The sequence below is a fragment of the Cetorhinus maximus genome, chromosome 6 (assembly GCF_964194155.1).
Source record: "Cetorhinus maximus chromosome 6, sCetMax3.hap1.1, whole genome shotgun sequence".
Taxonomy (NCBI): Eukaryota; Metazoa; Chordata; class Chondrichthyes; order Lamniformes; family Cetorhinidae; genus Cetorhinus; species Cetorhinus maximus.
This window is the reverse complement of record NC_135884.1, coordinates 50,079,935-50,152,023: the sequence shown is the minus strand read 5'-3', so window position 1 is coordinate 50,152,023 and position 72,089 is coordinate 50,079,935.

Sequence of the window (72,089 nt, the reverse complement as noted above, 5' to 3'; positions counted from 1 at the left end):
AGAGCCACTGGCATTGGGTATCCATCCATACAGTAGGAAGTGATTGCAGGCCCAGTCATCTGACAGATGGAGGTCGCTGTCTCCCTTGAAAGGCGGAGCCTCCTTCGGCATTGCACCTCAGAAATATTGAGGTAGCTGCATCATTGCCTGTAAACCCTGGCAGCAGGATAGTGGTGTCTTCTGCAGCCTCTAACACCTTGGACTACCTGCTGGCCCTGTGCCCGCTGTGCCTGTGCCTCTCCTCCCACAGGTCGATCTCCTGGAAGCTTGTTAGGACACAGCAGTTTGGTAAAGGCTGAGCTATTTAAAATCCTAGGGGGTAGTTTTAAACAAATGCATTAATCTATTTTCATTTAGTATGTTTTGAGTTGCAGCTCTAAATTCTGGAATAAGACCATCAGATCTCAAGAGGTTTTTATGTCAAAGTAAATGAAACATTTATCAATTTACCACAAATTAAACACATACACATGGCTACAAATCACTACTATCATAACTTTTAACAAATTCCCTAATTAATCTCCACTAAGGCAACAATAACCAATAGGCTTAACCAGACACCAGGCAAAGCATTTTCACCTTACGACTTCAAAATGAGCTTCCTTTCAATTTGGTTCCTTTGCAGACAGTTGTAGGCTTATAGGCTTAGATCTTACATGCCTCTGACCTGTACACACAAAACTCCTTTCTGTTATACCCAGCCTTTCCCTTTTAATGTACATTCTCATTGGGTCACCAGGCCCTTCAAACCCCTTTCATAGTACCAATTTTATTAGTAATATAAACATTGCTTGGTGTCGTCCTAGCTAGGTGCAAGATTTCACTGCCACTCTTGAATGATCTATTCAACAAAATGGAAATGTACCTTCTATACCTTTGTTTACATCTCAATACTACTGTACATCAAAGTACCCAGACCAGCTGGCTTTAATCCAATTAACACACACACAGACTAAACCTCTATTTTAAAATAAATTATTTCCAATTACATTATGTACATTAATATCTCTTCCTGACATCCCCCTTCCTATCAAAAAACGAACTGTCATAATTCTAAAAGGTGGCTTTATTTTTTAATAACACAATATCCTATACTTATTACACTATTACATTATCAGATGCATGCATTAACATAACTATATATACATTTTTTATAGGTTTTATTTAAAATCTCCAATTTTCATTTAAACTTCAAACTCTTAATAATGCATCTGTGAACAGATTCTTTCTACCAGCAACATGTATAATTTGTAGATTAAATGGTTGTAATAATAGATTGCATCTGAAAAGTCTTGCACTTTTGCCTTGAAATTTGTCCAAAAACTTTAAAGGATTACAGTTTGCATAAATAGTTGTTTCTTGTGATTTGTTTGCAATATAAATTCCAAAATGCTGCAAAGCTAACACCAAACCCAAAGTCTCTTTTCCGATTGTTGAATACCTCCTCTGTTATACATTTAGCTTCTGTGAAAAGTACCCTATCGGGTTTTTCAATTCCAGGAGCATCTTCTTGTAACAGTAAAGCCCCAAAGCCTATATCGCTTGTATCAATGGCCAACTTGAATTGCTTGGCATAATTGGGTACTACCAAAACTGGTGTGGTATTTAATACAGTTTTCAAACTATCGAATGACTTCTGACAAAGCAGTATCCATTGAAACTTCTTATTCTTTTTTAATAGTTCAGTCAGTGGAGCAACCACTTGGCTAAAATTTGGTTCCAATTTCCGGTAAAACCCAGTCATGCCCAGAAATCTCAAAACTTCTTGTTTTGTTGCAGGCTCTGGGAAATCCACGATAGCCTTGAGTTTCACAACTCTCGCAGCCACCTTACTATGTCCAATGGTATGGCCTAGATACGTAGCTTGCGCTTTTGAAAATTCACATTTAGCCAAGTTCATCACCAAGTTAGCTTCTTGCAGTCGAGTAAATAATTCTTCCAGATGCTGTAAGTGCTCCTACCACGTCAGACTGAAAACGATTAGATCATCAATATAAACAGCACAATTGCTTAGACCCACAATTACTTTGTCAGTCTTTGAAATGTCACAGGTGCATTCTTCATACCAAATGGCGTGACTTTAAACTGATATAGTCCACTTGGTGTTATGAAAGCTATCTCCTTTGCTCTCTCCGACAACGTACCTGCCAATATCCTTTTAGCAAATTAATCATTATGATAAATTTCGATTGTCCCACTTTCTCAATGCAATCTTCCAACCGTGGTATAGGATATGAATCACTTTTGTCACGGCACTCACTTTTCAATGGTCCACACACAGTCTTTGTGTTCCATTTGGTTTCTGTACCAGTATAATAGGTGAACTCCAGTTACTGTAACTAGTCTCAAAAATATCATTTTGAAGCATGAAATCAATTTCTTTTTGTATTTGTGATAACTTTGCCGGATTTAATCTATAAGGATGTTGCCTCATTGAAGATGAAACTTGTACTGCGACATCAAATATAGTTAAATGTGTCTTCCCCAACTTGTTTCCACAAGTAGGTTTATGTGACCGCAACAGATTTTCCAAATCACTTTGACGCTTGCTTGGAAGGTAACTCAATATTTCATTTACATTTTCAAGCACCCCCTCATTATCCAATTTGATCAGAGTAAAATCTATTTCAGAGTCCTGCACTTCTACCTCTTTCTCATCATCCACCATCACTAATATCTCTTGTTGCTCCTCCTTCCTGTCAAAGTACTTTTTAAGCGCATTTACATGACACACCCTCTGCTTCTTTCTCCTATCTGGGGCATTTATTAAATAATTTACTTCACTCAATTTCTTTTCAATCCTGTAAGGCCCACTAAATCTTGGATTTAATTAATCACCTAGTCCTGGTAACAAAACTAATACCTTCTCTCCAGAAAAAAAACTGAATTTTAGCTTTCTTATCTGCCTTCACTTTCATCACTTGCTGTGATATCTTTAAATGTTCCTTAGCCAACTCACATGCTCTGTTCAATCTTTCCCTGAAATTTGATGCATAATCCAGGAGAATAGTTTCTGAATTTTGACTCACCAATTTCTCATGAATCAATTTCAGTGGTGCCCTTACCTCATGACCATAAACTAGTTCAAAGGGACTAAAACGAGTTGATGCATTAGGAGCATCTCTAATAGCAAATAACAAAAGAGGAATTCCTGGATCCCAATCCTGTGGATAATACTGACAGTACACTCTCATCGTAGTTTTTGAGGTTTATTGCCATCTTTCCAAAACTCTTTGTGACTCTGCATGATAAGTTGTTGACTAAAACTGTTTTATCCCCAAACGGTTCATTACTTCCTTAAACAGCTGTTACATGAAATTTGAACCCTGATCTGATTGTATTTCCTTAGGTGAACCATATTTTGTAAAAAATTTAATTAACTCCTCCACAATCTTCTTAGTTGTAATATTTCTTAAAGGTATCACTTCAGGAAACTTGATAGACACATCCATTATGGTCAGTAAATACTAATTCCTACTTTTAGGGTGGGATCTTCTGGTCCCACCGCAAGTTAATGGGCTTCTGGCTGGGGCATCACCTCGCCCGCGGCATGTCCCACCCATAACACAGCCGGTATATCCAGCCTTAGTCTTAGGGAGCTGTCCTACACAATCAATCATGGCCCTAGTAAAAGGTTCTTCAAATGCTGGTATTGGGATTAAAGACGCCAGCTTAATCACTGCTTGTGGTTTTCCTGTTATTTGACATGTATAACAGGTTCTACAGAACTTGACTACATCCCTATGCAATCCTGGCCAAAAAAATACCTCTGTATCTTTTCCTGTGTTTTCCTAATTCCTAAATGTCCCCCTCCATTGGAATTTCATGAGCAATCCTCAGAATCTAATTTCGATGCCCTAATGGGATAAGAACCTGATGCATCTCCCTCCAGCTTTCATTTGCTGAGAAATGATCCGACCTCCATTTTCTCATTAAAATATCTCCCTGAAGGTAATAACATACTGTAATACATTTGCTTCAGTTTCTGAATAAGCTTTTTGGTATAATGGCTTTAACTGTAAATCATTTTTTCTGTAGTTCCACTAACCTCCTTAAGTTAAACACTTCAGCTGAATTGTACTGTATTCTTTCCTACTGAACACTGCTATTAAACACAGTGCCAGCTAATAGGATTTCGATACCTTCTTCTTGTCTTTGAACAGCCTGCCCTTCTTGTTTATCTTGTTCTTCCCTATGAGCCTTTGATCTCATTACAACAATCAGGAAACAACCTAGGATGTTCCTTCTGTAACACCTCTGTTTAAAACACTTCTACAAGCTGTTCAACTACCATAGGCATCACCCACATTTGCGATCCAGCTATATCATTACCCAGAATAAATTGAACATCTGCAATGGGCAATTTTTCCACCACTCCAACTATAACCCCACCCATCTTTCATTTGCTCTTTAAATTTACCTTCCAGAATGGAATAGGCTTAGCATTTCCATGAACCCCACTTGTTATTATCTACTCCTGCAGTGCTTCCTTTGAACAACAAATATCACTATCCCACAAAGTTAAGGATTGACTAGCCCCTGTGTTTCTTAAAATTTTAGCATTTTTATCTACTCCACTCTGTACACATGGAAAGACTTTCCTTTCATACACAAAATCTTTAAAAATCCTGCAATCTGCTCCTCAGAATTCTCTTGAGTAAACTGTGAACACATTCCCATTTCTTCACCTTTCACTGACTCTCCCTGCTTCACCTGAATTGGTTTCTCCTGTGCCTGAACCTCAGAACCCGCAGTACTTTTACTTCCAGAACTTTTCTGTGCCCCACTTTATTACAATGAAAACACCTCCATTTTCAAATATCGCTTCTACCTTCAGCACCTTCCTTTTTATTCTGAGAAAATACTTCCTGTGAACTTCCAACTATTCCTTCTCTTCCCTGACTACCAGCCTTCCTTTCATCTTCCCACTTTTTATCCTTTTCCAATTTTAAAGGGTGATAAAAAAGGCTTAGCTCTATGAGCTAACTCATAATCATCAGCTATCTCTGCTGCTGGTCTTACAGAATCAACCCTCTGTTCCTCTACACAAGTTCTCATTCCTGAAGGGATTGAATCTTTAAATTCTTCCAAAACAATTACTTCCCTAAGAGCTGCATACATTGTCTCTATTTTTAATGCCGGTATCCCCCAGTCAAAATTACTTTGTTTTACTTTTTCAAACTAAATATAAGTTTGCCCAAGCTGTTTTCACATATTCCTAAATTTCTGCCTGTATGCCTCAGGAACCAACTCATATGCACTCAAAATAGCCTTTTTCACCACATCACAATTTACCAACATTTCTTCTATAGTGAAGTATATACCTCATGCACTCTACCCACAAACTTAGACTATAATAATAACATTCAATTTCCCTGTGGCCATTTCATCTGTTTAGCTAGCTTCTCAAATGAAATAAAGAATGCATCAATATATTTTTCCTCGAACTTTGGATGAGCTTGTACAAATTTAAACATCTCCCCACTGAGTTCTACTCTGGAGATAAGTCCTTCCTCACCTCCTGACATCTTTTCTTTAACTGCCAACATTTTCAGTTTGAATTCTCTCTCTCTCTCTTTCTCTTTCCTCCTTCTCTATCTTAACAATTTCTAATTCTCTTTCCTGTTTTCTTTCTCTCTCCTGCCTTTCTATCTGTTCCCTTTTAAAAGCCATTTCTCTGTCTTTTGCTTCTAATTCAATTTTTTTCAGTTCCTTTGCTTGTTCAAATTCAAACGTCTTCATTTGTTACTGAAGTCACACTACCTCCAGCTGTGACTCATTAGTGTCAAGTTTCACTTCCAACTATAGATGCTGTGCTATACTTTAATTATATCTGATTTCCTAGCCCCCGCAGGTAACCCTAATGTTAACTTATCTGCCAACTCTGTTAACTTACTCTTGGTTATTTGTTTCAACCCAATCAGAGTTATATTGTCTACTCCCAGATTAGTCTTAGCAATTGCTAAAGCTATCTTGCAGTCTCTCTTCTAAAAATACCTCACCAACTCCTGAATTCTAGTCGCTTCTGACACTCATAACCTTAAGATTCACTAATTCCAAACCAATCAAGAAATTAGCAATTTTATCTTGCCAAGAGTCCCCAATTATTATGACACAGCACTTTGTAAAGGCTGAGTTATTTAAAATCCCAATTAAACAATCGTCATAACCTATTTTCAGTTGATATGTTTGAGATGCAACTCTGAATTCAGAAATGAACCCATCAATTGTCGGGAGGTTTTTATATCAAACTAAATGAAACATTTATTACTTTACAACAAAATAAACACATTTACATGGCTATAAATTACTACTATCATAACTTTTAACAAATTCCCTAATTAATCTCCACTAAGCAAACAACAACCAATAGACTTAAACAGACACCAGGCAAAGAATTTTCACCTTCTGAATTCAAAATGAGCTTCCTTTCAATTTGGTTCCTTTGCAGACAGTTGTAGGCTTATAGGCTTAGATCTTACATGCCTCTGACCTGTACACACAAAACTCCTTTCTGTTATACCCAGACTTCACCCTTGAATGTAAATTTTCATTGTATCACCAGGCTCTTTGAACCCCTTTCATAGTACCAATTTTATTAGTAATATAAACATTGCTTGGTGTCTCCTAGCTAGGTGAAAGATTTCACTCCCACTCTTGAATGCTCTATTCAATAAAATGCAAATGTATCCTCTACCTCTGTTTACATCTCAAAACTGCTATACATCAAAGCATCCAGACTAACTGGCTTTAATTCAATTAACACACACACAGACTAAATCTCTATAAAAAAAAAATTCCAATTACATTATAAACATTAATATCTCTTTCTGACAAGCTGCATAGGGACGCCTGTCCTTCTCACCCATCTGTCCCTCTCTTCCTCCTCAGAGGAGGTGCCAACAACAGAGACCACAATCCGCATTACCAAGGTAACGGAAGGCTTTCTGATACCCGGAAGGGTCCACATAGTCAGAATTCTCCAGGGTCATTGGAGACACCAAGGAGTCCTGAAATGAAGCCTGGAAATGCTAATAATCTATGAACTCATCCTCAAGGCTACCCTTTGCCAATTTAATTTGCCCAATTTACATGAAGATTAAAATCACCCATGATCATTGTGGCTCCTTTCTTACAAGCCTCCATCATTTGTTGATAAGTACTCTGTCCTACAGTGTATATATGATTATGGGGCCTATAAAATACTCCCACTTTCCCTTGATATTTGTTATTTTCACTTACACTGATTCTACATCTTGATCTGCTGAACCAAGATAATTTCTCACTACTGCACTGATCTCATCCTTTATTATCAGAGGTACCTCACCTCCTTTTCCCTTCTTCATATCCTTTTGAAATGTCAAATATCCTTGAATATTGAAATCCCAACCTTGGTCGCTTTGCAACCAAGCATCAGTAATAGCTATCATATCATACCAATTTATTTCAATTTGTGCTATCAAGGAGCAGGTAGAGTGACAATAATAGATTGAAGAAAGGAGAGACACACGGTAAGGTAGAGTCAGGAGATTAAAGGATCCACGTTAGGGTGTGGAACTGAAGAAGTCTGCCAGTTTGGGTGGGTGAGGACATGAAGACATTTGTGAATGAGAATAAAGATTTTGAAGTCAATACATTTAAGGATGTGAAACAATGGAATTGTAGTGAAGACAATGATTGCACTGTGTATTCAGGTGAATTTGCAGTAAGCTTTTTTGGATGTTTAGTGCAAAATTAACAGCTATACTGTAATTACCAAAGTTAGAAATTTATCTTTGCCATTATTATGGAAAAGAAAGTCAAAAAGAGAAACAGCGTTTTGCAATATTCAGTATGTCTGAAAAGAAATTGCCAATTATTTAGATGTGAAGTGAATACGAATTAGGCACTAAGTCAGTGTAAAGTCTATAACTGCTGTCACAACATTGTCAAGCAAATCAAACTGCAAACAATAACCTATTTTGATGTAATTGTGTACTGCCCAACTCAGGAGCTCATTAACTGCTCAAAGGGTGTTAGCAAAAAGGTAGCCTATTAAAATAATTTAAAATTTAGTTTAATTTGGGACACTCACATAGTTAAAGTGACTGAGTATATGATGCCAGATTGGGAGGTGATGACGCTGAATCCCAGGGCTCTGTGTCACTTGGACTCACAGGCTGCCAAATTGGGCTCTGTAGCGTCCATAGTTTCAGTGATACTGGCACTGTCTTGGTAGCAAAATAGCATCTGTGTCCGATGGTGTTTAAGTGAGGGTGTTAGGAGCCTGATTAAAATTTTATTAATTAGTTTAACTAGTTATGCTATAAATATAATACTGTACTTTATAACTTTCCAGCCCTAGTTTAAATCACTGCCCTGTATTTTTAAAGAACCTGATACCAACCAATCGCCTACTTGATGCCTTCTGATGTCACTCCTTGGCTTTTTTTTGGGAATTCCACCAATCTAGCTGGTATCGCTCCACCCCCACTCACTCTCGGTCTCTTATTCCCACTGCCACTGCTAGTGTCTCTGATCAAGTAAATCACAATAGATTGTGGGATGAGGGGGAATTGGGATGTGAGAAAGTACATTAGATTGGAACACACTGTTATCCTCCATGGTTTCAATTCTGTCATTGGTCACAGCCATAGTCGTGGTCCCACCAATGAAGGAGGTGAGGACATGCAGCCTTGCCACTTAGGTGCTGCTGTCTCTGACTATGGGAAAATTATCCTGCATAAGAGAGGTAAGTATTTCAGTGATTGTGGTGAAATGTGTTTGGATGAAATGCCTGCCACAGTTGATAGCTAGAAGTGTGTAAGATAATATTTGAGCAGTTGATTAACCCTTGGTTAAAGCAGTAGGTTTTAATGAGTAACTTAAAGGAAGAAAGAGAACTGAAGAATTGGAGAGGTTTAGGGAGGGAATTCCAGAGCTTAGGGCCTAGATAGCTGAAGGCCTGGCCACCAATGATGGTTGGTGGCTCATTTCAACGTATGTCTTATCCTGCTCTTGGCATGCTTTGTTATACTCCCCACCGAACTAAGGTTCATTTTCTCATGTGACGGTGTCCTTTGTGTGTAGATGATACTTTAGTGGTCAATTTTAACTTTCACTGCTTGGTGGAAAACTGACAACAGATTGACCGTCAATTACATGCCCACCCCACCTGATTTTCTTTTTGATTACCTTATTGGTTGTAAAATATATAGTAAACATTCGTTCTTGTGTTAATCTAACTGCACTTCTTAACTTGTCCACCATCTTGTATTGGCGATTGAGTTTCCTTCCATGCTTAGGCCACAAGCCAAGCGTTGATCTCTGTAGTATTGTAGGACTACAGTAGGTAATGTGGAGAAACAAGATACAAACTTTGGACTGATTCTCTGCACTTAATTCATACAAAATGGCTGCATCCCAATGTTGTAAAAGTAGCTTAAATTTCTGGCCTTGTCACTGGATAAGCAGACAGAATTGTACTAGCTTCATGAGCTTAATCATAATCATACTCAAATCAAAATATAGGCATTTAGTTTATGTGAATGTGACACCATTAGAGTAGAAAGGATTTTATCATTGAATTCCCACAATTTATCGACATACACGCTCTCTGGCCGTGGATCACTCACCACCTTGGCAATGTGTTATTGCCGTTAACTGTGCTTCCAGTACGTGGTACAGAGTACATTCTCTTCATCTAGGATTTGATCAGTCTATTAACTACTTAGTTTTCTTTATTTCTCGTTCTCTCTTCTCTCTCACACACACACACACACACACACACACGATGGTTTCATACCATAAAATAGAAAATCTTTTCACCTTTCCTTTTCTGTCAGTTCTTTCTCATCCCCTTCTTGTGAATGCAGTACTTCCACAGGGACTCACCATACTTCAAGAAGATGATTGCCATTTAGTGATTAGAAATTATAAACTGGTCAATCTTTCCCCTTCAATCCCAGGGTACCCAGATGAGTAAAACCACTTCCACCAATTGAGATGACCAACCTGATAGCACCTTCCTGGCACTTGCAATTCAGTTATTCATAGCCTTAAGTAGTTGAACCAAGAGTGAGCTCTTCAGTAAACTTCCTTTTTTAGATTTTAGTTACTTTTATTAAATCTTTAAATTCTTGTACCTCTGAACAAAAGCAATGCAGCATATGTCCTGAAACAGAGCCTTTATGGTTTTAAGTATGCATGTGAAAATGGGGGAAAGATAATAACACAAGAATGGTACTAGCACCAAGCTTAGGGGATGCTTTTAGCTTCACCATGACCTTCTCCCTCTATGGTCTGAGATCCCAGATTTCCATTTTGACTTAGGGGTCTAAAATAAGGGGCACCTCTCGCAGCTCTGATCTGCTTCCTCTTGCTACGTGCCACTTTGCCCTCCAAATGGTGAGCAGTGCTGAAATTATGGAAGTTTGAAGAACTCATGGACCACTGAGAACCATCAGTGGTTGCCAAGCATTACTGATTGTGTATGAGTGAATGACCAAATGTCATGCAGGTAACTTGTGTGTTGAGCTTTTTTTTGTGATGTCAGCTTTCCAAGTAGTTATGCAACAACCATTTCAGTCTGAAGTAACAGTGATGAAGCGAACTCAGCTGTGGTATGGGCAAGGACATTAAACTTGGAATGAGTTTTGTTTCCTGATGGCTTAGCATTCATGCCTGGTGATGCTGTGAACGGGTGAGAGGAAACTATTGGTGCTGTGCACCAACACTTGATTTAGTGCAGTTGGAAGACTTCTTGAAGCTACTCATCTTTTTCCTCATCTGCTCCAAATTGTCCCAATCATTGTCACTCATTCATCCTGGCCACTGCTTCCTGCGAGGCAGCCTAGAATTCTTGGTGCTCTTGTTTGTCAAATGAGCAACCCTTTGCTGCACATTTTAATCAGTGACCCCAAAGTTCCATCTGAAATTTGAGGTGTTCTGCCTATTTGTCCTGTCATAATTCATGGTAACAATAAAGTGGCACCTTTTAAGTAACTTCTCCACTCTTTAATAGATGCAGCTGTGCACACTGCTGCCCTGTAGTGAACATCCAGAAGTAGGCCACTTTAGGCGGGCAGCCTTCTTTCTATAATGACATTGATGAGCCCCATGGTTCGCGGTTTTAACATCCCCATCAGAAGATTCACATTTTATTTCCAATACTTTCCATTATTTTACAGAGCACATGGCACATATATCAAAATGGCTCCAGCTGTTGCCTAAATTCTTATCTTAAATCATTGGTGATTCCTGCCAAGTTTCTTTCATGTCACTTCACTTACACATCCAACTGTTCTGATAGTTTACATTTGTTTTACATTCATTACCCAATGTTTTGTGCCATTGAGTATATTCATGGCTGATTTAGACAGATTTTTGATCTATAAGGGCTATAAGGAAGTTGAGGGTTATGGGGGACAGGCAGGATTGAGGCCAAGATCAGACCACCCATGATCTTATGAATGGCAGAACAAGCTAGAGGGGCTGTATGGCATAGTCCTGTTCCTAATTCCTATATTCTTATGTTCTTATTTTTAATCTAGCAAACCTTAAAAGTACATGGAGTTCTCTGTTGAGTTGTAATGGCCTGCATGCAGGTTTCCTAATACAGTGCTATAGGGAGTATCAGTAAGTGATGATAAGCATATACCCAAAGAGATGGAAGCCTTTGGAACATTGCACTTCTCTGTTTCTCTTCAGCTCTTCAACTCAAAATTATGCTGCAGTATTTTTTTAATCAAATATTTCATTGAGACTGACATTTCTGGTGATTCGCAGGCTAAATGCTTTGTATACAACAGTGAACTAGGACGTGAAAAAAGTGAACCTAGGGAAACAAATCTACCCAGGGGTACTCTTTAATGCAGTCATGTACACTATATGCCACTTGAGGATTTTCTTCCATATGGTATCAATGATTGTGGACCAGGCTGAACCCAGTTTTCATTTTAAATACTTAATAAAAACTATTATAAGTAAGCCAGAAAATACAAAACTACAGGTTCACAATGAATTGCCAGTCAACTGCATTATTATGTGATGGGAACAAGGGGGTTCAAATAAGCTAATTAAAAGCAACGAGCGGACGTGCAGAAAATTCTGCACCAATACCAAGACAAAAGCAAAATACTGCGAAATGCTGAAAACCTGAAATAAAAACAGGAAATGATGGAAATGCTCAGCAGGGCTGGGAGCATCTTTGGAGAGAGAAACAGAGTTAATGATTCAGTTTGATGATCTTTCTTCAATTCTGGCATTTTCTGCTTTGATTTCTGCACTAACACTGTTGGTTGGCAATAGGTAAGAAAGAGTGCAGAATGAACACTTGATCCAAGAGCTGGACTTTGTGTTGAAAGGATTCAGTTGTCCTCTGAAAGTAGAGCAGAGCTCGAGCATGTGGAGGCGGGGCTGGGAAGGGGCAGGTACCTTGCAACATAGGTAATGTACCTAGAGTAGAGGATATATGAAAAAATACCAAAAAGAAAACTATCATGCTCGTGTTGTAAAACCATGCTTTAAGAAGGAATGAATGGGAACCTATTAGCAAAACATCCAGATAATCTGCGGGGTACTCAACTGGATGGAGACAAACCATTATACATAATCACTTGGACAATGGGACCCTGGCTGATAGAGGACTTTGCAGCTGTTATCTAATTAAGGTAACTGGAAACACTAACCATGACCGTATTTGGGTGACTGGGTAGTTGGAGAAAGAAGTTCATATAACAAAACAATCCTTTGTTTTGTTTTCAGCACCTGCTTTCTCTGTGGAACAGGAGAAGTAACTGAAATGCTGAAAGAACAAGACCCTGAATGGGTTCCTTCCCCTCACCCCCTCTCTTTCTCTCTCTCTCATTCACCATCCAACTTGTTTTGCAACCCGTCTTCTGATTTTAATTATGCAGGTGCCACAGACAGAAATTTCAAAAAGACCTCAACCTAGCGCTGCTCTCTCCAGAAGAACAGATAAAAACCATCCAAGCTTTAAACAACCTCAATGCTGAAAGCAACTGGACCACCAGGTTCAGCCTGAAGTCAGCCGGGTGACCAACATTCAACAGTTGCATACCCCTTTAATTTTACTGGACTCTAAACTACTTAATGGGGAGAATTTTGAGCATGTCGGGTGAACTGTTCAGGAGCAGGTGTGGGCAGATGTGGAGCCATCACCGCCTGTGATTGGCTCCGTGCCGCCATTTTACGTGGGTGGGCTAATTAAGGCCCGTCCAGTGTGAAATGCGGCTCTCAAGAACAGCAGGAGGGGGCAGGTGACGGTGGGACCCCAATGACCGCTCGGTCCAATGGTGACCTGGCGGCCTGTTTAAAAACGGCGCAGGCAGCCTTCTAAAGGCTGGCAACGATGGCGCGCAGAAGGGTTCCTGAGAGCACTCACGGAGAGCAGGCCAGGCAGGAGGGCAGGTCGGCAGGGCACTGTGCCCCAAGTATCTCGGATGAGTGCCTCGCTGTCCTCCTCGAGGAGGTGGCAGCACGGCGCAAGATCATCGTGCCAAGGGATGGGAGGAGGAGGCCCCCCCCCCACCACATGACGAAACATGCCTGGGAGGAGGTGGCAGAGGGGTCAGCTCACACGATGTGGTGAGATGCACCTGGGTTCAGTGCCGCAAGCTCTTCAACAACCTGTTGCGATTGAGAAGCGTGAGGACTGTGTTGGCGTGGGTCGCTTAACACAGCAGTTAGGTTGGCCCCCTGGACCCTCTCCAACTCTGAATGCAGCTACTGCATTGAATCATTCATGGTATGTGGCCTTCGCTGGGTGGGCCAGCATTTATTGCCCATGCCACTGACCCTGAGAAGGTGGTGCTGAGCTGGCTTCTGTATCCGCTGCACATGATGCACTTACACCCACAGTACTGTCTTGGGGATGACCTCAAGGATCTGTGCCTAGGCACAGTGCTGAAATGCCAAAACATTTCAAAGTCAGGATGCTGACTGACTGGGAGGGGAACTTCCAGGTGGTGGGGCAGCCATCCATCTGCTGCCCTTGTCTTTCTAGGTGGTGATGCTTCCTTGCTTTGGAAGCTCATACAGTGTGAGTGGCAAATGTGATGGAGGCAGCATCTGGGCAAGGGGGTCAGCCCTGGCTGCTTGGACTGAGTGTATGGCGGCTCCAGGGTCAGGAATCAGATGAGCCCTGCAATGTTTCACCCAGATGGGGGTGGCAGGGCTGCAATGGCAATGCAGGTACAGGGTGGACTAATCAATGCTCCTCTCTCCTTTCAGGGGAAGACCACACACAATAACGCTGAACAGATGCGGACTGGCAGAGGGCAGGCCCAATTATTCATACTCACCAGATAGGTGCAGGAAGCTCTCGAGTTGGAGAGGTGCCATGCACCCAGGTTTACTGGCAGCGGTGAGGTTGGGGTGCCAGTGGGAGGTAAGAGTGCCGTGCACTGAGGTCACAATGTCTGTCATTGCAACCATTCCACTGTTGACTGTTCAGTGAATTCAGCCTCCAACATGGGTTTCCCATTGATTATGCAAGGAGGAGCGCATCCTGATCTGGGGGCAAGGCATGCACATTAACAGTGTCACATCTTCAACTAATCAAATGTCCTTGTTCTTCCTTTCAGCCTCACTGGAGCAGGCCCGGACTGAGGAGGCAGAGGGCCCGCCACTGACAGCTGAGGGCCCTGAAGAGATACACGCACCAGCGTCACACCCTCTCAGCCAGGCAGGCACCAGCGCAGATACCAGCACCTCGGTGGGGATAAGATCGTTAACTAGTGTCCCGGGGCACAGTGGTGAGGGCACTTCACACTCGCTTGAGGTGCAAGCGGAGACAGATGGTGCCCAGGGCGACGACAGTCGGAGGACTGCTGGGCACCAGGAATATGCTCAGTCGGTGTCTGATGATGAGCTTCTGGAATCATCCCTGAGGCAGCAGATGCTGGAAGTCCAGCAGGCTATGTGGGAGGATCTGGCAGAGATACATAAGGGAATGCATGCCATGGTCTCCGAGATGGAGGAGTCCATGTGGAGCATCAGCAATGCAATGACCCTCATGGCTGAGCGCACTACCTCCTCCATGGAGAGAGAGGTGACTCTCATGGAGAGGCTGATCCTGGAGGACAATTAGGGCTTCCTGGGGATGTGCTCAGACCTGCAAGCCCTAACACTGGCATTGACCTCAGCTGGTCAGTGTCTGTGTAGGTGATGGATTGGGCACCCAGTGTCCTAGCTCGGTGCCCATCCATCAATGGTGAGCAGGGAGGTCCAAAGTGACCTTACGTTGGTGCACAAGCTACCTGTTATCCCTGCAGGCTCCTCTCAGGGTGCTCCAGATACGGGCCTCCACCCCTCTGCCAGTGACCGTGGCATCTGATGAGGCTGCGGCAACTGGGGAGATTCCAGCTGTTGCACTGGCTACTCCCAGGCTCCACAGGCCAGAGGATGCCCGCCAAGGTCATCAAGGCCAATGGGACAGCAGAGTCAGCAGGCTGTCTCCGATGCCAGTGCCAGTGAGGGGGGAACACTTAGACGTAGCACCCGAGAACATAAGCGTAAATCACCTTAGACACATCATGGGCTTCTCACTGGTGGTTTTCTGTTGCCCCCGTATTAGCTGCTTATTAGTTGGTGTGCAGCTTAACACCTCTGAATGAACTTTCATTCCTGTTTAGTTTTATGAAATCATTAAATGTTTTAGTTCTGAACAAGCCTCTGGGCGCTTCATTACTTCTGCAGGTGACGGGGAACCCATGATGTTGTAAGTGACTTGTTATCATTGAGCTTTATTGACAAGGCACATAGTTAATGTTCCTAACCAGGCAGATGTTGCTCTCAGGTATCGAGTATGGAGCCTACAGCCCTGGCATGTTTTGGAGGTCCATCTGTGGTGGGGTTAGCTGAAGGATTGTTGGATCAAAGGCTCCCGGGTGTCCCTGGAGGTTGCCTGGGTAAGCGTCTACCCCCTCAGCATTCTCCTGAGTGTGCTCTTCCTCGGACTCACTACTGGACTCATCGTCTGCAGCCAGAGCAGCTGTATCCACATCTTCTTCCTCTACTGCGTCACCTCTTTCCAGTGCCAGATTGTGGAGAGCGCAGCATGCAACCACTATCAGCGACACACGATCTGGGGGATACTGGAGTGTGCCTCCTGAACAGTCCAGGCATTGGAAGCGTATCTTGAGAAGACCGATGGCTCTCTCCACCACAGCCCTTGTGGAGCCGTGGCTCCTATTGTGCTGCTGCTCAGCCTCTGTCCTTGGATGGCGGAGAGGTGTCATGAGCCACCTTCTGAGGGGATAGCCCTTGTCACCCAGCAGCCATCCATCCAGCCAGGCCGGAGCACTGAAGAGCCCCGGCACCTGGGAGTGTCTGAGGATGTAGACGACATAGGAGCTGCCTGGGTACCTTGCACAGACTTGCAGAATCAATATCCTGTGACCACACACTATCTGCACGTTCATGGAGTGGAAGCCCTTCCTGTTGACGAAGGCACCGGGCTCACCTGTTGGCGCCTTGATGGCCACATGTCTGCAGCCTTTTGCACCCTGGACGCGGGGGAAGCCAGCAATGGCCGCGAAGCCTCTGGCTCGCTCTGCCTGGCTGGCCTCATCCCGGTGGTAGTGAATGAAAGTCAATGCACACCTGAACAGAGTGTCTGTCACCAGCTCCACACAAGTGTGGACAGCTGACTGGAAAGATCAAAGATCACCCACCGACCACTGGAAAGGCCGGAGACATAGAAGTTGAGGGCAGCCGTGACATTCAATGCCACTGGCATGAGGTTTCCACCCACACAGTTGGAGCTGATTTCAGGGCCTATCATCTGACATATGGAGGTCACTGTCTCCCTTGAGAGACAGAGCCTCCTTCAGCATTGCACCTCAGACATACTGAGGTAGCTGTTTTTCGACCTGTAAACCCTGGCAGCAGGAGAGTGGCGTCTTCTGCGGCTCCTTCCGCCTTGCGCTTCCTGTTGGCCCTGCGCCCCTTGTGGCTATGCCTGTCCTCCCAAAAGTGGCTCCCCTGGAGGCTGTGTATGGACTCCTGGTCTCCTCCCACTTCTGGTCCTCTCTTCCTCCTCAGAGTAGGTGCCTCCAGTGGACAGCACAACCCCCATTCCCAGGGTAAGGGAAGGCTGCCTGAAACCTGTAAAGCCCTAAGAATGATGTTTACTCCAGAGTCCTGACCTGAAGTCTGTTATTCCTGTACAAGCAGCTGTGAAGATGTTTGAAGTTCTCCTATTCACACAAGCAAGTAGCAGTAAGTTTAAAAAGTAAATGACTAACAAATAACACTTGCAAGCCAACTCACCCCTCTTAACCCGCCCATGGATGAGGTTTTTAAAAATGTGGCCTACCCGCCTACCCTTTGCGCCCGTGCGACTCTGAAAATCGCACGAGCTCTGAAAAATCTCAGTGTATTAATGGCTCAAGTGGCCTGTTAATTAATGGCGGGCGCTCATCGGAGTTCATAGTGCGCCCGCCCACCGAAATACCTCGATGGCGCGCGGTGACATCCTGACGCACGCCCGACATCACCGCGCGTCATTTTACGTGTCGGCGTGTCAGGCCCACCCCCGCACGCCTATGTCAAAACTCTGGCCAATATGTCCTTCCCACTCTATAATCCATCTGCTTATTGTGAACTTTGAGTGTGTGTGTGTGTGTGTGTGTGTGTGTGAAAGTCAGAGTATTTCTTTAAAATTTATTTTACTTAGACTCGGTTAGATCCAATAAAACTACCCGCTTTTTAAAAAAAATCAAGAAAACCTGTCTGATCATGTCTTTTTATGATCATAGCACGCAAGTGGTTAAACACTCATGGAATTGGCAAGTACATCTGTTTTATAAAAGAACCTGTTGTGGTCAAACGAGGAGACAGTAAAGAGGGGAACCATTCGAGCCCTGCTTACCTGATCATAACACTGGCTGTAAATTAATTGTGTTTTTTTGTCCTGACTGAGTGGTGTCATGTTGTTAACATGGGCTAATATTAGAATTTGATTGGTGTTGTGTAAAATTTTACAAGCATGCAATGTTAGAAACAGAGACTCAAGGCTTAGCAATTATGTGCAAAACTTATTAACTTAGAAAGATCAATGTCACAAAGGACATTTCACCATGTTTTATGCTGGAAAGGAGGTTGCGAACAGGTCACAGCATTCTGCATAGTTGTAATCAGCTCTGAGTTATTATTGCATTGTAAAAGACATTGGAATGATTCTCATTATCATATGAATCCATGCTCAAGTAAAACTTACCTTTCTGGTTGGTTGAATCTCTGATACGATAATTAAATGTTGTTCAGGATTTATGGATTGAAAACACATTCAAAGCTTTAATGAATCAAAACAAAAGACTGAAGCATTGAAACAGCTGAAGACCTGAGATCTTGAGGAAATATTAGATAAAGCCCATAAAGGGGCTGGGGTATTGTGATCCACAATCAACCCATGCCCATTGATCCTGATACACATAGCATGTAAACATTTTACTGTTGTCAATCTAAATGATAAGATTCAGCCCAACACAATACCCACTGCCTCAGCAGGGGCCCAAGTTCATGTGAGGTTAGCACCACTTAACAGCTAGCCTGCATTGCTTAAAGCCAGTCCATACCCATTAAAAAGGGAGGTGCTTTCTGCCTGCAGCAGGTGCAGAAACTGGTTACAGAAAACATTCTGCACAGGAAGGAGAGTGAATATGGCACAACTGAGCAGAGACTACCCTCCAAAGTTCTCCAGTGCATCCCTGGAGGCCATGATGTAGGGGGTGCAGAAGAGGGGAGAGGTCTTTATCTAAAAGGAAGGCTGCAGCTGGCACTGGGGGCACAACTGACAGACGTTGGGCCCAATGCTGTTGAGGGGCCACACACTCTGCAGGAAGGGCAGAGCCCGGAGCAGCAGGAGGGCACAGGAGAGGCAAAACAGGCAGGAAGGCAATGGAGGCCATATCTTCATCAAAGGATCTACTGCTGAAGGCAGAACTACCCGGAGATGACGTAGACTCAAGGCCGCAGGAGACTGCGACTCTCCAGACAGATGGTCACAGACATCTGTGCTGTTGTCCCCGAAGATCTCATATCTCACAGTGGAGGTCGCCATGCTATGCCAGTAGCTGTCAAATGATCAGCTGCGGACCTTAGAGGCATCTTTCAAACAGCTGCTCATTGTTGCCGTCTTTGCCAGAGCTGAACAGCACATTGGCCTGAACTTACCTCTGGTGGGCGCGCCCAATCGGCCAGCTGGGAAATGGACCATCGACTGCGGCCGGCCCTGACCGCGATTTCACGCCTGACCTGCTGAGTTTTTCCAGCATTTTCTGTTTTGACTTCAGTTACTTATTTGGGTCTGGTTGCATAGTCCTCCAAAATTACGTCTTTATGGCCATTCTGTATAAATGGCTACAGACAGTGAGGAACTGGGCATCGCTGGTGAGTCTGAATCTGTTCTCAGCTGGTATGCACACATGCTCAGATTGCAGCAGGGCCCATTGTATCCCAGCCACACCCTTTTCTTCTCCTTACTGACCCAGAAGTACTGCTGCTAGTCGCAGTTCTCCTTATGCTCCTTCAGCTGAGCTCAGAAAACGCAGCACAAGCCAGAGATCAATGGAGCTTTCCTTATCTATATGGCTGGTTACCACGTTTATCCAATGAACCACTGGAACAACAGCTTAAATCAATCCTTTGTTTTCCTATCATTTTTAAATATTTTTAAAATAGTCCAGTTATGCTACAGCCAAGATTTAACATTGCAGATAAAAGCCTTTTTGTGGCATTATACTTGGTGATGGAATGTACTCATCTCAGATTCTAAAACCAATCTTAAATATTTAAAAGCTATAACCTCTCAAAAAATTAATCACAGCTATGGGAGTGTATATAAGCCCACAGCATGGCTGCATGCAAACAGCAAACTGTTAAATATTAAATGCAGGGAAGGGAAAGTATAGGGAGTATAATGCCCCAAAGGAACCCCACAGCCACAGTCAATCAATGAGGGTTACTTGAGAAGTTCATTACTGCCAATATTATCAGCATTAACTTATAAAATATATATTTTTCATGCCAGCAAAAAACTTATTCAAGCTAGTAAAGAAATTTGTGGCACTGACTAAAATAGCTATAACACATGGTCAATTCATGTCAGATTGGGTGCAATAATACAACCTCTTAAAGAAGAGAGGCTAAAGATGTCCAATTTTCAGGTGCAGTTTAGATGATTATCATCATCTCCCCCCATCAGGACCGATATCACTCTTTACTCATTGTGAAGCCCAGACTTGGGATCAAAATTGATCCTTGTTTGTTGCAAATAAAAATATTTAATAATGTTTATCGAAGTAATTTGGTAAGACACATGGGCCCCAAAATTCTGTGCCATTTGGTAAAAAAGGGGCAACTCACTTGACTGGCCAGTAAATTACGACAGAAGCTGTTTCCACTCATTTTCTGCCCTGTAAATGATGATTGCAAACTTTGAAACACAACTTTGCCCTTTTCACAATTTGATGATATGTTAATGGGGTACTGCAGACCCAAATACCTTCTGTTTACCCTTTGAATACACTGGAAGTAAGTTTGAATGAGAAATAAAAGGTGCAGTTGTAGCCGGGGGACATCTGTGACATTAACACACTCACCCTCTTAAGAATCTTATTTGTTATTTGGGAGTAAAGAAATAAATGATGCATGCTGTCAGACTGAATGAGTTGGGCAAGAAAAATATGAGGCATAGTCAAGATCCAAAGACTCTTGAATCTGCTTGATCTTCACATTCTCTCCCTCTTCATTATGTTTTTGTCATCCTTGTTTTCATAGTCAATAGAAACTATTTTCTTTCTCTGCTATTTCTCCTAATCAAAATTTTCCTTTCCTACTTTTTCTTTTTATTTGTCCCTAATTGTTGCAATGGTTCTGTAGGAAAGGAAAATACAACCTAAGAAAGGGACATTCCCACCAACTCTACCTCATAGCTATCTTTCAAAACCCTTCCACTAGCCAGACTGCTTGTTTCACATCCAATTTTATACTAGCTGAAATTTCCTCCAATTAAACATGAGGAAGGCTGAAGCCAATGTCTTTGACATCCACCACAATATCTGTTCCCTAGGTACCAATTCCATGTCCTTACTTGGCACTGTCTCAAGCTGAACCAGATTGTCCTCAATCCCAGTGATCTAACTGACCCCAGCTGAGCTCCCAAGCACATATCTTCCTGATCCAAAGGCCACCTACTTTCACCTCCATGATATTGCCTGTCTGGGCTCTTGCCTCAGCTTATCTGCTGTTGAAACTCTCACCCAGGCTTTCATTGCTTCCAAACTCAATTATTTCAATGGTATCCTGGCTGACTTCCATCTTCCATCCTCCATAAACTAAGATCCTCTGAAACTCAATTGCCTGTATCCTATCTCACACCAAATACCATTCATCCATCATCCCTGCATTTGGTGGCTAGATTACAGCCTGCTCATCAAATGCGTCAATTTAAAGATTCTTGCCCTCATGTTCAAATCTATCTATGATCTCAACCGTCTCTATTTCTGTAACTTCAATCCCTCCAAAAACTCTGCATTCCTCCAACTCTGGCCTTTTGTGCAACCCCCATTTCCTTCACTCCACCGTTGGCTGACGTGTCTTCAACTGTCCAGGCTATAAGCTCTTGGATTTCCTCTCAAAACCACCCCAACTTTCCACCTCTCCCTTCTACTTGAAGAGGCTCCTTAGATATACTTCTCTGATTAAACTATTGGGCATCTGTCCCAATATCTGCTCCTTTGTCTCAGCATCAATTTTTGGCTTTACCATTGCCTATGGCTAAAGCAGATTATCTCCCTAGCAACTTCCTAAGGGATGAACTTCTTGTTGAGAATGCCTCCTCTATTGCTCTGACTCTTCGAAGCATTGTGCATGAGTCTCTTGAGTGAATTAGGCTAACAATTGACAGTTCTCTCTTGGATGGCAGTTGTTATGGTATGGCAGATGTAATTGCCGGGCTGACCAAATCCCAAAGGGAAACTTGGTCAAGCTATCATAATGGCTTGCAATTTACATTTATTACGAGAAGGTATGTGTACTGAAGTCAGAAGTAAAAATTCTACTAACACTTTTGCAGATTTTAAACATTAAATTAAAACATTTATTAACAAAAGAAAAGAAACCTTAAACATACAATATTACAGTTACACAGTTAAATTTAGTCTTGTAACATTTTCCAAAAGATTTCTACTTAGCAAGGCTCACACATAAACACCCCTTTCCAGGCAACAATCCCTATAGGTTCTTAATCCATGAAAATTCTAGTAACATTACCACAAGGCACCCACTGTTACTATAGTGGAGGTATCTCACACGGCTTCTTTCTCCCTCTCACTCAACAATGGAAATCCAAGGCTTGCAACAAAATCTTGCTTTAGGGAACAACCAGACACTTCTCTGAGGTGGCTAGAGGCTGTTTCCTTCACAGGCCTTTCTTCGCATATCACACTCTTCAAGATCTCATATGACAGCAACCCATACAGCTTTTAATCGTTTCTTAAATATATATATTGTCCTCTTTCATGTTTAAACTCATTGTTTTTAACTTTCTTTGGAAATTACCTTTCTCAAAATATAAAAATCTTTCATGTTGTCTTTATGGCCATTACTTTTGGTTATCATTGCTTTATTCATTTATGATCTTTGCCAGTTGTAAAACTTCCTTTTCTCTCTCTTTGTAATTCAAAGCTAAAAATTCAACTCCTCATTTATCTCCTAATGCAAATTCCTATTCATGTTGTCTTTACTTGTACCCCATCTTAACTTGTCAATTTCCACTTCAAAATGTCTGCTTTTACACCTAACTCTTTGATGATATAAACCTTGCAGTCTGACTGTCTTCAGTTTAATCAAATCAGTCACACACACATACATACAAACATACACACAGCCTCCAGAAGCCTCCTTCACAGTATCGCAGTTATATTGGAAAAAGTGATATTTTCTATACACGGTAGACAGCTGTTGTAAGAAATCTGATAGCATAACCCTGCTAAAGTGGAGGAAGGACTATCAGAGATGGCAATAATACTGATGGCATCTCCTTTAACCATAGTGCAGTGTGAAAGGTTGGTTGTATAACTTCTGTTTTACAGAGTGATGTGCAGATGCCAAATGAAGAAAAGTGTTACCTTGCCTGCTTGGCCAAAACATTGAACTTTGTCTGGCATTAATAAGCTGTTCTGGGAGTGAGAGTTTTTCCAGCAGACCCCAGCATTCTCTTTTTTCCTGCTTAACCTCTTTGAGGAAGGTTTAGAGATCCATATCACTGAATTGAGATGTCATCTTCTTCGCCTGTCGCTGCCAGCTGCTCCAATGAAAGACAGTCTTTAAAAACAGGATAATATTATGCACAAGTCATCCAATACAAATACCTGACAATTAACTCAATGAACCAAATACTGCTTCATGGTGCAATCTTCAGGCAAAAATTTAAAGGCTGTGCTGTAATTTCCTAGCATGACTAAAACAGTACACCCACTTTATGTGGGATTTGTGCTCCCAAAGGATATCTAAATGCAGTTACCAACAAGTTTGGACATATGCAGTTATGCAGAGCATCAGCCCAGACACATAGGTACAAATCCTATGGAATGCACCATGTAGAATTTCAGGGCCTAGGGAGATAAAGTTTGGAAATTAAGTGCCAAAAAGTATGACAGGAAATAACTATATAAAAATATGTTGATCCATATTTTGCTGAAAATATGACATCTGAACGACGCATGCCATTCTTAATGTACAAACTGACAAAAACTTGTAACCAAGGAGACTTGTGATTTGCCACACAATTTATGCCGCTCCACTGTTAGTGTTACGTAAACAGCATCTTGCCATTAACTACCCCACGAGATTCACGATGCTGTTGCATTTGTACGTTAGCTGTCCATTAAACTTGCCATAGATAACGAAGCCAAGTAATTAATAACATACGCAATCTTTTAATAACAGCGATTGTTAATGACTGCTAGATTTCTTTCTGCAAAAGTGAACCATTACAAAGTGTGGACTCTCATTTTTTCAGGTTGCGAATTGTTTTAGGAAATTCCAAAAAAGTGAAATTCATCCTTTATCCTTTATCTTTTTTCTTCCTTTCTGTCTCCTTTTTTTCTTTCTTAAGCCAACTTATTCTTTCCCTCTTCATTTCACTTTCTGTGCCTAATTTGACATTTAATACACCCATTCAAATTGCCCCTCCAAAACAGCATATTATCTGCTTATTTCTCAATCCTTTAATCTCATTGATGAAGGAAGTAAAATGTTTTTGCCCAATTATTCACTCAGCTTCCAGGTGTACTTTTGGTCTTGCTGCACTGTTGCCAACTCATGCCCAGCAACTTTGTGGGCATTTTTTAAAAATCAAAATGTACATCAGCAAGCTGAAATAGCAAGGTATATCATGAGGTATCCGACTCCAGTAAAATCTGAACCATTAAATTTAGTTGGTATGTAATTGAGGCTAACTGAGTGAAGGATGACACATCAACTCTGAGCTGAGAGAAGGTAAGAGAAATTTTACAGATAATAATGAACATGCCCAAATCTACAATACTAGGGGAGGTAATTTTTTTTTAATGTTCTGAAATTAGTATCTGTGAACAATTTAGCAGTTTGGAGTGTAGAAAATGAAAGTTAAGCCATGGCTGCAAAATAAGTGAATGTAGATACAAACTAGTAAATAGGAAGTTCAGGAAATACTTATTCATTGTCATGAAGATATTAATGTATATAATATTTTGGAAAATATTTTCCTTTTAAAATAGAGGTTTAGTTTGTGGGTGTGTCTTAATTGGATTAGAGCCAGCTGGTCTGGGTGCTTTGATGGGTATCAGTTTTGATATGGAAGAGAATGCATTTGCAATTTTTGAACAGAGCATTCAAGAAGTGAGGTGAAAACTGATGCCTTTCTAGTAGCTACCAAGCAATGTATATACATTAGTAATAAAATTGGTACTATGAAAGGGGTTTCATTGTTAAAAGGTGAAGTCCAAAGAGGCTAGTGAGACAATGAGAATTTGAATTCAATCAGTGGTGTTAGGTATAACTTCAGCAGTTTTAGGGTGTGCCGAGAGAGGCAATGTGTGATCAAAAGGCAGCTATAAGCCTCCAATTGGCTCCATAGGGATCAAAATGAATGAACCTTATTTTGAATTTGTAAGGTGAAAATGCTTTGCCTGGTGTTTGGTTAAGTCTATGGGCTGCTGTTGCCTTAATGGAGATGAGTCAGGGAATTTGTTAAAAGTTACGATAGTAGTAATTTGTAGCCATGTGTATATATTTTAACCTGTATAGTAAATTAATAAAATGTTTCAATTAGTTTAATGTAAAACCTCGAGAACCGGTGGTCTGATTCCTGAATTTAGAGTCGCATTTCAAACATAACACTTAGAATTATAGGTTATGACAGTTGTTTAAAGATTCCCTCTGGGAATTTTAAATAACTCGGCTTTACCAACTGCATCGGTTATAACATTCATAAAGTGATTGATGTCGGAATGTTTTTCTAGATAGGGTAGAGGAGGCAAACATTCTAGAGTTATTCAGGGAACAGCTTGATGCTGTGATGAAGACTCCTATGTGTGTGTGGGAAGATGAGTTAGATGGGCTGAATGACCTTCATCATCTTTATGAACAAAACGTAAGCTTCTCTAAAGTTAGTTTCCTAAAGCTTATTCATCTACTGCACTGGAATGTACCATAAATCGGAAAGCCTAAGAGTAGTGTCCTCTACAGAGCATCTGAGACCTAAGTGAACAGAGCAAGGAACTGAATATCTGCTTAACCAGTCAGTTTGAAGAATCATAATGAGCAGCACCGGTGTGAGTTAGATTATTTAATTAAATTTCAAATCAGGTGCAAAAAGCAAAATAAAGAGAGGGGAAGAAAAATGGATTAAGAGAAAGAGTTAAGAGAGACAGAAAGAAATGTAAAGAAAACTATTTCTACTTGTTCTTATTTCTTGAATCTCTAACAATGATTAAAACTTGAAGGAATGATCTTGCACAATTTTAGAAGTAAATTTTCAGTGTCAGACACATTGTTTGAAAAATAATAAAACTTAACATGCCTTTAAATTAGCATACACTGAAATGGACAACCCCTAATTTTTTAGTGAGTATCTATCACAGGTATGGCAACTTCATGCTGTTCTAAAGCCGAGTATCTCAGTGAGCTATGGTATGACACAGTTTTAGTAAGAACAGGCAACTTTGATAGCAACTCCTGCTTTCCACATTTAACATATCTGAGGTGAGAATGGCTGCCCTTGATATCAAGGCATCATTTGACCGAGTGTGGCTTCAAGGAGCCCTAGCAAAACTGAAGTCAATGGGAATCAGGGGGAAAACTCTCCGCTGGTTGGAGTCATACCTAGCACAGAGGAAGATGGTTGTGTTTATTGGAGGTCAGTCATTTCAGCTCCAGGACATCACTGCAGGAGTTCCTCAGGGTAGTGTCCTCGGCCCAAACATCTTCAGCTGTTTCGCCAATGAGCTTCCTTCCATCATAAAGTCAGAAGTGGGGATGTTCGATGATGATTGCACAGTGTTCAGTACCATTTGCAACTCCTCAGATACTGAAGCATTCAATGTCCAAATGTAACAAGACCTGGACAATATCCAGGCTTGGGCTGACAAGTGGCAAGTAACATTCGCGCCATACAAGTGTCAGGTAATGACCGTCTCCAACAAGAGAGAATCCAACCATTGCCCCTTGATGTTCAATGGCATTACCATCACTGAATCCCCCACTATCAACATCCTGGGAGTTACTATTGACCAGAAACTGAACTGCACTAGCCACATAAATATTGTGGCTACAAGAGCAGGTCAAAGGCTAGGAATTCTGCGACAAATAGCTCATCTCCTGACACCCCAAAGCCTGTCCACCATCTACAAGAAGCTTGACACCATCCAGGACAAAGCAGCCCGCTTAATTGGCACCACATCCACAAAGATTCTCTCCCTCCACCACCGACGCACTGTAGCAGCAGGGTGTACCATCTACAAGATGCACTGCAGAAATTCACCAAGGCTCCAACGACAGCTCCTTCCAAACCCATGACCACTACCATCTAGAAGGACAAGGGCAACAGTTAGATGGGAACACTGCCACCTGGAAATTGCCCCCAAGTCACTCACCATTCTGACTTGGAAATATATTGCTGTTCCTTCACTGTTGCTGGGTAAAAATCCTGGAACACCCTTCCTAACAGCACTGTGGGTATACCTGCAACACATGGACTGCAGCGGTTCAAGAAGGCAGCTCATCACCATCTTCTCAAGGGCAACTAGGGATGGGCAATAAATGCTGACCCAGCCAGCAAAGCCCACATCATGTAAAATGAATTTAAAAAAAACTGTGAATGTATATTTGACTGAAGTTGACATCAAATTTACTCCTTAATAACGGTAAGTGCTGATAGCCTGACAATTATTTCTACTGCAAAATCCATCAATATCTGTCCATCTCTGATAGATCTCTGCTACACTCAGTTAAGCAAATGTTTTTCAGTGAAAAGGTGAAGACAGGCCGAAACATGAAGAACACATTTTCCTGGATACAGATCTCCAGGCAAACTTCGTAAAGGAATGCTGATCAGGAGGTGGAATTTTATTATTCAAGTAGGCATATTTCATTGTCACTAAATTAAATTATTCTACAACTATATGACATCCAATGAATTTGTTTCAATCACTGCAAGGTTATGGTAGTGACAAACGACTTCTGTCTATTCCAGTTTTCCTGTCTGCTGTGTCCCTGAGTGAAATTTGCTGTTTCGCCCTTGGAAAGTTAATTAAGAATGAACTTCATTGGTGAGCAATTTTTCAAAGGCAGCCAAAATAATTAAGTACATAATTAACAACCGATTAAAATCATGTGCTTTCTTTCGTGAAAATACTATTGACCGATGTGAGATATGATCGAATAGCATTGAAGCAATGTTCAAAAAGACAAAATGTCAGAGCACTACATTACCACTATACTTTAATAATGTATCTCACTATAATTAAATAGAATCACAGTCTTTTTTTTGTGCTGAACACCTTTGCAGTCAGCATTCTCAATCAGGAACACATATTGATGACTTGTCAGTTGAATTTGAGCGCCTACTGTAATAACCCACAAATGAAAAATTAAGCCATTAATGTCTGAACTCAATTCTATCACTGTTTAAATCAGGACTTTCACTGAACATAAAGTCAAAAGTTTTATCAACACTTAATCAAGCAAGAAGCAAAATAATAAGCTGTCCATTTAATACTGATTTCATGAGCTTATAAAGGAGGAATTTCTATGGGGCTCTTCCAGTCTCCAGCTGTAATTTTGGTGAAAGATTTGTCAGAGATCTCAGAGAAATGCCATGAATGGTCACTTTCGCCATTTAGCTTGTTTCACTTAAGTTCTGATTATCTTTCGCTCGAGAATGGCTGCAGAAATTACTGGGCAATATTTACATTGGGAAAGTTCAATCCAGCTTTACCTGTATTAAGCTTTCAGGCACAGTTATTCTCAATCATATTGTGTGATTGGAAGTATTCTGCTGTTCGACCTGATGCCTTTTGAGACACTGCATGCTAAGCTTCCCTAGCTGAGAATAAGAGGTAAATACATGAAATATTTACTAATATTTCTAAGTTGTTGGATGCTGATTATCACTTAATAAATGTGCCGTGGTTACAGTAAACTCACAAATCTTTTAGTATAAAGCTGGTCACATGTTGACTCCACAGACTTGGCTGAGCCAGTGATCTACTCCATAAAATAAAAAATATCTACTCCACTGTATATAATGTTCACAAAGGAACAATTTAAAATGACTGTAATTTTGTGCAGGAATTTAGGTGTTGGTAATCAGAACTCATATTTTCAGTCTATTTAACTTTGTCTCCACCATTCTAATCAAAAATACAGAAATATTGATCCGATTATTGAGATGGATACAAGTTCTGTCCTGCTTCACATTATAAAGGTTCTTTCTTAATATGAATCTTTCCAGAGAACTATTTATTGTCAAGGCTATATGTAATCATTTTAACAGTTCTCTGAGAGGATCGCCACATCATTAGACCCTGAGAATAGAATGGATAATCAATGCTATGTGCAATTAATGATGCTGTGGTGATAGCGCAGTTGGCCACTCCACAGGGAATTATTAACATGTTACCTTCACCTGGTCAACATTATTTTGCCAATGGTCTAAAGTTTTGGAAATGTTGTCCACATGCAGAGAAGCCTAGTGGTTGGTGCCTGTAATGTCTCACCAAACAGAAGGGTAGAAAGTTGTTTCAAAATTTTACTCCTGAGGCACAAAAGGCTTTCTCTGAGGCTTAGCTTAACAAACACACCTCCTGGCAGGGAATAGGGGTCATCATATCACCAATTACTTGGATGATGGAATTAATATCAATTGAGTTTTCAACCACCTATCTGCACTGCAGCCAAGATGGTCCATTCCCACCTCCATAAAATCAGGCGTGTCCACCGCTGCCCCCACCCCAACCCGGTCAGCTCTTCTGCTGCTGAAACCTTCATCCATGCCTTTCTTACCTCTGACTATTTCAATGCACTCCTTGCTGACCCCCCACATTCCCCATAAACCTGAGGCCATTCAACACTCTGCTGTCAGTGTCCTAACCCAAATGCCATTCACCTATCACCCTTATGCTTACTGACCTACACTGGCTCCAATTTTAAAATTCTTATCCTTGTTCTCGAATCCCTCCATGGCCTGGCCTCTCTCTCTCTCTCTCTCTCTAACCTCTTCCAGCCTTATGGCCCCCTGAGATATCTGTGCTCTACTAATTCTCACATTTTGAGAATCCCCAATTTTCATCACTCCATCATTGGTGGCCTCCAGCTGCCTAGGCCATAAGGCCTGGGATTGTCTCCTTAGATCTTTCCACCTCTTTACCTCACTTTCCTCCTTTAAGACGCTCCTTAATATCTACCTCTTTGACCAAGCTTTAGGTCATCTGCCATTATGTCTCCTTATGTGGCTCGGTATCAACATTTTGTTTCCTAATGCCTCTGTGACGTGCCTTGGGAGGTTTTATTACATTAAAGGTGCCATATAAATAAAAGTTGTTGTTGTACTGTTCTGTTGAGAAAGAGCTGGAACTTCAAATAAGCTGCCCTCCACTGTGTGAGGTATAACTGGATTCCAGTCTGAGGTTTTTACAGGGCTTGGTGCTTAGTGCGAGGACTACCCCATGTCAGCAAGCTGCGCTGGAGGGTTTCTCTACGTCTTTGTGACAAACTACTTGTTTCTTCCACCAAATTCCTGAACCACTGTCGCCTGTCCACTTTACCAGTTTTTTCATGCTTCCCTTTCTACTTACTCCTTCTCTATTGTTAGTCTCACTAACTTGCAAGTTGAATTTCAGCATCAGGCAGAAAATAGCAGTAGCTGACATGCCACCCAATATAGACCCCCACTGATTCTCATTTTGTGCTCACAAAGAGACACCCCTCTCTCGTTTGTTTGCACACCGGACCACAGGGATAAGGTTGTTCTTTCTTGGCACCTTGCTAATCCTTAAAATGCTTTCTGCATTCAGTCAAAAGTGTTTCTCCTCTTGATCACAACTACACTTCAGCACCTTAGCAAATGATCCTTCTACAGTGCAGTAGGTTCTCGATCCATAAGATGTACTTTGAATGTACTTAGGCCACTCATCTTTAGGAGCAATTTGAAATTGTCTTTCTCTGGTTATTGCTTCTGTTAGAAATGCAAATCTCTCCAGGTAGTGATGTGTTGGCCTTTCCTGTTCCAGCACAGGCTTGTAGCACTTTCTCAGTATCTGGTCCATCTGAATCCTAGATAGTAGGTCAGCTACATTCAATCCTTTTACTTTAAATCTCCAAAATACTTCAAACATCTTAGTTGTGTTTTGCCAAAACCTTTGCGAATGATTAACAGCATTGAGTGTAAACAGAGTGAAGAAATCTAACTTGTGCAAGTATCCAGCAAACCTGTCACACTCCCATACATCTGTATGACATCCTTTCCCTAGCTGGGTATACAGCTCCTGCCAATGTATCAGAATAAAATGTAATTGGAAAAAGTTTATTTCCACATTGCTGCACTGGTGCACCTTGAGACTCGAACTTTAATTGTTTTCATCTGTGCGCACCACTGTTGATTTGCTTGCATCATAAACCATTGGCACAAGGTGCCAATGATAACATTGCCTTCAAATGACAAAATTCATAATGCCAAATCTGTGCTAATGGTCCCTTTCAACCCAGTTTCCAGCTTGGGGTCTGCAGTATAATATTCAAGGGCTTTAACTATGGACATAGGCTGTGGCAGAACTGTGATTTCCACATCCATATCATTCTTAAAATTCACAATCTTGACAGTTATCTTCAGGCTATCCTGCCATAAACTTATTTGTCATCATAGCACATAACTTACGAAACAGTGACTTATATGATTTATCACCGGTGATCAGTGGTGTAATAATCTTTGAAGCAGGCTGTTTCACAATGTCCCAATATGTTACATTTCCTGCGCCTTGGGACCACACACTTGGCTGTTACCTTTTTGACTGCATGCATGATTACACCGTGTGCAGGGTACAGGCACTTTTTGGTTTGGAAAAGCTCTTGCCTTCTTTTGCTCCTTTCCATGGCCGACAGCCTCACAAAAGCTCTTCAGCTGGCTCTTGGTGAGTACCTTGTATTCCGTTAGCTCTCAGTGCTGAACCATTCAGCTGGCTGTGTTGAACACCAGCCCAAATTTAATTGAAAGCTTCTGTAACAGGTCTTTAGTGGCGTCACCAATTTGAATTTTCTCATGTCAAATTTATAAGAAGAAGCTTAAATGGGTGGGTTTGGATTGGATGAAAATGTTAAAAATCCCGAACCTGACTCCAACCCCTCTGCTTCTGGCTTTATCAGATTTGGGATGGGGTGGGTTCCCAAAGAAGGAAATGTTTAAACTATTTTCTGGGTTTAACCAGGTCTCCTAAGCCTCTTGAAACCCGACAGCTAAAGGGAGGTAAAGTGCCATAAAGAAGAGGTAAGTGCCATTACAGCACTGCTTGCGGGCCAAGAGGAGCAGGGGTGCTTCCTCTAGCCCACCAACTTAATCTGCTTTCCCACCCACCATCAGAAACCCACCTTAATCATATATCCAACAATCACAGGCCCCACCCAGGATCAGAACCATCTCCCCACACTTCCACTAACCCAACCTGTTCCTGGGCTGTGGTCTCCTCCAGAGCATTCCATACCTAAAAAGACTCAACATGCGATGGAGAAAAAAAAACGATGAGGTTAAAACTGTGGGCAACCAGAGCCCCTTCCCTGTTCACAGAAGCTGTCCCAATCAAAATCAGGGCTATAATGTCCAGTCAGTTTATTAAGGATCTGGACAAGTGATTCTTTAACCTCTTCTACTTTTTGACTGTGATTGTGAAAGAGAACCTTTCGTAAATTAGGCTACGTTTTGCAATAAAGCATTGAACTAAATTTTTGCATTACTGGTTGTGCTTATTTTTTTCCCGATCTTTTAGACTCAAATGAAAAAAAAAAGCTTGATTGCTCCCAGTTTACTGCCCCACATCAGAAATAAGCACCAAGCTCGGCATCACAATCTTCTTTGTGATTTTGAAGTAGTCCTGAACCATGTTCATTTTTCTTTCTATGCTAAACAAACCGATGAATAGCTGGAGTTCTGACTTTCAGAAGGGGTAATTTTAGTAATGCTGAGAAATCTTGTTTCCACAGATTGCTACTGATACTATAACATATGACTGGCTGATGTTTGTCTTTTTGAATAGATTTCCTTACAAGAAGTTAATAGCAATTGACTTCTGTGACCGAAGGATCTAACAACTGCTTGAGTAAAGAGTAAATATTCCAGCCTTATCAAATGTCTTTTGCTTATTTTCTTAAAGTGGAAATATGCTTTCCTAAACAACCAATTCCATCCCCCGCTAATGTGAGAAACAAATCAGTAGTTATTTGGTTTGCTTGAAGGTTTAACTGGCAAAATTCATTGTCAGTCTACTGGCACAAAGTGAACATCTTATCTGTCACTTTTTTTTTGCCAGAGTGAGAAACTCTGCAAGTGAGTCAACCTAAAAAATAATTGTACAGCTCCTTGCAATATAAGCGCATTTATTTTCCTTCACTTTCTCCAGGATCATTTTTTTTGCAATATTGTAGCAACTCATGCTTTAATTATGTAAATATTTGTGGGGCTGCATTTTTACCAGATGAGGTACAACTTTTGACAGTAATACTTTTAGCTTTTCAGAAAATAAATCTGCATTCAGCATTAAAGAGAAGTGGTGAATGTTCTCACTAACACTGAAGCAATCAGGCAGTTCCAAACTGACATCTGCTTTTACAAGTGAGTTTCTCTATATGCATTCCAATTCAAAAGTGCTCTCGAAACTGGCACCACAATTGTAATCCTGATCATCCGATGCACACAGATGAGCATGATTCAGAATGTTTTATGGGATAAGAGATACTCAGATGCTGTGAAGGCTGAGAGTATAAGCAGTCTAAGCAGTTTTCTAGCATTGTTGGACACCTGAGGTATGTTAAGATCTTACGACTGTGCTTCCAAACAGAGCTGTTGTAAAAGACGTGACTGTATTACATTAGCTTGTGGAAAAGGAACAACACCTCATGTTTTGATCAGACACTTTACAGCCTTCTGTCATCAACATTGGATTCAACTATTGTAGATCATAATCACTGCCCCCATTTTCTCAGCAGGTACTGGTAATGGTTTCAATGTCACCATTTACATCCCCTCAGGACCCAACTTCTGTTTATTTGATTGCCCCATTACCCCACCCCTTTTTGACTTAATGAAACAAGTGTCCTTTTTGTCTTTTAATCAACCCCAATTTAATTGTAATCAGGATTACAATTGATCTTCCACCCTTTCATGACCTTTCCCTTTGATCCTAACACCCCCAGCCTTTCTCCATGGCTCTGCATTTGCTTACAAACTATTACCTCTCTAACTTCTTCCAGTTCTGATGAAACATCATGACCATCAAACATTAACTCTATTTCTGTCTGCACAGATGCCTGCTGAGTTTTTCCAGCATTTTCTGTTTGTATTATCTATACCCATTTACTTTCGAAAGTTCCTGCTAAATTAGGGGCTGTTGACAACATGCATGTTGTAAGATAAATGCATCCTAAAATGCTCTGCACCCAGTATTATTCTTTATATTTACAGAAAGTTATGTGGGGGCAATTGTGTTCCACATTTGAAACATTTTTTATGCTAATAGATGTTTAATGGGTGCAATGGCTAGGCAGTTCCAGTGGGAAAATCACATACTGTAGTAACATTGAAATGTATTATTATGATTCATGTAAATTAAACGTAATTAAATGACAATTTTATATCAAGGTTACAATATATATTTCTCAGTTTTAAAGGGTCATACGGACTCGAAATGTTAATTCTCTTTTTCTCTCTCCACAGATGCTGCCAGACCTGCTGAGTTTTTCTAACATTTTTTGTTTATATTATAGGTTAATGTTCCTGGGAGACACTTAGAGGAGAATTTCCCCCCCATCGGCGGGGTTGTGCAGCGGTGGGCGCAGACCCAATTGGTACCACCGATCGGGTCCACGCCGCCATTTTACATGGGCGGGCCAATTAAGGCCCGCCCAGCGTGATGCGCGCCTGGAAGTGCTGTGCGCTCCCTGTGCAGGAAGAGGAGGGGGTGGGGGGGTGGTGGGGTTCCCTGAGTCGGGAGTGCGCTCTTTCACGCGCATGCATGCGAAAGAGCGCAGAAATCTCCCTGAGGCACAGATGTGCCTCAGGAAGAGAAATTTTAAGTCTGATAAATTTTAATAATGAAAAAGAAACTTTAAGACATGTGGCCTCATGTGACAGCGTCACATGAGCTGGGACATGTCAATGAACTTTAATGAAAAACTTTATTTAATTTATAAACCCTTCATGAAACCTCATCCCGCCCATGGATGAGGTTCCATGAAAAATGCGAAGGCCGCCTGGGCTCTTCGCCTGCCCGCCAACCTTAAGGTTGGATGGGCAGCTTTCTCAATAGGTTTAATTAGTTAATTAACGGCCTTAACAGGCCTTTGACAGTTCGGTGGGTGTGCAGCTGAGTCGCGGTGATGTCGGGACGCACGCCCGCATCACCCCGCATCATTTTACGCCTAAACGAGCGAGCCCCACCTCCGTCCGCCGAGCCGAAAATTCTCCCCTTAGAGAACCCTTGAAGGGTTCCACCCAAAATGTTCATCTGCCTTTTTCCATCACAAAATGAGGGAGAGGAGTATCTGGACAGAATTATCCAGGATATAGTCAAAGCCCAGGGGAAAATACAGTTTCAGGAAAGGGTGGATGTGACTGATGGGTAGTGAGAGTTTCAGAGAGGTTGAGAAAGTGGCCCAAAGACACTGGTCCTGTCAAACAGGTATGACATTGAGGATAGCCACAATATAGATCATGGCACTGTGGATCAGAAGGCTATCCAGTGGAGTGAAGAGGAGCATAGAATTTTTTTTAACTCTCTCATAATGTGAGCACCAGTGGCAAGGCCAGAATTTGTTGATCATCCCTAATTACCCTTGAGAAGGTGGTGGTAGGCTGGCTTCTTGAACCACTGCTGTCTATCTGTTATAGGTACACCCACAGTGTGTTCAGAAGGGAGTTCCAGGATTTTGACCCAGCGACAGTGCAGGAACGGTGACATATATTTCCAAATCAGGATGGTGTGTAGCTTGGAAGGGAACTTCCAAGTGGTGGTGTTTCCATGCATTTGCTGCCCTTGACCTTCTAGTTGGTAGTGGTCATGGGTTTGGAAGGTGCTGCCTAAGGAGCCTTGGCGTGTTCCTGCAGTGCATCTTGTAGATGGTACACACTCCTGCCACAGAGGGAGTGAATGTTTGTGGATGTGGTGCCAATTAAGGGGGCTGCTTTGTCCTGGATGATGTCAATCTTCTTGATGGTTGTGAGAGCTGCAGGAATTCCAGGCAAGTGGAGAGTATTCCATCACACTCCTGACTTGTACCTTGTAGATGGTGGGCAGGCTTTGGGGAGTCAGGAGGTGAGTTATTCGCCGCAGGATTCCTAGCCCCTGACCTGCCCTTGTAGCCACAGTATTTATATGGCTAGTGCACTTCAATTCCTGGTCAATGGTAACTCCCAGGATGTTGATAGTGGTGGATTCAGTGATGGTAATGCCATTGAATGTCAAGGGGTGACGGTTAGATTCTCTCCTGTTGGAGTTGGTCATTGCTTGGCACTTGTGCAGTACAAATGTTACTTGCCACTTGTCAGCCCAAGCCTGGATATTGTCCAGGTCTTGCCTCATTTGCACATGGGCTGTTTCAATATCTGTGGAGTCACAGATGGTGCTAAACATTGTGCGGTCATCAGCGAACGTCCCCACTTCTGACCTTATGATGGAGGGAAGGTCATTGATGAAGCAGCTGAAGATGATTGGGTGTAGGGCACCACCCTGAGGAACTGCAGTGATGTCCTGGAACTGAGGTGACTGACCTCCAACAACCACAACCATCTTCCTTTGTGCTAGGTATGACTCCAACCAACGGAGAGCTTTTCCCCTGATTCCCATTGACTCCAGTTTTGCCAGGGCTCCGTGGTACCATTTTTGCGGCCTTGATGTCAAGGAAAAGTACTCTCACCTCACCTCTGGAGTTCTGTTCTTTTGTGCATGTTTGGACCAAAGCTGTAATGAAGCCAGTAGTTGATTCTTTCACCTGCCATCACCTCACGGGGTCGAAGTTCTTGGTGCCATATTTAAACGCCACCTGAACACAGGCATTACTATCTGCAACCAGGCTGTGTGGTCGGAAGTCCAAGAGATGAACCCAAGGAACAAGAAGGATGCGCCAAGGTTTAGCCACAGCCCCCTGGAGGCCTAAATTAGAGGTGGCTGCCAGCACCCAGGGGCTCTTTTCCACAGGGATGGATCCAGGAGATCCACCAAACTCGTCTCGCCAGCCTGGGCGGAGGGGTGGGGAGGTGGTCATGAAAGAGGTCAGCTTCGCAAGCACCCACCAGAGAAATGCCATCCAGTGAAGGAAGAGGATGAACGATTTCATCCACTCCACCAGGGTAAGTTAACCTTCAGCTCACTCCAATCTCACACTTATAATGGCATTATGCACTGAAGCATCACAGAGCTCAGGGATCTCACACAATATTAGCCGGGGAGAAGTCAGCATTGAAAATCTATTCACCAGCATCTCATCTATCATCCTGCACAAACAGTATCTTCAGCCCTTACTGAAGGTGGGGAGGGATCAGCACACACAGGAAGAATGCATGCTCCCCAACCTCTCCTCCACCCCTTCTCATTACATCCCATCTATTTATCCTCATGCAGGCCAAGTTCACTCACAACAAGAGGGAGAGATCCCAGACTGGAGGAGGAACAACCAACATCCAGGGACTCTCCAAATTCAAGGAGGATACTGTTGAGTTGGAAGGGGAGGACAGAGATTGCTCCTGTGGGGAAGGAGAGATTGGCCTCTCCCAGCAAGCCAACATGGATGAGGCCTCCATGAGTTTATCGCATCCTCACATTCTCAGTGAGTGACACGCAATGTTGTATTCAGCCTGTTCATGAATTAAATCTATCTTCTCTCTCTTACAGGCAGCAGCAGGTCCAAACAGACCAGCACAGGTAACATAAGCCCCAGCCCCCAGGCCACCTCAGAGAGGATGATGAGGAGCCATTTGAAGAAGGCACAGTGTTCACCTGCACCATCCACCAGCTCACAGACACACACCCGATACGTTACAGATCTAGATTAGACTTGGTGTCACTTTCTGGAGAACACCTCACTGACACATCTCTGCAGCTGTCAGAGGCAGTTACAGCCCAGGTCTCTGGCACTCAGAGGACTGCTGGAGAACAGGCACCCGATGAGTCCCAATCAGATAATGAGCGTCTAAAAGTGACTGTAGTAAACATGTTGGAGGTGCAAAGACATTTGGCAGAATATCAGGTAGAGTTGCGAGTGGCAGTTGACAGATTAGAGTGAAGGGTGGAGGAGTCTCAGTGTTCTGTCTGATGTCGTGGCTCCATCATGCGAGCACCTCAGCTCTCCATGGGAAGGGTGGTGGCCGCCTTGGAGACCTTAGTCCATGAAGCTCTGCTGGATTTGCACTCAAGCCTTCACTTCTTCACTATTGGCATTGGTGACATCCATCAGGTTCTTTCTTCTCAAAGAATCAGACAGTGGCTGTCAGGCACCCATAGGGAGGAGGCCAGCAGCTGGACACCCTGGGCCATCCACTCAGGTGACTCGGTGAGTGCGCAGCCAATCCCAGTCCTTTCTGCCTGTGGCACCATCACCACCAGCTCCACAGGCCGAGGAGGGTGCTCCTGCCACACAGCAGGAGAGCCAAAGTAGGCCAGGGCGCTCCGAGACTCAGCCCTCCAGAGGACGCCCACCAAAGTAATCAAAGACAACGGTGTGAGGCAGTGAGCAGGCTTTCTCCACCCCTGCTGTGGATGTCGGGGTTCACAAAGACGTAGCAGTAAGGTTAGAAAGATTAAGGAAGCTTGATATCACTTTAGGGTCATGGGTGTTTACTCACTGTATATATCATGTACCTTCATAAATACATTTGCTGTTCATGACAAAGGCCTTGTCATTTGAATGCATCGTACATATGCATCTATGCGGCCTATTATTGCGAGGGTGACCCAAGCTCCCAGCCCGTGATCGCCTCCCTGTGTGGCCCTCATATTCATGTGATGTCTAGCTGACTCATGTTAGTTATTCGCCCCATGTCTAATGTTAGGAAGATGTGTCAACCTCTTTATTGAAAGTGACTGCAAATTGCATTAGGAAGTGATATTTATGAAAAGATATCATGAAGTTATGAGTACTCAATTGCATTGCAGGGTTACCACTCATGTTGCCTCATCATCAAACAGCTGTCTTCATTGTTTGTGCCAAAGCACAAGACCTGCAACCATGATGGTCTCTCCAGCCGTGTGTGCATCTCTGTGGCAGCAAGAAGTGTCTCATTCAGGAGGCCGCGACTGCATCAACTCCACATTGCTCTCGATGTTGCAGCCTTTCAGATCACTGGCATGCCACCAAGTAACAGGAGAAATGTGCTTGGAAAAGCTTGTCTGCACTTCACTCCTGGAACCTTGTGGCCATGAGTGTGTCACAGGCACATTTTCCGTGTCCTCCACGCCTTCGATCGCATTCTCATGTGGAAGCTCCCCATCATCGCCCTCTTCAGGTTCCTGACCTTCCAGTTCTTCATCATCCAAGGAGTTTTCAGCCTCCACCATGTCTCCCTCTGCAAGGGATCTCCCCTTTGAAGCACCAGGTTGTGAAGGATGCAGTAGACTACGATGATGTGGGACACCCTCTGTAGATAGTACTACAGAGCCCCAGCTGAGCGGCCTAAGCATCAGGAGTGCATCTTCAGGATGCAAATGGCTTGCTCTCTGGTGGATCTTGTCAAACTATGTACCACATTGTATCTTTCCTCTGAGGGACTTTGCAGCCGACACACGGATGTCATGAGCCATCGTTTCAGCGGGTAGCCCTTATCACCCAGCAGCCAGTCCTGCAAGTGTCGCGGCCCTTTGAATATCTGAGGCAGCTGGGAGTGCCCAGGGTGAGTGGCTCATGGGGACTCCCGGGGTGCCTGGCGCAAAGTGCATGATGTACTTGCGAAGGTCGTATACAGCTGAACGTTCAGGAAGTGGAACCCTTTCCGGTTACATCAGGGGCTGCTTCCATGGAGCTCTCAAAGCCACGTGTGTGCAATTGATCACATCCTGTGCTCTAGGGAAGTCAGAGATTTCCATCAAACCCAGGAATCTATCAGCATTGCTAGATTCATCCAGTGTGAACTTTAGATAATGATGAGCCTTACTGTAGGGGGCATCTGTCACCTCCTTGATACATTTATATGCTGAGGACTGAGAGACTCCACTTAGGTCCCCTGTGGATCCCTGCAATGACCCACTGGCCAAAAATTGAATGTGGCGATGACCTTCAGGGGCACTAGCAGGCGATGCCCTCTCAGTTCATGTGGCGTTAGCTCCTCCCGAAGAACGCAGCAGATATGAGCCACCACATCTCTTGACAAGTGCAGACATGTGCAAAATTGCCTCTTGCTCATCTCCAGTGTCCAAGGCCCAACCATCTTCAGCTGCTTCATCAATGACCGTCCCTCCATCTTAAGGTCAGAAGTGGGGATGTTCGCTGATGATTGCACAATGTTCAACACCATTCGTGGCACCTCAGATACTGAAGCAGTCTATGTCCAAGTGCAGCAAGACCTGGACAATATCCAGACTTGGGCGACAAGTGGCAAGTAACATTCGCAGAATCACATAAGGTTATGACGCAGACGGAGGCCATTCAGCCCATCATGATTGCACCGGCTCTCCAAATGAGCATTATGACTCAGTGTCATTCTCCTGCCTTTATCCCGTATCCTTGCACATTATTTCCATTCAAATAATCATCTAATGCCCTTTTGAATGCTTCGATTGAACCTGCCTCCACCACACTTCCAGGCAGTGCATTCCAGACTCAAACCACTCGCTGTGTGAAAAAGTTTTTCCTCACATCACATTTGCTTCTTTTGCAAATCACTTTAAGTCTGTGCCTTCTCATTCTTGATCCTTTTACGAGTGGGAACACTTTCTCCCTATCTACTCTATCCACCCTCCTCATGATTTTGAACACTTCTATCAAACCTCCTCTTAGACTTCTCCTCTACAAGGAGAACAGTCCCAACCTTGTCAATCTATCTTCATAACTGAAATTTCTCACCCCTGGAACCATTCTTGTAAACCTCTTCCACACTCTTTCCAATGTGTTCACATCCTTCCTATAGTGTGACACCTAGAACTGTACATAATGCTCCAGCTGAGGTCTAACTAGTGCCTTATATAAGCTCAGCATAATCTCCCTGCTCTTGTACTCTATATCCCTATAAATAAAGCTCAGGATACTGTATGCTTTAGTAACTGCTCTCTCCACTTGTTCTGCCACCTTCAATAATGTATAAATGTTTATACCCAGGTCCCTCTGCTCCTGCACCCCCTTAAGAATTGTACCCCTTATTTTATACTGTCTTTCCATGCTCTTCCTACCAAAATGCATCACCTCACACTTCTCAGCATTGAACTTCATCTGCAGCATTTCGGCCCACTCCACCAACTTGTCTCTGCCCTTTTGAAGTTCTATACTGTCCTCACAGTTTACAATGCTTCCAAGTTTCATCCACAAACTTTGAAATTATCCCCTGCGCACCAAGATCTAGATCATTATTATACATCAGGGAAAGCAAGGGTCCAAATACTGACCCCTGGGGAACTCCATGTCAAACCTTCCTCCAGCCTGAAAAATATCCATTGACCATTACCCTCAGTTTCCTATTACTCAGCCAATTTTGTATCCAAGTTGCTACTGTCTCTTTTATTCCATGAACTATAACTTTCCTCAAAAGTCTGCTGTGTGGCATTGTATCGAATACCTTTTGAAAGTCCATGTAGACCACATCAACAGCATTACCCTCATCAACACTCACTGTTACTTCAAAAAACTCCAGCAAGTTAGTTAAACATGATTTCCCCTTTAGAAATCCATGCTGGCTGTCCCTTATCAACCTATATTTTTCCACGTGACTACTAATTCTATCCCGAATAATTGTTTGTAGAATCTTGCCCACACTGAAGTTAAACTGACTGGTCTGTAATTGCTGGGCTTATCCTTACACCCTCTTTTGAACAAGGGCATAATGTTTGCAATTCTCTAGTCCTCTGGCACCTCCCCTGAGTCTAGGAAACACTGAAAGATTATGTCCGGTGCCCCTGCAATTTCCTCTCTTACTTCCTTCAATATCTTTGGATCTCATCTGGTCCCAGTGCCACACATGTGCCAGGCAATGACCATCCCCAACAAGAGAGAATCTAACCATCATCCTTTGACATTCAATGGCATTATCATCTCCCACTATCAACATCCTGGGGGTTAACATTGAACAGAAACTGAACTGGACTAGCCATATAAATACTATGGCTACAAGAGCAGGTTAGAGGCTAGGAGCCTGCGGTGAGTAACTCACTTCCTGACTCCCCAATGCCTGTCCACCATCTACAAGGCAGAAGTCAGGAGTGTGATGGAATACTCCCCACTTGCCTGGATGAGTGCAGCTCCAACAACACTCAAGAAGCTTGACACCATCCAGGACAAAGCAGCCCACTTGATTGGCACCCCATCCACAAACATTTACTTCTTCCACCGCTGACGCAGAGTGGCAGCAGTGTGTACCACCTACAAGATGCACCGCAGGAATTCACCAAGGCTCCTTAGACAACACTTTCCAAATCCACGATGACCATCTAGAAGGACAAGGGCAGCAGATACATGGGAACACCACCACCTGGAAGTTCCCCTCCAAGCCATTCACCATCCTGACTTGGAAATATATTGCCGTTCCTTCACAGTCGCTGGGTCAAAATCCTGGAACTCCCTCCCTAACAGCACTGTGGGTGTACCTACATCACATGGACTGCAGTGGTTCAAGAAGGTAGCTCACCACCACCTTCTCAAGGGCAACTAGGGATGGGCAATAAATGCTAGCCTAACTAGTGACATCCATATCCCACGAACGCATTAAAAAAAATATAGTAATGGCATCTTCGGTAGAACCCTGGTCATGTGAGTCGCCTCCATGGGATGGGTCTGACCTCCTCATCCCCTGGCTCTTGCCGGGGCTCCCCTGGACCATGGTCCACAGGCTGGGCCTCTTCTTGAAGCTGCGCTCAGTGGCATCGGGCTCTTCTCTTTTGTCGGATCAATGCCATCAAGAAGGCAGCATTGAGCACAGACTCCATTATTCAATCCTCCTTCTCCCTGCAGACAGTTCTAACAGATTAAAGAGCGATAGGAAACTATAGTAGATCTCCCAATCACTACCAGAAAGCCCCTGCCATGCCCTAGAGCTGTGTCTGTACTACTCGCCTTTTCCTGACCCAGCGTTCCAGCTGAGGGGCTAGCTCACAGATCTAGGGGACCAAGATGCCACACCAGCTACTTGACATGTTAATCTCAGAGAGGTGAAGAGGCTTGAGAGCCTCCAGGATATGTTCAACCTTACCTAATGCATCCTACTATGTCTGATCTGATATACTGATTATGCCTAACCCGCACTCTTAGAACGACTGGATGCCCTTTGACCCGTTAGTCATGCCAAATGCAGAAAGCACCTCAGAGGCTTTCATTGATCATCTTGCAGATATCCAGCAGCTGCGCTCCCTTCATGGTTGGCTGCATCTTCCATTCTCACATCCCTCTCTGTTAATGCTCCAATTGATCCACTTCACTTGGACCCAATGATTCCTGCAGTCTCATGTTAAAGTGCTCCAAATGTCAGTGGCTCAATTGTACCTTCTCAGTAAACTCTTCCTGAGTTCTATCAGCTCAGACTATATTTCCATGTTGTTACTCTAAGCAATGTGAGGCTGCTCCCTGTTCGGGGCCCTGAGTCCAGCTGTAGGCTCCTCCCACTCATCTTCCATTCTCACATCCCTCTCTGTTCATGCTCCAATTGATCAACTTCACTGTGAACCCAATGATTCCTGCAGTCTCATGTTAAAGCGCTTCAAATGTCAGTGGCTCAATTGCACCTTCTCAGTAAACTCTTCCTGAGTTCTATCAGCTCAGACTATATTTCCATGCTGTTACTCTAAGCAATGTGAGGCTGCTCCCTGTTCGGGGCCCTGAGTCCAGCTGTAGGCTCCTCCCACTCTGCCTCAGCCCCCTCCTGTGCAGATTCTTTTCCAGTTTCGATTTTAAACTGCATCCTAACTTTGGGATCTCAAGATGGTGGTGCTGCATTTTTACTTTGAAACCAGCTTTGATCCTCCTCCTGTCAGAGATTGGGTCTCCGCGATCATCCTGGAACCTCACGATGAGCAGGTAGAGCTCCCTCCAGGGATTCTCCAGCCTCCGCCAGTAACCCTGGATCCCATTGTCGTTGTAGTGGACATTCCAGCCCTCCCCACAAACTCAACACTGTTGATGTCCCCATGCCCTATGTGGACCTCACCCCTCCCCATCTTGAGGCTATATACACGGTCACATACAGAGGTCCCCCGGCCATTACATCTTCCCCATTTACAGGCTGCAGATGCCACCCTTAACCATGACCATCTCATCTGCAGCCCAGTACCGAGCCAGGCACCCCCATCACCACTGACTATGAACACGCTCTGCACACCAAGCTGTGCCTGATCCCCATTAAGCACATAGGCCTTGCCCCTCCCTAGAGCAGGAATATGACAGGCAGGCCATGCGTAGCCCTATAGAATGGCCCACAGAGCCCAGGACTGTCTTTAACCTCACCCCAATTAATGTACCACACTAACCCCTCCTTTTGTACTCTACAGCCTGCATGCATCCCCTCCCCTTCATGCAATCAAATCACATCCATTCTATCCTGTGTCTGCGTTTTACTGTTCCATGTTGGGCTCCAGCTTCCCCAACCCCAATCTTCCCTCTGCCTGCCCTCATTCCGCCACATTCCAACCCTCTCAAACCCCCTTCACCCTCATGTCTCTGTCACCTTCTCCCCCACCCCCAGTTGCCATGACGGTCTCTGTTTTAGATTGCAGCCCTGCCTGAGACTTGCAGCACACAATGCTGTCCTACTGGAGTAAAACAGCAACCACAGTGAGCAGCCCAGCTCAACACTCGAGGCAACCACAGTGAACAGCCCCACCATACACCCCCACCAGTGTGGGCTAACACTGGCATCGCTGAGGAACCGGAGCAGCGCTGTTGGCAGGTAGGCTTTGAATGTTGCACTCACCTCAAAGTCACAAGTGAATTGAGGGTGGACAGCTGCACACTACTTACATCTGGTTGTGATTTAGACTGGCCCAATTTCCCGCTGGCCTGGCACATAATTGGGAGGGGGAACCTGATACTGTCGAGTTGAGTTTTTAATGAGTATTCATGACATGCTAATGCATGCAAATAGCGACCTGACATGGATCAGCAGGAAAGCCGACCTGCCATCATTCAGCCATGAGAGTGGTAAGGGGCAAATTCCGACTCGTTTTTCCGCCAGCGGGAATCTGACTTTTGGCCTCACTCTGAATTTTCTGCTCCCGCCCACCATGAAACCCACCTCTGGCGGGACTGGAAAATTCTGCCCAAATGAGGGGAGCGGCTATGGAAAATGAGTTAAAGTGTCTGTACAGCAATGCAAAGAGTGTCCGCAATAAAACAGAGGAACTAGAGACAATCCTGGATCAAGAGGAACCGGACATAATAGGTATTACTGAGACCTGGCTACAGAAACATCAGGACTGGGAATCATAAATTATGTGACCTGAGTGAGAAAGAGTTCGTAGATCTGCACCTTGTTAGTGTTAACCATTTCCAGTGACTTCAGACAGAATATGGCTGCTGGTGAATGTGACTGTAATGAACTTGATATACCAGACAGGTTTCATGCTTGAAACAGATAACTGTATTATAGAGCTCTTTTAGAAACTACATGCTTGAACCAGGTCCATGACTAGAAAACTCTGCCCCTAAGATTACCCACGTTTAAGGCTGATTCATCAGTACAATCACGTAACCCCCTAAAAGCAATAGGAAAGGTTATACCTATAATCACTACATTTCTTACCCCTTTAGTTGTTTTACATTTCCTATTTACAAAGAATATTTTAATCCACAACACATACAAATATATACAGGTCATGCAATTAAAGATTAAGTCTTTGAGGTGGTTTTCTAATTTGGTTAGAGTGGGTTAGCTCTACTGCTTGAGCTTCTTCCACTGGATTGGCATGATCAGGAACTGCAGCATCAGAAGCATCCTTAGAAAATGGCAGTTCAGAGTTAGGTAATTCAGAGACATAAGGTATTCGGTATTCTAGGTCGACCTGGCACCTCAGGGATTAAAGCTTCCACATCAATTACAGGTGGAATAACTGCTTGCTGCAATGTTTCTCTACTTTTAGATGATCCACGTGTTTTTGAACAACATGGTCTTCCACTTCCACTTGGAATGACAAAGGTCCAGTTTCAGAGACAATTATACCAGGAACCCAACTAGGTCTGGTTCCAAAATTCCACATGAAAACAATATGTGCCACAGTAAATCTTCGAGCCTTGCTATGAATATTGTGATTCAATTTTTGACTACTCTGATTCTTCTCCACCTTCCCCGCTAAATTTGGAAACACCAGACTTAACCTTGTACGAAGGCAGCATTTCATCAGTAACTCGGACGGTGTTGAACCCATAGTTGCCTGAGGAGCCGGATGATAATTGAGAAGAAAACGTGAAATTCGAGCTTCTAAAGTACCTTCGGATAATTTCTTCATTCCTGATTTGAAAGTTTGCACTGCTCTTTCTGCTAACCCATTTGATGAGGGATGATATGGGGCTGTGTTAATGTGCTTAATTCCATCTAAGCTCATGATTCTCTGAAATTCCGTACTAATGAAGACAGTACTGTTATCCCAAATCAATGACTTCCGGTAGGCCATGTACACTAAAACATTGGTGCAGCTTTTCAATAGTTGCACACAATGCCAGTGATCTCACTTCATACACATCCATCCACTTAGAATGCACATCAATGATCAATAAAAACATGGTACCTAAAAATGGACCTACATAATCTATATGTGGTCTAACCCAGGGTCAACCAGGCCACTCCCACGGTGCAGTGGAGCTGAAACAGACAACTTCTGTTGTTGCTGACACTGGAGACAGTGCTTGACCATGCTTTCAATGTCACTGTCTATGCCTGGCCATCAGACATAGCTTCACACAAGCATCTTCAACTTCGATATGCCTGGATGAGCACTGTGAAGCTCTGTTAAGAATGGTTCTCTTTCTTGCTAAGGAACGACGACTCTTGCTTCCCACAACAAGATTCCATCTTGACAACTTAACTTTGTTTTAGGGGCATGGAATGGTCCTATTTTTTCAGATACTGGTCAATGTGACCATCCTTGCAATACCTGGTCTCAGGCTTTTGACAAAATTGGATCCCTGATTGTCCAATTCCTTATTTGCTTTGCACAGACCGGCAAAGAGTCCAAGAAATTCAACACAAGCACAACTTCTTGTCGCTCTGGAGCATGCACAATGCTATCTGGTAATGGAAGATGACTGAGTGCGTTTGCATTTGCAATATGCACGCCAGGACGGTGCATGAAGGTACACTCATACGCCGCTTAAAATCAAGGCCCAACTCTACTGGGCTTTGTATTCTTGTTGATGCTATTGACAGAATGGCTTTATCCTCACTGAATAAACCCATCAATGGTTTATGGTCTGACACTATGGTGAAATGTCATCCATGCAGATACTGATGGAATTTCTTCACTCCAAATATTACTGATAAACCTTCCTTTTCAAGTTATGAATAATCCTTCTTGGCTACAGCGAGGGTTCTGGAGACATAGACTATTGGCCTTTCAGAACCATCTTCCATCTTGTGTGATATCATTGTGACCACACTGGAAGGAGATGCATCACAGGTTAATATTAATTCTTTTGATGGGTCATAATGTACTAGTAGAAATGATGAGTGTAATAGCTTCTTGACTTTTATGAAGGGTTATGAAACATTTCATGACCAACGATGGTTCTTTTTCAATAATAAGTGCAAAAGTGCGAACACTGTTGACAAGTTTAGCAAGAAGCGACCATAATAATTTATCGTGCCCAAAAAAGACTTGGGGCAGGATTTTGAGGTCGTCACGTGGGTATGGAGGGCGGGCCAGGGAGAAGCCGGGAAACGGTCTGCCACCCGCGATCAGCCCCTGACTGCAAATTCACATTGGCGGGCCAACTAAGGCCAGGCCCACATGAAACACGGCTTGTCACTAGTTAGGATGGGCCGAGTGGGGGTGGGTGCCTGCTGGCTGCCGGGTCCAATGGTGATCCGGTGGCTGGAACTGGCCCAGGCAGCCCCTGGGAGGCTGCCACGGGAGAACGTCTCCTCTGCGACTTCAATATTGAAGTCATGGAGTCGAGTGCAACTGGACATACCAGGCAGGAGGGCAGGTCGGGTGGGAACTCGGTTGGAGACTTGGGCGGAGAAATGGCAGATGGAGTTTAATCCGGACAAATGTGAGGTAATGCATTTTGGAAGGTCTAATACAGGCAGGAATTATACAGTAAATGGCAGAACCCTTAAGTGCATCGACGGGCAGAGGGATCTGGGTGTACAGGTCCACAGGTCACTGAAAGTGGCAACACAGGTGGATAAGGTAGTCAGGAAGGCATATGGCATGCTTGCCTTCATTGGCAGGGGTATTGGGTATAAAAGCTGGGAAGTCATGCCGCAGCTGTATAGAACCTTGGTTAGGCCACACTTGGAATATTGCGTGCAATTCTGGTCGCCACATTAGCAGAAGGATATGAAGGCGTTGGAAAGGGTGCAGTGGAGGTTTACCAGAACACTGCCTGGTCTGGAGGTTATTAGCTATGACGAGAGGTTGGAGAAACTCGGATTGTTCTCACTAGAGCGACGGAGATTGAGGGGGAACTTGATAGAAGTTTACAAAATTATGAGTGGCATGGACAGAGTAGATAGTCAGAAGCTTTTTCCCAGGGTGGAAGAGTCAATTACTAGGGGACATAGATTTAAGGTGAGAGGAGAAAACTATAAAGGAGATATGCGGGGCAAGTTTTTTGCGCAGAGGGTAGTGAGTGTCTGGAATTCGCTGCCAGAGGAGGTGGTGGAAGCAGGTACGATAGTGGTGTTTAAGAGGCAGCTTGACAAATACATGAGTAGGATGGGAATAGAGGGATACGGACCCCAGAAGTGCAAAATATTTTAGCTGACGGGCAATATGATCGGCACAGGCTTGGAGGGCCGAAGGGCCTGTTCCTGTGCTGTACTTTTCTTTGTTCTTTGTTCTAACTCGGCCCCTTGCTTTTCGGATAAGTGCTTCACCGTCCTGCTGGAGGAGGTGGCAGCCAGAGATGGAAAGAGGAGGCCACCGCACCTCATCAAGAGGGCATTGGAGGAGGTGGCCATGCAGGTGAGCAGCCGTGATGTGGGGCGGTGCTCATGGGTGCAGTGCTGCAGATGGTTCAATGACCTGCTGTGCTCAGAAAGGTGAGTACTGTGTTGGCATGGGTCAGTGTGCAGAGGTGTTAAGGTGTGGCTGTCCCCTGTGGAGGTCAGGGGTGTTAGAGTCTGAGTGCCAACTGTCAATGACGCCAGAGCTGGCCAAGCGGGTGAGCCCTGGCTGCTTGGACTGAGTGCCTTGCGGCTCGAGGGCCACGACTCGGATTGCCCTGCGAGGTGTTCCTCAGCTGGGGTGGCCAGGCTGCAATGGCGCTGCAGGTAGAGAACGGCCTAATCAATGATCCGCTGTCCTTTCAGGAGAAGACAAGCCATAACCAAGCAGAGAGGGCACGGACAGGTGAAGGCCCATCCAACCTGCTGCTGCTCAGCAGGTTTGAGCAGGACACGTTTGAGCTGGAGAGCTGGCACACTCTCCGTGCAACCGGCCGTGGAGAGGCGGGGGTGCCAGACAAAGGTAAGAGTGCAGTGCACAGAGGTGAGAGTTTCAGATCGTGCAACCTTTCCAGTGTAGTCCCTTCATTGATGGGAGCCTTGAACCTGGAGTCATTGAAAGACGATGGCACCATGATGCTGGTCTCCATTGTCTCAGCAGGGTGCCTGGCATGCACAGTGACAGTGGGATGACTTTCACTAATGACATGCCCTCCTTCTCCCTTTTAGATTCACCAGCAGGTGTTCGCTCTGTGGACCCCGAAGGGCCACCCTTGATACCAGAGGACCACTGGGCGTCATTTGCACCTGTGTCACACCCGCTCTATGAAGCAGGCACCAGCGCAGATACCAGCACCTCAGTGGGTATTAGTTCGGCGGCTAGAGTGTCAGTGCCCAGCGGTGCCGGCAGTCAGAGGGCTGCTGGGGACCAGGATGTTGCTCAGTCAAAGGCAGATGATGGGTCTCTGGAATGGTCCATTACGCAGCAGATTCTGGATGTCCTCCAAGATGTGCAGGAGCATCTGGCTGAGATCCATGAGGGCCTGTGTGCCATGGTCTCCATAGTGGAGGAGTCCATGCGGATGGTGAGCACTGCATTGACCCTCATGGCCGAGCGCACTGCCTCCTCCATTGAAAGAATGGCGGCTCTCATGGAGAGGCAGCTCCAGGAACAGAATCAGCGGCTCCTGGGTCAGTGTCAGTGCCAGTGTGGGAGATGGATGAGGCACCCAGTATCCCAGCTAGGTGCCTGTCCATCAATGGTGAGCAGGGAGCTCCAGAGTGACCTCATGTTGGCACACGAGCTGCTTGTCATCTCTGTGGGCTCCTCTCAGGGCTCTCTGGATGACGGCAGCAGCTCCTCCACCCCTCTGCCAGTGACCATCGCATCTGATGAGGCTGCGGTGACTGGGGAGATTCCAGCTGCAGCACTGGCCGCTCTCTCCCAGGTGGGGCCAGCACAGGCTCCACTGGGCAGAGGGCGATCACCAAGTTCATCAACGTCAGCAGACTGTCTCCAATGCCCCTGCCAGCGAGGGGCAGGGGGTGGCACCAAGACGCAGCACTCAGAAACATAAGTTAAAAGCACCATGAGCACAAGCGGGACAGTTCACGGGTGATTTTCTGTCCATTTATGTTTGATTTATATTTATTGGTCTGGGAATGAGGACCAGAGAAGGTTATGTTAATTTTTTAGATTGTCAAAATGAGATAAATTTTGTTTTGTCCTAATGGCCTGAGTATGCTTCACCTTTTTATTTTTTTGGTGCAGGGTACGCCGGTATGTAATGCTGGATGTGAGTGTCTCTAAACATTATTGTACAGTCATTGAATGGACTTTGGGTTCAAATGAAAGGGTCATTTCAGATATCCGGGATGGAGGCGGCAGCCCGGCATGTGGCTGAAGCTGATCTTTCATAGCCTGGCTGAAGGACCATTGGATCAAGGCATCCCTGGTGTCCCTGCCTCCCTGGAGGTTACCGAGATCTGCCTCCACGCCCTCAGTGTTCTCCTCACTGTGCTCCTCTTCTGACTCACTACTGGATTCATCCTCTGTGGCCTCTGCAGCAGTGTCAAAATCCTCTTCCTCCAGTGGGCCCCCCTTGCCAGTGCCAGATTGTGCAACCACTATCAGTGACATCCGCTCTGGGGGGTATTGTAGTGCATCCCCTGAATGGTCCAGGCATCAGAAGTGCAACTTGAGAAGACCAATGGTCCTCTCTATCATTGCCTTTGTGGAGGCATGACTCATATTGTAATGCTTCTGTGCTTCTGTTCTTGGGTGGCGGAGAGGCATCATGAGCCACCTTTTGAGGGAATAGTCCTTGTCGCCCAGTAGTCATCCATCCAGTCGGACTGGAGCACTGAAGAGCCTCGGTAGCAGGGAGTGTCTCAGGATATAAGCGTCATGGGTGGTGCCTGGGTACGTTTCACAGACTTGCAGAATCTGCATCCTGTGATCACACACTATCTGTACGTTCATGGAGTGGAAGCACTTCCTGTTAAAGAAGGCACATGGCTGATCCACAGGCAGCTTGATGGCCACACATGTGCTGGCAATTGAGCCTTGGGCACGGGGGAACCCAGCAATCGCTGCAAAGCCTCTGGCTCGCTCAGCCTTGCTGGCCTTGTCCATATGGTAAAGAATAAAGTACCCGCCTGAACAGAGCTTCTGTCACCAGCTTGACGTAACTATGGACTGCTGATTGGAAAGAGCCAGAGACATAGAAGTTGAGGGCCGCTGTGACCTTTAAAGCCACTGGCATCAGGTGTCCACCCACACAGTCAGAGCTGATAATAGGCCCAATCACCTGACAAATGGAAGTCACTGTATCCCTTGAGAGGCAGCGCCTCCTTTGACATATTGAACACATTGAGGTAGCTGCATCGCCACCTGTAAACGCTGGCAGCAGGATTGTTGCATCTTCTGCCACCCCTTCCGCCTTGAACTTCCTGCTGGCCCTGTGCCCCTTGTGCCTGCGCCTCTCCTCCCACAAGTTGCTCTCCTGGAAGCTGCATTGGGACACCTGGTCTCCTCTCCCTCCTGCTCCTCTCTTCCTCCTCAGAGGAGGTGCCAGCAGCGGAGACCAAAATCCCCATTACCAAGATAACAGAAGTGTGATTCCTGGAAGCGTCCAAACGGCCTGAGTCCTCCGGCGGCCTTGGAGACACCAATAAGTCCTGAAATGAAGCCTGGAAATGCTAAGAATGAAGCCCCAAACAGAGATGAAGCTACCAATAAATCACAAGCAGTAAATTATGTACCAAACTCCCCACGACTGACACTGGCAATGCTGCTCACCCCTTTTATCCTGCCCGTGGATGAGGTTTTGGAAAATGTCGGCTGGCCGCCTGCCCGTAATGCCTGTGCACCGAGCGCGAAATTGTACGGGCAACGAAAAATCGGCATCATTTTGAAGGCCTTAAGTCACCTCTTACTTAATGGCGGGTGTGGCTCCAGCACCCGCTCGTGACCGCCGACCGAACTAGCGTGCAAGATCGCGATAATGTCAGAACAATCACCCGATTTTTAAAAAATAGAGGTTTAGACTGTGTGTGTTTTAACTCAATTAACACACACACACAGACTAAACCTCTGCTTAAAAAAATAATTTTCAACAACATTGTACACATTAATATCTCTTCATGACATCCCACTTCCTATCGAAAGATGAACTGTCATAATTCTAAAAGACAGCTTCATTTTTTAATAACCTATCTCACACTATCGTCTATAATTATTACTATACTTATTACCCTATTACATTACCAGATGCATGTATGAACATAATATATATACACAAGTCCTTAGTATCAATAGAAATCACTCCAGTTCAGAGTCCAGGTTTTTAAAAAATGTCCAATTTTCCTTTATGCTTCAAACTCTTGATAACACATCTGCAAACAAATTCTCTCTACCAGCAACATATATAATCCGTAGATTAAACGGTTGTAATAATAGACTCCATCTGAAAAGTCTTGCACTTTTGTCTCAAAATTTGTCCAAAATGTTTGAAGGATTATGGCCTGTATAAATAATTGTTTCTGATGAATTGTTTGCAACATAAATTTCAAAATGCTGCAATGCTAACACCAAACTCAAGGTCTTTTTTCAATCATTGAATAGTTTCTCTGTTGTACATTCAGCTTCCGTGAAAAACACCCTTTTGGTTTTTCAATTCCAGTGTCATCTTCTTGCAACAGTTCAGCCCAAAAGCCTATATCGCTTGCGTCAACGGCCAACTTGAATTGCTTGGCATAATTGGGTACTTCCAACACTGGTGTCGTAGTTAATACAATTTTCAAACTATCAAATGACTTCTGACATTCCAGTGTCCATTGAAACTTCTTGTTCCTTTTTAATAGTTCAGTCAATGGAGCAACCACTTGGCTAAAATTTGGTACAAAATTCCAGTAAAACCCACTCATGCTCAGAAATCTCAAAACTTCTTGTTTTATTGTAGGCTCTGGGAAATCCATGATATCCTTGACTTTTGCACCTCTTGGAGCCACCTTACCATGCCCAATGGTATGGCGTAATTTACGCTTTTGCAAATTCACTTTTAGCCAAGCTCATCACCAATTAGCTTCGTGTAGTTGAGTAAATAATTCTTCCACGTGCTGAAAGTGCTCCCTTCACGTCTGATTGAAAACAATTGGATCATCAATATAAACAGCACAATTGCTTAGATCTGTAATTACTTTGTCTGTCAATCTTTGAAATGTCACAGGTGCATTGTTCATACCAAATGGCATGACTTTAAACTGATATAGTCCACTTGGCGTTACAAAAGCTGATATCTCCTTTGCTGTCTCTGACAACGATACCTGCCAATATCCTTTTAGCAAGTCAATCTTTGTGATAAATTTCGATTGTCCCACTTTCTCAATGCAATCTTCCAACCATGGTATAGGATATGAATCCACTTTTGTCACGGCATTCACCTTTCGATAGTCCACACACAGTCTTTGTGTTCCATCCGGTTTCCATACCAGTACAATAGGCAAACTCCAGTTACTGCAACTAGACTCAATGATATCATTTTGAAGCATGACATCAATTTCCTTTTGTACTTGTGATAACTTTGCCAGATTTAATCTATAAGGAAGTTGCCTCATTGAAGATGAAACTTGTACCGAGACATCATGTATAGCTAAATCTGTCTTCTCCAACTTATTTCCACAAGTAGGTTTGTGTGACTGCGATAGCTTTTCCAAATCACTTTGACACTTGTTTAGAAGGTAACTCAATATTTCAATTAAATTTTCAAGCACCCCATCATTATCCAATTTGATTAGAAGAAAATCAATTTCAGAGTCCTGCACTTCTACCTTTTTCTCATCATCCACCATTACTAATACCTCTTTTTGTTCCTCTTCCCTGTCAAAGTACTTTTAAAGCATTTTTACATGACACATCCTCTACTTCTTTCTATCTTCTAATTATTTATTAAATAATTTACAGCACTCAATTCTTTTCAATCCTGTAAGACTCACTAAATCTTGCATTTAATGAATCTCCTAGTACTGGTAACAAAACTAATACTTTCTCTCCAGAAACAAAGCTGCAAGTTTTAGCTTTCTTATCTGCCTTCACTTTCATCACTTGCTGTGACATCTTTAAATGTTCCCTAGTCAACTCACATGCTCTGTTCAATCTTTCCCCGAAATTTGACATGTAATCCAGGAGAATAGTTTCTGAATTTTGACCCACCAATTTCTCATGAATCAATTTCAATGGTCCCCCTACCCTATGACCATAAACTAGTCCAGAAGGGCTAAAACCAGTCAATGCATTAGGAGCATATCTAACAGCAAATAGCAAAAATGGAATCCCTGGATCCCAATCCTGTGGATAATCCTGACAGTATGCTTTCATCATAGTTTTTAAAGTTTGATGCCATCTTTCCAAAGCTTCTTGTGACTCAGGATGGTAAGCTGTTGATTTAAAGTGTTTTATCCCCAAACTGTTCATTACTTCCTTAAACAGCTGTGATATGAAATTTGACCCCTGATCTGATTGTATTTCCTTTGGTAAACTATTTCTTGTAAAAAATTTAATTAACTCTTCCACAGTCCTCTTAGTTGTAATATTTATTAAAGGTATTGCTTCAGGAAACTGGTAGACACATCCATTATTGTCAGTAAATACTGATTTCCATTTTTAGTCACAGGGAGGGTTCCTACACAATCAATCATGGCCCTGATAAAAGGGTCTTCAAATGCTAGTATTGGGATTAACGGTGCCGGCTTATCACTGCTTGTGGTTTTCTTGTTACTTGACACGTATGACATGTTCTACAGATTTTGTCTACATCCTTTTGCGAGCCTGGCCAAAAAAAAACCTTGGTCTCTTTTCCTGTGTTTTCCTAATTCCTAAATGTCCCCCCACTGAAATTTCATGAGCAATCCTCAGAATCTCATTTCTCTACCCTAATGGGATAACAATCTGATGCACCTTCCTCCAGCTTTCATTTGCTGAGACATGATCCGACCTCCATTTTCTCATTAAAATATCTTCCTGAAGATAATAACATGCTGGAATACATTTTGCTTCTGTTTCTGAATAAGCTTTTGGATATAACTGTTTTAATTACAAATTATTTTTCTGTAACTCCACTAACCTCCTTGAGTTGAACACTTCAGCTGAATTGTCCTGTATTCTTTCCTCCTGAACAATGCTATCAAATACAGTGCCAGCTAATTGGATTTTGGCACTGTCCTCTTGCCTTTGCACAGCCTGCCCTTCTTGTTTATCTTGTTCTTCCCTATGAACCTTTGATCTCATTGCAACACAATCAGGAAATCCAAGATGCTCCTTCTGTAACACCTCTGTTGAAAACACTTCTACAGGCTGCTCAACTACCATAGGCATCACTTACATTTATGATCCAGCTATATCATTACCCAGAATAAATTGAACGCCTGCAATGGGCAATTTTTCCTCCACTCCTAGGGCTGCATACATTGTCTCTATTTTTAACACCCATATCCACTAGTCAAAATTACTTTGTTTTAATCTTTCAAACTCAATATAAGTTTTCCCAGGCTGTTTTCTCATATTCATAAATTTCTGCCTGCATACTTGAGGAACCAACTCATATATATTCAAGATAGCCCTTTTCACCACATCATAATTCACCAACATCTCTTCTGATAGTGAAGGATATACCTCATGCACTCCACCCCCCAACTTAGATTGTAATAATAACATCCAGGTTTCCTGTGGCCATTTCACCTGTTCAGCTAGCTTCTCAAATGAAATAAAGAACGCTTCAATATCTTTTTCCTCAAACTTTGGAAGAGCTTGTACAAATCTAAACATCCATTGGGTTCTATCCTGGAGATAAGTCCTTCCTCACCTCCTGGCGTCTCTTTTTTAACTACTGACATTTGTAGTTGGAATTCTCTCTCTTTCTCCCTCTCTCTTTTTCTCTTCCCTTCTTCTCTATCTTCACAATTTCTAATTCCCTTTCTGTTTTCTTTCTCTCTCCTGCCTTTCTACCTGTTCCCTTTTGAATGCCCATTCTCTTTCCTTTGCTTCTAATTCAAGCTTTTTTCAGTTCCTTTGCTTGTTCAAATTCAAGCGTCTTCATTTGTAACTGAAGTTTAACGACCTCCAGCTGTGACTCAGTAGTGTCAGGTGTCACTTCCAACTGAGATGCTGTGCTATACTTTTAATTATATCTGATTTCCAAGCCCCTATAGGTAACCCCAATTTTAACTTATCTGCCAACTCTGTTAATTTACTCTTGGTTATTTGTTGCAACCTAATCACCAGAGTTATATCGTCTACTCCCAGACAAATCTTAGCAATTGCCAAAGCCATCTGGCAGTCTCACCGCTTCTAAAAAACCTTACCAACTTCTGAATTCAAAATTCCAAACCAATCAAGGAATTATAAATATTATCCCGCCAAGAGCCCCCAATTATTATGACACAGTAGTTTGTAAAGGCTGAGTTATTTAACATCCCAAAGGGAAATTTTAAACAACAGTCACAACCTATATTTTCAATTGATATTGTTTGAGTTGCAGCTCTAAATTCAGTAATAAGACCACCAGTTCTTGAGAGGTTTTCATATCAAACTAAATGAAACATTTATTAATTTACAACAAATTAAACACATACGCATGGCTACAAATTACTACTATCATAACTTTTAACAAATTCCCAAATTAACCTCCACTAAGGCAACAATAACCGACAGGCTTAAACAGACACCAGGCAAAGCATTTTTCATCTTACAAATTCAAAATGAGGTTCCTTTCAATTTGGATCCTTTGCAGATACAGTGGTAGGTTTACAGGCTTAGATCTTACATGCCTGACCTGTACGCACAAAACTCCTCTCTGTTATATCCAACCTTCCCCTTTGGATGTAAATTCTCATTGTATCACCAGGCCCTTTGAACCCCTTTCATAGCACCAATTTTATTAGTAATATAAACATTGCTTCGTGTCTTCTAGCTGGGTGCAAGATTTCACACCCAGCCTTTGAATGGTTTATTCAACAGAATACAAATACACCCTTTACCTTACTATTTACATCTCTAAACTACTATACATCAAAGCACCCAGACTAGCAGGCTTTAATCCAATTAACACACACACACACACACACATAGACTAAACCTCTATTTAAAAAAAATAATTTCCAATAACATTATACATGTTAATATCTCTTCATGACAATCATAAAGGTCGATTCTGCCGAAGAGTGGCATGACTGGTGAGTATACTTTTCTTTCTCACCTCAAGATTTGATGTACTCACATGCAGAAGGCGAGGTGCAGCTTCAGAGCTATTTATCGTCATCGCCAATTGTAACGACCTTGATGTACCAGACAGGTTTCTTGTTTGAAACAGATAACTGCATTACAGAGCTCTTTCATAAGCTACAGGCTTGAACCAGGTCCACGACTAGAAAGCTTCGCCCCGAAGATTACCCGCACTTAGGGCTGATTCATCAGTACAATCACGTGAACCCTAAAGACAGTAGGGAAGGTTATATCTAGAATCGCTACAGTGACTGAAGGGCCTAAATAATTAAGTGGGAAGTGAGAGATCCTACATAGCAGAGGCTGAATTGGAAAGACTGAGATTGCAAGTGGTGCTCCATTTGTGTGGGAAGTAGTGTGAGTGCTTGTGACTATTTGAGGTGTATCTTGTTGGATTGACTATTTAAAATTAAACTGACCTTTTTATTTGGAGTGACCTTCACTCCATGTTAATTCATTTTTGAATTATGCTGATTATAGTTTGTTTGTTACAGTAAAAGTTTAAAAAGTGAAGTTTTGTCCATTAGTTTTCTTTTTGTTGGTGTCATGGAAATTCCTTTCCTTTAAAAGTTATTTGTCTCTATGGGGATTGTAAGAATAGGTAGATATGACATTGGATGATGCTGAGATGAGTGTTTTTAAAATAAAAAAGGGCATGGGCAGAATTTTCCCATTGGCGTGCGGGGGTGGACCCCGCACGTCCGCGCGTAAAATGATGCGCGGTGATGTCGGGAGAGTGTCCCAACTTCACTGCGTGCCAACGCCATATTTCATTAGGCAGACGCCCAGCGGATATCATCGTGCACCCGCCATAAATTAACGGGCCACTTAAGGCACTTGACTCACCAATCCACCCTGATTTTTCGGCACCCGTGCAATCTTTGGGACGGTGCACAAGTGCAATGGGCAGGCGGGTAGGAGGCATTTCTATAAACCTCATCCACGAGCAGGATTAAAGGGCTCCCTGGGGTCGCGAGTGTGCTCTCTCAAGTATTGATTTTTCAAAGTTATTGAAACTTGCCTGTGTGATCTGCAATACTTGAAAATGCATACCAGCTGCTTTGTCTGGACTCTTAACCTTCAGGTCAGCGCTCTACAGTGAGGAATCTTTCTGGGTTTGTTGGTCAGAGCACATCCCCAGGAAGCCCTGATGGGTCTCCTGGAGGAGCCTCTCCACGCGGGTCGCCTCTCTCTCCATGGAGGATGCATGGCGTTCAGACATGTGGTTCATTGCTTCAGCGATCTGTGCCTGGCCACCGCCAGTCCTCACACCCTCTGCCGCGTTATGAGCATTCTTCTCCTGAAAATGAGAGACGAGCATTGACTAGTGCAAATTGCACATGGACTCGCTTCGCACACGCCCCACCCCAACCAGAGTGGGAGATATCAGGGCTCCAGTGCCTCCTCACCCCGCTGCTGCCGAACACTCACACAAAGGTGCTAGGCCTGTTCCCCAACCTCCTACACCCCCCTTGGACACATGCTGCCTATATCACATTAGGCACCACACGGTATATCCTTCCATAGCAAGGAGGTACAGGCATGTGGAGCGCAGGGCGCAGCAGGTCGTTCGTTGCCACACCACCTTGAAGCTCCCCTTCCAGCATTTCATCACCCTGACTTGGACAAGTCCTGGAGTTCAAATACAGCACCTAGGTGCAGCTCCTCCAGGTTGCCCCCAAACCAGTCATGTGTGTCTCAGTGTACCACATGCTGCGGGGGCAAAACACATCTCTTCATCACCCTCTCAGGCTGACCTCAGCATGGGTAATACCTGCTGGCCCACCCAGCAAAGGACACGTGCCATCAATGATTCAATGCAGCCCCTACACTCAGACTTGTGGGGGAGCAGCAAGGGGGTAAACCGACCTGCTGGGTTAAATGACCAATGCCAACATGGTACTCACCCTGCCAGAGCGCAACAAGTCATTGAAGTGCTTGCGACACTGGATCCAGGTGCACCGCACCACATCACGGGAGCTCACCACCTCCGCCATCCCTTGCCAGGCACATTTTGTCATGTGGGGCGGCCTCCTCTTCCCATCCTGGGGAACCAGCATTTCCCGCTGTGCTGCCACCTCCTCGAGGACGGCTGCAAGGCAGTCATCTAAAAAGTGAGGGGCACACTGGCCTACCCTCCGGCCTGGCCTGCCCCAATGGCCTACGCTCCGGACTTGCATTAACCTCATTGTCCCTCTGCACAGCCCTTTGCCCAGCCATTGTGAGCAGTCTTTCCGTGGCTCCCAGGGCCTTCCTTTATACAGGCCTCCGGGTCGCCATTTCACCCGGCGGCCTCAGCGCACCCGCCGCCACCTGCCCACTCCCGCAGAGAGTCGTGAAGTACGCTGGGCGGGCCTTAATTGGCCTGCCTGCATAAAATGGCGGCGCAGACCCCATCGCAGAAGGGGCAAGGCAGCCTGGTCTGATGTTAATGCACAAGCACATGTGGGGGTGGGAGAGGGCTGGGGGGAGGGAAGCAGCCAATCATTCGGGAAATTTTGTATAAAGTGACCATTGCTCTGCAGCTGAAATAGTTCAGGTGCAGCCACATTGACATGCAAGTAATCAGGCCTTTAGCTTATCTGCCCGCTCAAGCAACACAGAGTCATGAAAGTGCCACTAAGTGCTCCAGAGCTTTTCACCTCTCGGGCACAGACTGCAAAATAATGAGCATTTTAGTAGTCTACAGAACAGCTGGATGACTGGGCACGTTGTACAATCTCCTTGTTGAAGTTGGCCATGGAGCAGTCACTGGCGGAGGCGCTCACAGCTCCTTGCAATGTCATCATCCCGGTTTAGACCAGTCTCCCCCATGGTTCAAGCTAACAGTGCAGCCTTGCAGCATGGGTTAGGAGAATGCCTGTGCCTGAGCTGAGAGCACAGCATGCAGTCCAGTAGGCAAAGCTGCTGCCAATCGGTCAGGTGGAGTGGGGCAGAGTATAAATGCATTTAAGGGGGAAACAAAACAAGCGTATGGTGGTAAAGGGATTAAATGGTTATGAACGTAGATTTAGATGAGCAAAAATGGGAGGAGGCTCAACTGGACCATAAACACCAGCTTGGACTGGTTGGGTTGAATGGCTTGTTTCTGTGACATTTGTTCTATGTAATCCTTTCTCTTTAGGTACCAGGCTCTAAGAGAGCATTAGCGACCATGGACTTCCATGTGTTGGTCCATGGTTATACTTGGCAAGGTGCTGCAGTGGTTTGCTATTGCCTTCTGCAGGTTCTGGCTGGCCAGGAGACTCTTCTGCTCTTACCACTTGCCATTGGTGTTTGGAAGGATTTTCATGTTTGGCCACATTATGAAAGTGCCTTCTTTGGCCATCAGGTCCTGGAGTGGGACTCAAACCTGGAGCTTCTAGTTCAGAGGTAGATACGCTACCACTGCAGTACAAGACATCTTCCATATAACCCTAGGCAATTTAAAACCTTTATCCTTTGTGAAACAATCAAAATTGAAATGATATCACATTAATTATCTCATGGCATAAAGTATAAACCGAAAATGCTATAAATGTGAAACAGGTCGGCAAACATCTGAAATAGAAAGACAGGTTATTATTTTGGGTGGATAGGTTCTCCTGCAGAGTTTCATGTGGTATTTTAATCTACATTTCTTTGTAGGTGCCATTTTATAAGTTGAGGACGCTATGTGAAGGAATGAGGCCCATAGTTCGGGCAGCAAGTAAAATTGAAGACTGAGAGAGAACACTAGGTCAATCAAGTGAAGTGAGGAGTAAGATAAAAGACAAGGTCAATCAAAAAGAGTGATTAGTCTGTGACAAGCTTGGATTTAGACCCTTTGGGACAGAGGAAGGAGATAATTGGAAAGGGAGAGAACAACAGAAGATTTGGCAATCATCTCAACCAAACTGCTGTGCATCTCAAGTATTTTCTGTTCCAGCATTTATGCTTTTTGTTTCACCTTTACTTTTCTCATAGTGCAAATTCATTTTCTTTAATGAATATGTATAAGGCAAATTGAAAAGGTTTAAATGCATTTTCATAAATGAAATAACAAATTTATTACAGCAGACACGAAGAAGAATTATATTAGTGCAGAAGAGATCTACTAACCTTAGGGGTTGTTTTTTCTGTCTAGAAATAACCTGCCTTCTAAAATCAATTTTTAATAGACAGTGAAGATTTGAATTTCTTGCAAAGCAGTTTTATTGTCACATTTTCAGAATATATTACTTTTGAAGTTTGCCAAAACTGACAGTTGTATCTTAAACACATAAAGTATTAATTATAAAGTGCAACAAAGTGACTGCACATTGTCATAATTTTAGAAGTGCTAATAACTCACTGAGAATAATTACATTTAGTTTTGTAACGCTTGTTTAAACATTGAAAGGTGAAACTGGTTTCCCTAGCAGCACAAAATAGGCTCGAAGCGAATCGGCACTTATTTTCTCACTGCCACAGTTTTTGTTTTCCATTGATCTGGAAAACACTGACAAGACTTTTTAGTTCAAAGCAAAAACGATAAAGAGTATCTGAGTAAGAGTTTGAACTGCCTTTCCGTGAAACAGTGGAAAGAAAATCGGGTGCAGTGAAAAGAAACTGGCTGCGTGTTTGCTATAAGCCCATTTTGTGCTTCTGGAGTAGACCAATTTCACCACCAGAAAGTTTCCCTGTTGGCCTTGCTTGTGGGAATGAAAATATTAACTGCATCGTAGTAGCTAATGGAAAGGTCATATATAAATCAGGTCAAAGCTAAAGAAAAATACAAAACGCTTCTGTTGGGTTGTTTTAACTTCAGCAAGCGTATAGTTCAATAATGAACTTACAGAACTAAGCAGAAAGCAAGGAAGTTGCACTAATTGGACAGCTCTTTCAAAGAACCAGTACAGGTACAATGGGCCAAATGGTCTCCTTCTGTGCTCTCCAATTCTACGCTCTGTTAAAACAATGTTCTCCGAGGGAAGTGCAAGATTCTGAATATGATATATTGGATTGGTCAAAATCAATAATATCACAAGAGTGGGCTTATGCGTTATCGGGGTTAAAAATCTCTGTGGAGCATGTCTGAGATTCTTTAAGAGAAATGGCACTTTTTTAGCTATTGCTCCAGGACACTGCACTTGCAGTATGTGAATTGGATCTCCAAGGAAAATAGCTTGTTGGCAAATGCTATGTGACATTTTGAGGACATACATATTTGAGTACATGTTGTCTTTTCCCTAAGACACAGTGCAAAATAAATTATCAGCAGGTTGATATATTCATTCGAGATAGGTGGGTTGATTATATCATGGCAGCTAAAAAATTATTTTTGATAATCACTAATTTCTAAATATTAACCCATATGTATATTTCATAAGGATTAGTTGAATCTGTGTATGCAGCATTACAGTGGCAGCATTGTGGCTCAGAACAAGAAAAATCTGGTTTTCTAATGTAATTTTAAAAAGGTTAACATTGAAATGACCGTAAACATTCATTTTACTCCATTTTATATGATTGTTTATTCTAGTTTATTAATATTTATACTTGATTTTTTTTTGTTTTGTTCTTTCTCATAAATTATTTTATTTTGAATTGGTTTGTGTTTTTCTGCCCTGTTTCTGTTCAACTTCTTTTCTTGCCATATTTTCTTATGCAGTATTGTTCCCTCACATGAAATTCATGCCCTGAGAACCTATACAATCTGATTATTTAAAGAATCATAAAGAATAAACTCAAACAAAAGGGCTAGTTAAAAACTAAAATAGAAAGGGACAGAGAAATGGAAGGCAATGGCAAGAGCAAATAATAAAGATCCTTTCTTTACATGGTCTGAACGATTGATTGACTAGGGGCAGTGCAGAATCATGGATTAGCAATGCACAGCATTACGTGCTGGTGGGACACAGGTTATATCCCCCAGTCCGATGAATTCCTGAGCAATGAGGACAGGTGAAGAGTGTCATTTAACTCCACAGAGGAAACATTTTTTTTTCAGCTCCCACCCTCACAGCTCCCACTCAGGCTTCCACCATTGCCACTTCTATTGCCAGTTATTGCGCTGAATACATATGACCTATACCTTTTTCATTGCTATAAGCAATGCCATTAGTGACAGTCTTTTCTGCTTCAGTTCAGTAGTCAACAATAGTTCATTCCACTTCACTCTACATTGTATCATTGGATTTTCAGGGCCAATTTTAAACCAGTTCTGATGAAAGGTCACTGACCTGAAATAGTAGACCTGCTTCTTGCAGTATAAGGGATAATTCTAACTGTATAATATGCTAATCAGATACAATGTACATCATCACAGGAAGAGATACAACATCACATGATTTGCTGTCTCTCATGCAGCCTTGGGTAAGATGTAGCTAGCACAGTCAGATGTGTCTCAACAAAGCTTCCACTTTATAGACCTCTGCAGGCTTAGTAAATATTCTATATTCATCAAACAATACCAAGAATATTATATAGTAGCTGCAAGTGAAAGAACTGTTATGGAAAAGTGTTTTCCTTTATCGGAAAGCTTTGAAAAAGCCACAACCAAGAAGGAGCATGGTTGAATTGGTATCAGAGATTTGCCAGATATCACCATTGTTGGTCTCACTGCAAAAGAAAGCAGTGAGCAGGTCAGTACAATGTTATGTGTGATAGGTGGCTGTGTGGATGATATCTTTATCTTACAGGGTAGTGATGAAGAAAAAGCCACTTATGATGAAGCAACCAAAGTACTTGTTACATACCTCAATCTGAGAAAGAGTATTATTGTTAAGTGGGCAAAATTTAACAAATGCACCCAACGACAAGGGGAAAGTGTTGATGCTTTCATAAACGGCCTGTATAAACTTGCAGAGAACTGTGGCAGGGCTGAAAGAAGAGCTGATCAGATATAGAATTGTCATGGGAATGCTGGATGATGCCTTTCCTGACTACTTGCAGTCAAGAGATGATCTAACCTTAGCAAAGGCAAACCAACCGAGCAGACAAGCCCAGGTCAGGAAGCAAAATCAATCAGTGATTTGAGGTAATGGGGGAACCCTACCTCAAAAGCAGCTGACTCAGTAGAACATGGGTATGTCAGATTTAAAAACAGAGAAGCTGTCATAAAAAAGCAGGGGAGACAGGAAGAGGCAGGGAAAAACACAAACGTGAAAACTGCCCTGCCAAAGAGGCCAAATGCCATTTATGCAGAAAGATGGGCCACTTCTAGGTTATGTGCTGTAGCTAGAAGCCTGTACAGAATACACACAAAGAGGAACCTTCAAAAGGTGGCAAGATCAATGAAATAGATGATAACAATGATATTGCGATGCTTTTCCTTGGAGAGATCCAGGGACCAAGCAGAAGCTAGTGAAGTGCTGATATTCTAGTAGAGGGGAACAAGATGCACGTTAAGTTAGCCACAGATGCAGCAGTTTTGGTTCTTTCTGATGCTGAACTGTGATTGGAGAGAAGCTCTCTTCAGCCATCATGAAAAAAACTACATGGGCTGGGAGGGATAGAACTCAAGATCATAGGACAACACAGCACAGCACTCCAATGTCAAGAGAAAGAAATCACAGAAACATTTTGTGTGATTCAGAATCAGAGTAACTCACTCTTGAGCAGGAAGGTCCATACCGACTTGGATCTGATTTGCAGAGCAGATGAATTGAAAAGCTGAGAGGATCAGCCCAAAAACCTCAAAGCTGAATTCCCACAACTCTTTGCAGGACTAGAAAAGCTGAAGACAGCATACCACATCTCTACATCCTGAGGAGAAGCCAGTGTGTCTGTTTACACCCAGAAACATTCCTTATCCACTCTTGCCAAAGGTAAAGAAGGAAATTGACTATGATGAAGCAGGGGCTTATTTCACCCCTGACAAGCTGGTGCTCGAGGCTGGTGCCTGTGCCAAAACCCAATGAATCTATCAGAATTTACATAGTCTTAGGCAGCTGAACAAAGCAGTTGAACATGAAGTTCACCCTATGTCGTCTGTGGATGAGAGCTTAGCTAAATTGGGAAAGAGTTCAATCTTCACAAAGCTAGATGCAAAAAAATGTTTTTTGGCAACTACCCCTCGATGAAAAGTCAAAGTTGCTCACAACCTTCATTATTCTGTTTGGGAGGTTTTGCTTCAACAGATTACCCTATAGCATTACATTAGTACCAAGTCTTCCAGAGGACAATGTCAAGCATTTCAGAAGGACTGGATGGTGTCGTATGTCACATGGATAATGTCCTGATCCATGGATACACTCAGCCAGAACATGACACTAGAGTGCAAGCTGTGCTGCAACGCCTAGAGGAGGCAGGACCTACACTCAACAACAAATGCAAATTCTCACAGCTGACTGTCAAGTTCCTTGGGCATATTGTGGATATGTCCGGTGTCAGAGTAGATCCACAGAAGACGAGAAATCAAGGAATTCCCAGCTCCTCAGAACGTGATTGAGCTCCAGAGATTCATGGGAATGGAAAAGTCCCCGCCCAACCTGCCTGTGGTCAATAAGCCACCATGTCAACTGTTGTGACTGTACAACACACCTGGGAGGTAGCAGAATGGAGGTCTTCTGAGAAAATTAAAGAGATGCTGATATCACCTGATATTTTATCTCATTATGACCCAGAGCTATTACTGCAGACACATCTTTTACAGGACTGGGAGCTGTACTCTTTCAGATGCAGACAGATGGAAAGCATAAACCAGTTTACTACACATCCCATTCACTGAGAGAGACCAAACAGAGATATGCAGTCATAGAGAGGGAAATATTAGTTTGTGAGATATTCGTAGATTATGTTCTTATCTTCAATTCAAGATACAGACAGACCACAAGCCCTTAATGACACGTTTAAATTCTAAGGAGTTAGAAAAAATGCCTCCACGAGTAATCGATTCAGTCTGAGAATGATGACGTTTGATGCAAAGACAGAGTATGTTCTGGGAAAATGGAAGACCAAAGCAGGTGATTTGTCCTGTATTCAGTGACAAGACCTGAACAAGGTGATGTAGCTCTCAATGAAGAGGTGGAATTCATCGACAAAAAACATATCTCTCCCAGCAACAACTAGGCAACTGAATGAATCAGAGATGCGCAGAAATTTAATGAAGAACATGCTCAGGTCAGAAAGTACTGCATCAAAGGATGGCTGACATATAGACAGACAATCGCACGCAGACAGTACTATGAACTCATTTATGATGAGAGGTTGATCATTCTGAGAGTTCTGAGACTAGATATCCTGCAATGATTATTGTACTAAGGACATTTAGGCATCACAAAATGTCAAGCCAGAGCACAATATTCTGTTTGGTGGCCGGATCTCTCAAAATCATTGGAAAGATGATATCAAGCTGTATTGCTTGTGCTATTCATCATTAGGAGGTAAGACAGCCTTTGATGTCATCTTCCTTTCCATCAAGACCAAGGGAACATCTTGGGATGGACCTCTTCGAACAAAGAGATAAGATGACCTTGATCATAGTAGAATACTACCCCAGATGGATAGGAGTCAAGCAACTGAAGGGTCACACTTCTGAATCAGTGATTACATCACTAGAGGAGATATTTAGAACATGTGGAATCTCAGACCTTTTAATCTTAGAAAATGGACCACAGTTTACCAATGAATGCTTTAAAGATTTCACAGTGTTGTATAGGTTTGTCCATGCTACCAGCTCACCAAGATACCCCCTAGCCAACAGTGCACTGAAAGAAGAGTGTGTAGCTTGAAAGCATTGCTGAAGAAGAATTATGACATTGAACTTGTACTTCTGAGTTATCGTTCAACTCCATTCCAAAATGATCCAGCACGAATTGAACTCTTCATGGAAAGAAGACTGAAAACTCAACTCCCTACTCAAACACACACATGCCGCAAGTGCAAGCTGATGACTTGGGCAAGGTGAGGGAGAAAGAGGCCAAATGTTGTTCCAACTAGATGTGGAATTATGCCCACTGTCGCAAGGCACACATACTGCTAGTACTCCGACCAGGAGAGCCAGTTTGATCCATCTGAGGCACCTTATCAAGGCAAAATCACAGAATTCCTGCCCAGTGTCCAAACTGCCTGTAAAACCTAGTGGGATTGTTGTTTCAGGCCCTGATTTTTGTTGAGTTGGGCCAAGTTGGAAGATCTTCAAAAATGGCAGATAGGACCTGACTCATGTCGCTGGTAAGGGTGCAGGTAGCCAGTTCACATGCAGCACTCCCACCCTTGCTGGCTTCATTGCAGGGGTGACTATTTTGAGGGATGGCTATTTCAAATCTCCCTGCAATTTTGATGGAGCCAGGCCTGTTCTGTTAGTAGACATGGTTCATGGCTTCTTAGAGGAATCATGAACAAAAGGGGAGCTATAGCCTTGAGTCGGGAACAAAAATAAACAACCATTTAACATTCCCTTTAAAATACATTGCTCCTTTTACCTTAACATAAAGCTATCAATTAATCAGAGTCATTCATAGTATCAATGCCAAAGAGCTATTATCCACTTCACATCTCTTAATCGTGTGTAAATAAACACACAGGTATTGAAAAATCCTTTCAAAGGAAGGTCAGGTTATTACAAGGTAATAAAGAGGTTAACAAAGCTTGAAATCTCCTCTGCAGATGTGTAAACATTTCCTGCTGAGAGGTATGTGCCTTATCCAATCTTGGAGTTTAGGCAAGCATTCGTAATGAGGCCTTCTGGCAACTGTGTCCACAGAAACAGTTAGAACAAATGGCTAGACATCTGTTTTTCTGGGTGAAGGGGATGAGGTCTGACAGTCATGATTACAACTGGTCTGATGTTCCAGTAAACAAAGGCAAACCTTCAAGCCTGCTGATATTGCCATGCGCCCGCCTCCATGGTTGCCTCTGGCCTACATCCAGCCCTCCTCACCAGAACAAAAATATTGCACTTAACGGAGATAAATTTACAGAGTCAGGAATTTTCCCGACTCATGCTTCCTATCTCCTTCATAAAAATCCAGCCCTTTGTCACTGAAACAGTATTTAAACAGGGCACTCACCTCCATGTGTTTATTATACGTTGTGTTTAGTGTTCTTTGGATTTCCAAGACAACTCTCAGATAGCTTCTTTCTTATAATTGTTTTTATATTCGTTCATTGGATGTGGGCATCACTGGCTAGGTCAGCATTTATTGCCCATCCCTAATTACCATTGAACTGAGTGGCTTGCTAGGCCATTTCAGAGGACATTTAAGAGTCAACTACATTGTTGTGGGTCTGGAGTCACATGTAGGCCAGATCAGGTAAGGATGGCAGATTTCCTTCCCTAAAGGACATTAGTGAATCAGATGGGTTTTTCAGACTAATCAACAACGGTTTTTTAATGGTCATTATTAGGCTTTTGATTCCAAATTTTTATTGAATTCAAATTCCACTATCTGCTGTAGTGGGATTCAAACCCTGGTCCCCAGAGCATCACCCTGGATCTCTGGATTACTAATACAGTGACCATACCGCTATGCCTTCACCTCCCGCTTTTCCTTTGTAAGCTCCATCTATTTAATGTGGTGTTATTGTTGCCAGATTCATTTTGGTGGAGATACAGTTAGGTGAAGAGAAGCAGCAGCTTCAGCAACTAGCATTAGCCAATCAGTAGACAACAGCAGCAGCAGAGGTGGGGGGGGGAGGGGGGAATTCTGTGGAGCTGATTGCCACACACACAGCACACAAGGTGCTCAGACCAAGATTCAGTTCCTTGGATCAATCCAAAGAACATTGCAGGCACGCTGTTACAGATCTCCACAACCTGTTGGATTGGGGATTGGCTTTGCCAATGGCTGTCAAAATCACCAAAGCCCTTAATGTATTTGTCACTGGTTCTTTCTAGTTTGCTACAGGGAACATCTCCCATATATCGCAGTCTGCAGTACACAGTTGCATTAAGTAGTCCTTTGGTGTCCTGTACATCATCTTCCCCATTGAATTCAACGACCAACATGAGAGAACTTGGGGGTGTGCAGCAGTGCCTGGCTTCCCTCATAATCAGGGTGTCATTGACTGTACACATGTTGCCAGAGTGCCAAGACACCAGATAGCAGCTTTTGCAAACAGAAAGGGCACTAAATTAATGTGCAGCTTGTGCTGGGATGAGAGACATAATGGTCCATCCTCAGGAAGATTATCCTCCTCTGGGGTGTTTTATTCTGTAGCATCCAGAGGCTGAAAACATTTAGAGGAAGGAGAAAGTGGACAAAAATTAGAAGGCAGCCAGGAGACTGTATATCAACTATCTGCAGAATGCATTTCTCAAGCTGGCCGAGTGATTTGTTGAGGTGAATGAAGGGTTACAAGTAATGTGCAGGCACCATGCACAGATAAACCACCAGCCTTGTCTTTCCACAATGCTCACGGCTCATGCTGGGCCATTAACCTGCAGGGCTTCCTGCTTCATTTGTTATGATGGCTATGATGCCAGGAACTCATTTCCTGTTCTTATTTCCCAGACGTTATGTTGTGTTTTCCCTTGCAAAGAGGGAGAGGGCTAGAGTTAGTGAATGACTGTTAAAAAGGTAAATGGGGATGTTTAAGGCTTATGCATGTAATGCAGGGACATAGAGCTGGAAACAGGGCAAGATGGAATGAGGATGGGTAGATGATGAACATAAAGTCACACATATAGAGTGTGAAGTGAGAAATGAGTCCCAGGATTAGTTGCTGGTTCTGTGATACAAGAATGCTGTTTGTGGTTAGTGTGAAGACAACAAAGGAAGTGGTGAGTATGATTTGAATTACAAAGGAAGGTGTTGCTGTATGCCCTTGTGATTGTCTGTTTAAGGAACTGTTGAAGGAGAGGGAATTGATCGAAGTGATAGGGAAGAGAGTGAAAGGCTGATGTGGTTGAGAGAGGTGGAGAGCTGTACTCACACTTGCTGCTTTCTGGAAATCAATGAACCTCTTTCTACACTGAACCCAGTTTGTGGGGATAATACTGCTGACACTGACCTCTCTGCCATGCGCAGTGAGGCCTGCTGAATATTCAGCCTGAGGGTCTTCTTGTGGTTGCTGGGAAATGGTACCTCTATTCTTACTCTAACCTTCTCCACCAGGACCTCCAGGGAGGCATCAGAAATTGTACAGTGAAAATGGGCAGCCTGTCAATCACACTGAAATATGGCCCTTCAAGGAATTTTACTGCGTATCCTGCCTCCTGCCCATCTAATTCATATTCCAAGTTAAAATCAAGGCTCAATATTTTTGTCAGATACCAAAGAATATGACAGAGGTGTTCAAAGAACTGGCCAGATGTTGGAGCGTATACTAGCCTTGCACAGACTTGGACTTCATAGCTGTTCAGAGGAAAAAGAAAGGAAACTGGAGATGGTTATAATATTGGGGTTTCTTGGTCTGAGACAAGAGGAGATGGAAGGGCCAGGAATGTAAATTGATGAAGAATCAAGAAACAAGTACTGAACAACAAAAGGTGGGAGATGGTGGTTAGATCTGCATCAGATATGAGAAACTAGCCACAAAATTGGGTTCTCTAGTGCTGTTGTTCAACTTTCAAAGCAACCAGGACCATGTTTATCATCTGAGGTGTTTGGTAGGGTTCTGGTGGGTATGTAAGGTGACTGCTAAGGCTGATCTTCACCCAGAAGGTTCTACTAAAAATAGGACAGGACACCACCGACGTTTGAGTTTTGGACATATTGCTGGCTTGGGATTTCCTCTCCTTGCATTTTCTCTCTGCCTCTGAAAGTGCTTGCCTTCGAACATGGCCGCGGCCTTTTTATTTGGTTGAGCCAGGTGTAGCAACCCTGGGCAAGCTCCTCCAAGAACATGAGGTCAATATCAAAACTCCTAAGTGAAGTCTTCAGTGTATCCTTGTGGTGCTTCCTTTGACTGCCATAAGACCACACCCCAGACCCTGGAAATGCATCGCCGTACCTTCACTGTCGCTGGGTCAAAACCCTGGAACTCCCTCCTTAACAGCATTGCGGGTGTACCTACATCAGAAGGACTGCAACGGTTCATGAAGGCAGTTCACCACCTCCTTCTCAAGGGCAATTAGGGATGGGCAGCAAATGCTGGGCTAGCCAGCGATGCCCACATCCCATGAATGAATTTTTTAAAAACTCAAGTTCTCTATAGAAGTTTTGCTTTGCAAGTGAGTGTCAGGCATTCTGGCTACATGGCCAGTTGTGACTGTCTCAATATAGTAAGGATGCTTGGCATGCCAGCTTGAGTGACCACCTCAGTGTCTGGTATTTTGTCCTGCCATCTGATCATCAAAAGCTTCCCAGGGCAGTTCAAGTGAAAGTTGTTGAGCTCCATAGCATAACACTGGTACACAGCCCAACTCTCACATGCTCTATAGAC